At 38.5% G+C, this 72,089-nt stretch overlaps 3 protein-coding genes across 3 annotated transcripts; 1 reads left to right on the top strand and 2 right to left on the bottom strand.

The window, feature by feature from the left end:
- Positions 1 to 14,020: 14,020 nt before the first annotated feature.
- LOC113758074 (nucleolar and coiled-body phosphoprotein 1-like) lies at positions 14,021 to 15,847 on the bottom strand. Its single transcript, XM_027301105.1, has 3 exons — positions 15,276 to 15,847; positions 14,404 to 14,693; positions 14,021 to 14,328 (listed from the first exon to the last, which is right to left on the bottom strand). The coding sequence occupies exons 1-3, from the start codon at positions 15,845 to 15,847 to the stop codon at positions 14,021 to 14,023; spliced, it is 1,170 nt and encodes a 389-aa protein (XP_027156906.1).
- Positions 15,848 to 30,536: 14,689 nt separating this feature from the next.
- LOC113758073 lies at positions 30,537 to 32,357 on the top strand. The gene has a single exon (XM_027301104.1). The coding sequence runs from the start codon at positions 30,537 to 30,539 to the stop codon at positions 32,355 to 32,357; it is 1,821 nt and encodes a 606-aa protein (XP_027156905.1).
- A 27,220-nt stretch (positions 32,358 to 59,577) lies between these two features.
- LOC113758075 lies at positions 59,578 to 63,120 on the bottom strand. The gene is made up of 3 exons (XM_027301106.1): positions 62,934 to 63,120; positions 62,647 to 62,803; positions 59,578 to 59,984 (listed from the first exon to the last, which is right to left on the bottom strand). The coding sequence occupies exons 1-2, from the start codon at positions 63,070 to 63,072 to the stop codon at positions 62,649 to 62,651; spliced, it is 294 nt and encodes a 97-aa protein (XP_027156907.1). The 5' UTR covers positions 63,073 to 63,120; the 3' UTR covers positions 59,578 to 59,984; positions 62,647 to 62,648.
- Positions 63,121 to 72,089: the final 8,969 nt, after the last annotated feature.

Here is a 72,089-nt window from a genome sequence, read left to right as displayed (position 1 = left end):
ACCTCGCGTGTGAGTAAGAAAAAATGAAGGATGAGGAGGGTAAGTGTATGGCAAATTTGTGGTGGGATAGGTGAAAGTTTCTTCGGGTGCAATAGGAAATGATGGAGTAACAGTGGCATGGGCCGAAGGTAGGACAAACGGCTCTTGCTCAGGCTGTCTGGCGGGTACAGGTTCGGGTTGAACTCCGCTGCTAATTAGCTCATCATTCAACTTCCTTTGGGCGGCCATCTCAGACGCCATCTCTCCAAACTTGGTAAGCATCTCAGTCAACTGAATCCCCGAACTTGCAGTCTCGGGTTGAGCGGTAGTAGCAGACCTATCTGACTGTTCCGGTTGTGAACTCATGTTTACACGACTCCTCTGGGCTTGACTACGGGACCGCGTTATGATGGGGCTTCGACGAGAAGCTATATTTAAATATTACCTGAGAATTTTGAAAGGAATTGCCTTTAGGTTCAACCCTCGCTTAATTATTCCAAAGAAAATAAAGAAAAGGAAAAGGAAAAGGCAAGAGTTAGTAGATATCCAGAAAATTCGGATGCATGTCCTATGGGGGAGCCCTTTTTATGCCAAGGGTAGGCCTAGCATGAGAATGCAATCCTCTAGGGTAGGCACTATACCATACCTGACGAATCCGATCAATTGAGTGAAAAATAATTTTGAAAATTTGGCCAATTGGAATGAGAAGAGACGTTTGTTAAAATGAGGACCTCGTCCGAAGGGATCGATCACTTTTGATCGATACAAGAACTTGCAAAAACGCACGGGTTTGACCTTGACGAACTTCCTATCAAAGAGATTGGAATTCGTTGATAAAATTTCTCAGTGAATCACGGGTTAAAACCCCAACTGATCAAATGGCTGGATGCAATGGATGGTTTTCTCAAAAATCGACTAAGTTTCCCAATTTGAAATTGACATTGAAACCCTAATTGGTCAAATGGGTTGAGTGAAATTGACAATTTATTTAAAAATCGAGCGGATTATCCTAAAAAGGGAAACGGGTCAAATGACTTAAATGAAGTTTAAAAACTTACTCAAAATTGGCCGGATCATCCTAAAAAAGGAATTTGATCGCATGAAATTGAGGATCTTATTCAAAATTGACCAGATCGCCCTAAAAAGGGTAAATTGGTCACATGACCCTAAAAAGGTTAAATTGGTCAAATGAATTGACGATTTATTCAAAATCGACCAGATGGTCCTAAAAAGGGTAAATTGGTCACATGACCCTAAAAAGGGTAAATTGGTCAAATGACCCTAAAAAGGGTACATTGGTCAAATGAATTGACGATTTATTCAAAATTGACCAAATGACCCTAAAAAGGGTAAATTGATCAAATGAATTGATTGAAATTGATGATTTATTCAAAAATCGACCAAATCACCCAAAAAAGGGTAAATTAGTCAAATTGATGATTTATTGAATGAATTGGCAAAATGGATTGGTTGAATTGTCCGGCCATTGGTTATTTCAAAATTATTAAAGTGCATTAGTCTATGACCTTCTAAAAATCAAATTTTGGCCTCAATTTATTTATCGTCTCAATAGGAGGAATCATTTGTGAATTTTTTTCAAATTAATGTCCTTCATGCCAGGGAATTTTACCAATTTTTGATAAAATGGCCAAAAAGTGATTATTAGATGCTCATATTCCAAAAATCACTCTATGAAAATGATCGGATCCTACCTTACCTTGTGCACTACCCCTTTGGATGGTACAAAATGTAAACGTGCAAGTCTCGTTGGATTAGGTATCCGAGACACAAGGTGGCTTATTCCTAAACACGGGATTCCCTATGTGGCATTCCCTTTCTAGGGTTTATGCATGATGCCATTTATTAAAGCAGGAAAAATGCAATTCGAAATGAAACGTGACCTAAGGAACCCCTTATTTGCCAGGGTAGGTCTAAAATGGTATGGCATTATTAATTTATGAACAAAATGTACCACAATTTTCAAACGTGCAATAGCCTATCTACAAGGGTAGGTCCTAAAAGGAGGTCATGCCAGACCTCTTATTTCCTAACGTTTGTGAATGCAAAAGATAAGAAACAAGGAAACGTTAGTTCAACACATAATCACATAACACGTTGGACAATTAGATAATACAAAAGCAACAAAAAAAATAAGGAAAGAGGGTGGGATCCCTCCCCTCGTGCATGGTGTCCCTAATAGGGTAAGGTCGACTCTACCTTAGGCAATTCTAAAATGGATGCATGAGGTTGGGGTTCACTAATGCATCTAGACTCGATAAGTCATAGGTCCCCGAGCCTTCAGACTTGTGACCAAGGGTCATCACTCCCAAGGCCCTTTGTCGGTGGATCGAACGATTCCCCAAACACCGCTACGCACACGTCGTGTTACGGCTGCATGTTTGAGTGAATCTATAAAAATCCTCAACCTTCGACTAAAAACTAAAGGCTATTAACCCAAAGTTTAAAGCGGAAGATCGAGTGACCCATTGGATCGTGCTACGCACACGTCGTGCCACGGTCACACGTCCAAGTGGGTCTCCTAATCCTACTAGGGTGGAGTGGCGTGACAAGCCACTAAAAAGAAAATAAAGAGGGATGAATAATAAAGCGTATGCGCGTATGATAGTGCACGTTTTGGAGGGGAGGGATCGAGAACCCACGCAAGGCTCTAAGGTAGAATCCCCTCCCAAATGCAATGCAAAGCGCGGAATCACATACAAACATCCATTCATCAAAACAATCGTAGGCGAACGTGTGAGGAAGTGAGTTGATACGCGAAATGCAAAAATCCTAGAAAAGGGAAAAATGCAACCCTAAACATCCAATGTGATAAATAAAAAGGTTTAAAAGAAGAAAAAGATTGATTAAATCAAATTTGCTCGGACTCTCGAATGTCCCCAGTGGAGTCGCCAACTGTCGCGCCCCATTTTTTGATAAATAAATAAATGGTTTGAAAAAAAATGCATTTGTGTGTGATTGGAAAATGAATTGTGATTTAAAAGAAAAATGGGTCTAAATGGGGTTTTGAGAATGCGACGATTTGACCCAAAATTATAGTTTAAAAAGGGTTTTTTGAAATAAAAAATCGGAGTCGCCACTTGGTAATGAGTTAAGGTGTACCAAGTCACCTAAAAATGAATTTTTTAAAGAAAAATAGGAAAAAGTAGTAAGAAACCCCTTTTAAACGACTCCTAGTCCACGTAAACCCACGAAAAAGGTTCGGGAGTCACATTTGACGAAGGGGAAGGCAAGGATAAAAATCCAAGGCACCCCTTCGACCTAGCCAAGGCTAGTTGCATGATTTAATCAAAGATTTTCTTATTTTAACCAAAGAATTTATTACATTTGGATGCACTATATGAATGCAAACCCTAGACCTAGGGGTATTGGGGGAAATTTCTCTTCAAAGGTTAAGTGGTGCCAATCACATTAATTGTGAAGCCCAATAACGATCCTTCGAAGAAGTCACGAATAATGCAAGTGGAATGCTCAAACAAGGAAAGAAAATATGAGAGGTGTGCAAATGAAGGCAAAAGTGCTCGTGTGCAAGTAAAGGGATAAAAAATGCATATGTGCAAATGAGACAAAGTGTTCGTGTGCAAGTGAAGGGATAAAAAGGTGCACGTGTGCAAATGAGAGGAGAAGTGTTCGTGTGCAAGTGAAGGGATAAATGTGTACGTGTGCAAATGAGAGGAGAAGTGTTCGTGTGCAAGTGAAGGGATAAAGGTGTATGTGTGCAAATGAGAGGAGAAGTGAAAGTATAAAATGATAAAGTGGATTAAAAAATGCATGAGCCTAGGGAATTCATGCATATTGGGTACGGGGTGACCTAAATCGTGACTTAATTTGCCCTTTTATAGAGGGAATACAAGCGTGCTAAGGCTTAGAAAAAGCCACACTCGTCTATATCCCATATTTAAGGGGACCCTCAAGCAAATGAACCCTATAACTAGCATGAAATGCAAAAATCCTAAAATGGAAGGAAAAGGGGTTCGAGGGGCATGCAAAAATGATAAAAAACTAAAAAGAATGCATGACATGTAATGAACATGCAAACATGTACTAACGAAAGGAAATTCCTAAGGGTCTAGCGTTGGACTAGCCCATTCTATGAATTCCGACTAGCGTTGGACTAGTGGAAACGTACATTCATCCATCACATTCATTCATGGCCATGGAAAGCGAGTAGACATGCCAAACACTCATAAACACATAGCACATAACACTTAGCATGCATATCTAGATGCCAAAACCTAAGAAAGCGATGAAACATATAGCACATAGACATGCAAGACACATAAGGAAACTAAGGCCCTAACTATTACATTTTTAGGGGAAGAAGGCCTATACAATCTAGGAGGGGGGAACGGAATAAAAATAAAAATAATAACCTAGCTATTACAACTTGGCATTCAAGTGCCTTCAAATCGCTTGCAAATTAAGAAAAATGAAATAAAAAGAAAGCGAAATAGGCAATTAAACATGAAATGAAAAGCAAATTAAAGCATGCATATTCACACATAACTCATAGGAGCACGTAGAGTCAAAAATAAAGTAAGAAATGAAGGATTAGGGTGTACCTCCCTTGAATTGGGCTCAAATGGAATGGAACCGCTTATTTACCCTCCAAAATAATAAAAGAGTCAAGGCATCGCTTTAATCAAGAAATAATCACAAAAGATAAAAATAAACATGAAATTGAATCAATTAAATCATGTAAACAACCCACATCTAAGAAGCCAAAAGAAGGAAGGACTTGATTGCAAAAATTAACAAAGCTTTGGGGTCAAAATTGAAGAAATATAAAGCTTAGGGGTCTATTTGCAATTAAGTTAGGGACTCAATTGAAAGAGGTTAACAATGTTTAGGGCCGCAGTACAATTAAGGAGAAATTCAAGGACTGATTCGCAAATCCAATTATCAGATTCTTAAGAAACAGGCCCTTGGGCCATTTTATTTATCTCTTGGGCCGAAACCTTCCTAAGCCCGCCGAAAACCCAAGGCAAATGGAATGGGCCGGTCCACTATTCGGACCCTAAACATAAACCAACAAACTGATGGGCTTTAATACTTCAGCCCAGGACAAACCCAAATGAAAGAAAATCAAACCCAGTTCCAAGTAGCCCAAACAAATAACCCCTTAATCCAAAACACTTATTTCACTAAACCCAACAAGATAAACAAATTAACTAAAATTATTAAGCCCCAATCATGACCCCAAATCAAGAATTAATCTATCCACAAAGTCACATAAAATATGCAAACAGAGGATTACACTTAAAAGGACAAAATTAGTTCAATTTATCCAGATTTTTGGGCCACAGTGAAATTAGGCAGAACATGAAAGGTTCAAATTGCATTTTTTAGAAATTTATGCTCTGCAGAAGCTCCCTTCTTCGATGCTAATTGCTGGGTTCCAAAATCGAAAGGCTATTCAGTATACAAATCATGCACAAACTCAAATTCAAGCCTGAGATTCGGATTACTAAAAATTCCCTTTGATTATCACAACCCCTTTTGATTAACACATCCAAATCAAGAACATTAAACCATTGAAGATCAAAGCACATCAGATGCCATTTCAGCTTTCTTCGCAAACAGAGACATGCCAAATTCAGTAACAGACAACAAAACCCAGAAGATGGGAGGCATAAGGGAACGGAAGGAAAGATGCAAGACAGCAAAACATCAAAGTTTCTCAGGCAATTCATCGAACAGGTTGAGGGCATCAGAAATTTTACTAATCTTCTACTCAACTAAAGCTGTATTCAGCCCCAAAATTTTGTCAAAACACAGGAAACTCCAGTCCAATCGACATCCAAAACATACATACTTCCAATTCATGAATAACTCAACAGAAAATTTGCTACTAGCCACAAACGTGAAAATAAAAATACAAAACAGGCTTTGAAAGCTTGAATAAAAACTAAGAATTTGAAAGACAATGGCGACTTACCGTACACCTTCTCTTCTTGCCTCCTTCAATCTGGATTTGGCCATGGAAACTTCGTTGACTGCGTCAGACCTTGCCTTCGCCGCACTTGGGAGCGCAGGTGGCGATGATGGATTGGCGGTGAGGTGGTGGCGCTTTCCTGACAGCGGCGGCACTTCCAGCAGCTCCTTCGATGGACCCCCGTCGTTTTCCTCCTCGTTTTCCTCCGTCACCGCGGCTTCCTCCCTGAACAGGTTCCTCATCTGGGCTGGCAGCATCGACGGCCTTGGTATGGCCATCACCACTTTGCTCCACCTCAAACCTGGCAGCTTCTCTCTGGCTTGTCCGCAGTCTCTTTTCCCTATCCTCTGTTTTGCTCAGCCGGAACCCCTCCTCTGTTTTTTCCTCACCAAGCTCTCGGTTGGTCTTACGGTGAAGCTGGGAATGAAGCTAAGTCCTCCCTTTTTTTTTTCTCGGTCGTTAACTCCAAAGTAGCTAGTCACTCACGGCTCAAGGCAGAAAAGCAAAAATGGAATCTGGAGATATTGTGGTGAGTGGTAGTTGATATAATAGTGTGTGATAATGGAAGATGGAATGAATGAAGTGGTGCCGTGGTTATGGAGATTTTTTTTTATTTTTTTTTACCTTAATTATTTAACAAAAATAATAGTAAAACTAAATAATAATAAAAACAACAATTTTAATTACAAACACATCGAAATAAACAAACTAAAAATAACAAAATTACCATTTTCGATCTTTTCTTTCATTTTTCATCATTTCTCATCATTTTTTTTTTCAAAATAAATTAACAAAAATAAACCAAAATGCCAAAAAATTAAATTTGAACGTATTTTGTGAACAATTTTCCTTTTTTTCTCTTTTTCCATGATTTTTCTACGTTAAAACTTAAAAATTAAAATAGAAACTAGAAACTAAAAAAACTAAAAGCAACCACGACAAATGAGAATAAAAAGTAAAAGAAATTACACCAAAAATTTGGTGTCTACACTATGAATATGCAGAAAATTTTTTTCCCAAAAGAATAAAAAGAATAAGATGAATTTGAAGAAAATACTTAAATTTAACTATGTCTATAATATACTATATTATATAACATGAACTTATATGATAAGGAACACATGTGATAAGGATAATCATAAATTTTAAATTCAAGAAATTGGTAGAAAGATTATACAAAATTGATAGAAAAAAAAAAGAATAAAGACAAAGAAAATTGAGAGAAAAAATAGCTAGTTAAACAATGCATAGACATTGAAAGAGCAAGCGTAGAAAACTTCCTATGTCAATCAGTAGAAAAAAGATAAAATAAATGAATAAGTATCAAAATATGTGTGTATCTATGTGTATATAAAAGCAAATCGAAAGAGTCAGGGTTTCTTTTTTCTCTTCAGATGGCTCCGGGAAAGTTACTTTCCTCGGACGAAGAACTTGGAGTTTATCCACCAACGGCGGAGGATCGAGGAATCGACGGAGAAGAAGTAGCAGACAAAGATGCCGACCAAGGAAAGTCATCCCTAAACCCGGATGGACTTCAGTTTGACGACCTCGACCCCAATTATGAGTCTAGAGAGGATTACAAGTACGTGTACAGCTTCGAGTCTGATGAGACTAATTCTGATGGGTCCAAATCTGAGCCCAAGGGTCGGGGTCAAGGCCCGAGCTCAAGTCCGACTGGTCCGAAGGTTTTCCTATTCGACATTTTTTTGGATGAATGGTCTATAACAAATGAGGAAGAATTGGAGAAATATTACGATGTGGTGTTTAATTTGGGGAAGACGAGAGGCCGTTTTTGTTACGCATACAAATATTGACAATGGGCATTTTGGGCATTTTTAGTAACTTTGTTATCTTCTTCTGCGTTTGTTTTTCTGTTTAGATGGTATGTAACCAATTAACAAAAATAGTAAGGCCATGCATGGAAAGATTACGTGCTGATCACATGCATGGCACCAGAAATAGCAAGGAATGGCAAGTGGAGTTCGTTATAACTAACTTTCCTTCCACCGCCTCTCTACTAGTATAAAGGATCAATAGTGCCAAGGGAATATCATCGAACAGTTTTGTAACAAATTCTTTTTCCCAAATCTCTTGTCTAAACTCTGATCATCAATAATATCTACTCCCTCATCACCAAGAGGTGTTCTCCATTTTTTCATCTCTTCTGGTAGGGAGCTTTTGGTCCCTTTCTGTCTTCTGTATCAGTGGTATCAGAGCTGGTTCATCCTAGCTCAGTCAGAAAATCTCAGTGGAAATGGCAGAAGGCACTAGAGGCCAAGAGAACAAGAAGTTCCAGGAAACCATCCGGAATTTGCTGAAGGAACAGAGGGAGCAGTTCGAACGAGAACTGGAAGCAATCAAAAGTTTGGTTTTGGAAGTTTGTAACCAAAAGAGCCCTGGACAGCAAGAATCACCACGCAATTCTAAGGATGATTATCCAGGAAGCCGTGGAGGCAGCTATCAAACTCCGACCAGATTCTCTCGCATCGAGTTTCCCAAATTTGGAGGAGTGGACTTCAAGAGCTGGTTATATAAGTGTGACCAATTCTTTGAAATCGATGAAACTCCTTCAGAAACTAAGGTCAGAATAGCTGCGATGCATTTGGAGGATAAGGCTCTGCAATGGCATCAAGTTTTCATGAAAGCTAGGATTTCCAGGGATCCACCTTCATGGGAAGAGTACGTGAGGGCCTTAGGTGCCAGATTTGGGGATTGCCTTTATGATGATCCCATGGGAGATCTGAAGAGCTTGAAGCAGACCAAAACCGTGAAGGAATACCAGGATTCATTCGAAGAGCTACTGAATCGAGTGGCTCTTCCTGAGCAATATGCGGTGAGCTGTTTCATAAGGGGATTGAGGCAAGAAATTCAATTGTCAGTGAGGATGTTCATGCCACGTGACCTACAACACGCAGTGGGCCTAGCTAAAATTGAGGAGGCCAAAATTCTGAATGCTTGGAAACACAACAAGCACCGGGGACCCTCAAGAATGCCCATCCCTTACTCACCAAATATTGGCTCCAGTAACAGCTTCGCCAGGCAAGGTAATCTGAACAACACTCCTATATTACCCAAACCAGGGGAACAAGGGGGGAGAGATGTGGGGGAACAGAGGCGGAACTCCTGATTCTTGAGCACTGCAGAAATGGATGAAAAAAGAGCTAAGGGGCTATGCTATTGGTGCAATGAACGTTATAGTCCCGGTCATCAGTGCAAGAGAAGGCAGCTTTTCAAATTTCAAGAAGTGTTGATAGAAGGTAAGCAAGAAGTGTTGACAGAAGGTAATCTAGCTCAAATTTCTACAAGTGCCATGTGCAGCTTACTGGTTCCTAATTTCAGGACTATGAGAATACATGGCCAAATCGAAAGAAAAACCTTCAGTATCCTTATAGATTGTGGCAGTTCCTACAACTTACTACACCCCAACATGGTAAGGAAGTTTGGCCTGAGAACAGTGCAAGTTGGTCCTGTTAAAGTAGTGGTGGCAGATGGAAATTCCCTCACTACGACCACTCTATGCCCAGGGTTCCAGTGAAGAATGCAAGGCCAGGCATTCGAAGGAGATGTATTGGTCCTACTTGTAGGCAGTTGTGAAGTAGTACTTGGAATGCAGTGGTTATCTACCTTAGGGGATGTCAAGTGGAATTTCGCTGAGTTACGAATGGAGTTTGTTCAGAAGGGCAAGATGGCAGTATTAAGGGGGTCCAGGCAACAACCAGTTCAAGTAGTTTCAAGGAAACAAATGCAAAAGCTCTTGAGCAAACCTGAGCAAATTGAAACAGCTCAACTGTGCTTGGTGACGGCAGAAAATGACTACAAGGAAGTGACAGCAGACTGTGCCTCCATGGAACGTGAAGTGAAGGTAACTCCCTACAAACACCAACTTGAGTTACTTTTATCAAACTACAATGAGGTATTTGAAGAGCCTATGATATTACCCCCTGCTAGAATGCATGACCACAGGATCTATCTCAAGGAGGGTACACAACCCATAAATGTTAGACCCTATAGATACCCTGCATTTCAAAAAGGTGAAATTGAAAGGTTGGTGACTGAAATGTTGGATAATGGTGTTATTAGACCCAGTAATAGCCCTTTTTCCTCCCCTATAGTCTTGGTAAAAAAGAAAGACGATACTTGGCGAATGTGTGTGGACTATAGGGAGCTCAACAAGGCCACGGTAAAGGACAAATTCCCTATACCACTAGTCGAAGAGCTCTTTGATGAACTGTTTGGAGCTGTTACCTTTACTAAGCTAGATCTAAGGTCGGGGTATCACCAGATTCGAATGCATGCGGATGATATTGCTAAAACTGCATTTCAGACTCATGATAGACATTATGAGTTTTTAGTTATACCATTTGGCCTAACCAATGCACCATCAACCTTCCAGAGTTTAATGAATGACATCTTCAGGCCTTTTCTGAGGAAGTTCCTGCTGGTTTTCTTTGACGACATCTTAATATACAGTAAATCCGGGAATGAGCATATACAACACTTGACAACAGTGTTTGAGACTTTACTCAAACACCAACTCAAGACCAAGAAGAGTAAGTGCTCTTTTGCGGCTGACCAAATTGAATACTTGGGTCATGTGTGTGAGAGCCCGTAAAATTTTTCTTAATTTATACCATTTAATTCTATTCCTTTTCATGCATTTTTTATATTTTATTTTACTACATTAATTTTCTAGACACTTTATAAGTGAATATAGTTTTTCCAACCATTTTTCTAGTATAAGTTAGTTCGGGTTAAATTTGAAGTGCGTTATGGACGTGGGACCCGCTAGTGCGATAACATTTTGGTGATTAAGTGATTTTTGTGCTAAATATTATTCTTTTACAAGGTGCTAGGAGACAATTGGAAGTTAGCTAGATAAATTACCATTGGTAGACAAAAGGATAAGGTTAAAACCCTAAAAGGAGCCAAGTGTCACTATGCTATTAGAAGTTGGACTTTTGACCAAGGCTGGTAACTTTACTAAAATCAGATTTTTGACCAAAATTCATTCATCTTCTTGTCTCCTTTGGCTGAAATTAGTGAGAGAGAAACCAAGAGAGTTCTTCATCTTCCACTTCAATTTCTTGCCCAAATCTTGAGTTTCAACCGATTAATTTGCAAACTACTCCATAAAGCTTACTTTCCAAGTAGTTTCCAAGGTGTTTGTGGAGTTATTTTTGGAGGACAAAGTCTAAGCTACCATCTTTCATAGGGAGATAAGGTATTTTGCCAAGAACCTCTTCTTTACTTCAATTAATTGCTTATTAGTGATTTTTAGTTGCTTTAGATGTTGTTTTGTGGAAGATTAACACTTGAATGCATGAATTTCAGCTTGGATGATAACCTGCCTTGCTTCTGCCCGGTTCTATTTCACCTTGTTAGATGCTGAAATAGCCTTAGCACAAAACATAAAAGTTGTACAGAATGATATTTTATAATTGTCTGCAAAATTTTAGCTAAATCGGAGCAACGTAGCCTATGAAAAGACCAAAATCCCCCTGCTGCCCTGTTTCTGTCCGAAAATGAAAATCAGCCTCTGTAAGTGGTTAGTTTGACCAGGAAAATTATCGAATTGGTTGATGATGTCTTCTTAAGAATTATAGCCTTGTATTTTAGCTTTCAAATGGATTTAGAATTTCCTGAATTGGAGTTGTGTGTGCTGAGATATGAGTGAATAAAGCAGGACTGCTAGTTGATTTCTGCAGTGAATTTCGAACTGGAAAATCTGGAGATGTTTTGGTAAATTTGACCTAGTTAGGGTGAGATCTGGACTGAGTGGTCTTCATGACAGTTGTAGGTCTTTGTCTTATCTTTTCAACGCCTCCAACAACGCCTTAAACGGACTTTGGTACCATGCGATATGGCCATTCAAATGTAGTACGGTTAATTAGCCGATTAGTTGGAACTTGGTTCTAGGAATTGGGAATTTGACTAGGTTACACTGGAATTTGGACTAAGTGGTCTTCATCAAAATTGTAACCCTCTGCCTTAGCTTCAAAATGGTATAAATTACATCCCAATCCGATAAGCGTAGCTTCGGATGTGTCCGTTACGCAAAACCCATCAAATCTGTCTTTTACTAAAGCTCATTTCTGCACATGTTGTTACCTTGATTTTGCACTCATATGACTTTGAGCCTATTGAATGGCTATTGTGATGAATTTATATTGTGTATAACTTTGGGATTGGCTGAGGAAAATAATAAAGTCGTAAATGGCTGGAAAATTAGGTAAACACAAAGGGCGTGCTGCCCAAATTTATGCTCGAGAACTAGAGAACTATACTTGCAACTTGAGTAAGGGTTAAGAGTGAATATCACTTGAACCATCTAGGATGTTTGCACCTTCTTTTACCGAGGTATATAAGTAAGGACTTGGCCGAACTTATACCCTTAAGAAATAAAATAATGACTGTTCGGAGTACGTTTTCTTTGTCACTTTGACTTAAATGGAGATTTCAAAGTTTTACGAGCAAGCATAAGTTTTACAAATATTTTACTCATAGCCTTTGTGTAAGGATCGAAGACAACCTAAGAGGGGGGGTGAATTAGGCTTTCAAAAAACCTGCTAAGATATAGTTCACTTTTTCACAGACTACCTTTCTTTTCTCAAATACCTCCCAATGAACGAGATAACACAAGAGCACAAGTATTCGTGAGATGAAGAGAAGAACAGTTTATGTAGAAAAGCAGTAAATGAAAGTAAAGAAACAAACCAGGCTTCAAACACAACTGAGGTTTGAACACCACTTTTATATACCAAGTTACTTCAAGTTGAACAAACTTGCAACCAATCTTTTGTGTACAAGGAAGGGATCACTTCCTTCTTGCCCCAAACCACACTTGGTCAAGCAAGGAAGTTTTACAAACACTCGCAAACCCTCACTATGCTACACTATTGAAGAAGCTGTGTCACACTTGAAAAACTACACGAAGATTACACAAGCAAAGAGTACAAATGTTCCTTTTAAGTATTCTAGCACTAGAATCACTCACAATCTGATGTAGGCTTGTTGTGCAAAGTTCTTCTGATGTGGTTGACTTTGTTCTTTTTATAGGAGACCAGAAAATTCTTCAATTAATGTTGTCAACGGACAGAAGGCAGTTGAAGAGTCAACTAGCCGTTGGTGCTGTCGGACGTCCGATGTTTAGCTTTTATGCGTCCGAACGAGATCAATGAGTTCTGGAAGTTTTCTTGAATCTCTTAGGACGTCCGATCATGCGTCCGAGGGTAGAATGCACACTTGGAACTTCTTCTTCAATTTCTTCGGACGGCCGATGCGTCCAGAGTGTTGCGTCCGAAAAACAGCAACGGTTGTCGGACGTCCGAGTCTAAGTTCTTCACACGTCCGAAGATACTCAAAGGATGTCGGACGTCCGATAATCTCCTTTTGTGCGTCCGACATCATTCTCAGTGCTCTTCATCCTCTTCTTTTCCTGTTTGGTGTTATTTCTGAAAAGGATCTTCTACAAAAAAGTATTAGTAACATCCAAATGTTTTGTAATCATCAAAAGATATGAATTGAGATAAACAATCTCCCCCTTTTTGATGATGACAAAACATTTGGATAGAGCAGAAAAATATACAAATTGGGATATAACAACTCCCCTTAACGAAGTGCATGAGTGTTCAAGAAGAAAAGTAATCAACGTCATCAGTGCTGCTCCAACGCAACTCCCCATGAAATTGACTCCCCCTAACTAGTTACTCAACATCATCAGTGCTAATCCAAATCCATTTCTCCCCCTTTTTGTCATCACAAGATTGAGTATCAGTTTTGGTACCAGCAGTACGATCCATCAGAAACATTATCAGTATACTCATTAACAATGTCCAGCACAGTTTGGAATCAACCATTCAGCAGATTCCAATCAGAAACATTCATAGCAAACACATTCATTCAGCAGATTCCAACACACAACCATTCATAACAATCATTCAAAACATTCATAACAAACACTTAGTTATAGCATTCATAAACAGTAGAAAATATCCAGTTATACAGACCAGGTGTTCAACACTTAGTACAAAAGTGCAATGCAAAAGATGAACTATAATCCTAGATTAAGGTGCAGTGACCTAGTAGTGCCTAGATGGTGATTTTAGATGATCCAGGCCTCCTCCTGGTCAGACGATATTGTTCAGGGTCCTCTTCTTCCTCAGTTTCTTCATCATCATCTTCATATGCTTCTTCAGTTACTGGAGCCTTGTCTTTATCCTTGGGCTGAGAGCTGGAAGCTGGTGTGGTCTCATTACCAGTAGTTGGCCCTGTGGGCTCAGATCTTGGTTCTTTCTGATGAGCAGTCTCATTTGTCTCAGGTATAGGGGGCACAAGAAGATTCCTTTTTTCAAGGAAAGAGGATTGTTGGGCAGAGGTCATGGTCATCATGAGACCATCTTCAAGAAGCATAACATGCTGTTTGAGGTCTTCAAGTAAGGAGATGACCTCAGAGTTGGAAGAGAAGGACTTACTGGCAGACTTTCTAGGATGCATGGTGAAAGGAGAAACATAGCCTGACTGATCATGGGGAGTTCTAGGAGTGACAGGGGTTTCATGCAAGTTTTTTCTTCTAGACTCGGCCACAGTCTCCTTGTAGCACCAATGACCATCAAAAAATTTTAGGTTCTTTCTTTCAAAATAAGCTTTTGAGAAAACTGATGAAACACTGTCTTTTGGAGATTTGCCAGAAAAGGGTATTTCAAAATGAGCAAAAATAGGGGTCAGAAATCTGCCATAGGAAAGCTTCCTACGACTATCAGTGCTAATTTTGAGCAGAAACTTGCACATTATAAATCCAAAGTCAATGCGGATTTTTTCAACAAAGCAGTAGAAAAGATAGAGTTCCATTTTATTTGCATCTGTTCTGTGGCCATCAGTTGGCACCAACAGATTCGAAATGATGGTGAAGTTGATCAGATTCTGAGGACTGAGATCATCCAATCTTGCCTCAGCAGGGGTGCTGAATTTGGTTTGAAAATAAGTCATGAGTTTAGCATTGTAAAAATGATGATAGGCAGAGGGAAATTCCTCATACGAAAAGAAATTTGCAATTTTTCCTTTGAAACTAGTTTCAATACTAGTTTTCAGAATAGAATTCACAATGTCAGGAGTTAACATGATGTCTACAGAGTTGACCCTAGAGATGAGTTCAGTGTGTGATGTACCCTTTCTAAGATTAGCAAAAAATTGATAAAGCATGTCAGGATAAAAAACATTAGGAATGGTCAGAAGATGAGTCCATTTCTGGAATTCAAATAGTTTGATGACAGGTTCAAGATCAAGCTTACGAAATTCAAAGGGAATGATGAGCCTTTGGGTGATGAACCCTTTTTGAGAGACTAACTCAAATCTGTCTCTGGCTTCATCATCGATGAACTTTGGTAGAGGAACGGGTTCAGGTACAGGCTGAGATACTGGATTCTTCCCAGAACGTGTCCCTTTTGAGGTTTGAGTGGCAGATGCACCAACATTTTGAGTCTCAGTCCTTGTCCTTGGAGACTTCCTAATGGAGGGTTCAGGTGTTGGCTGACTCTCAGTAGTGTTTTCTTCATTCTGCTGATCAACAGAGGGATCAGCAGATTGCTTTTTCTTGGATTGGGGAGTTCTCTTCCCCTTTGCAGTCCTTTTTCTTTTACTAGAAGACCTTGTGACAGTTTCATCACCTTGGGTAGCCTGCTCTGGTTCCTCATTTTCACCAGCAATGTTCCCTTCAGAGATCTGCCCTTCCATTTGTTCATCAGATGATTCAGCAGTTGGAGTAACTAATTTTCTTTGGGCAGTCTGCTTTACTTTGCCACCACGGGTCATTTTCTTCTTTTTAGGTGCCACAGGAGGTGGATCAACAATTTCAATGTCTTCATCCCTAAGCCTAAAAGACCGTCCGGCACTAGTAGATCCTCCCCTAATTCTAACCATGATGCAATGTGGATATGATTTTTGATGCAGAATGTGGTGTTCAGAGGAAGAATGCAGTAAAAACCAACTAGAGTGCACTAAGAAGCCGCAAGGAGAGAGTTATGTGAAGTTAGGGCTTTGTATGTGAATTGGGAGTTTTGGGGTAGTTGGGGGTTAGGAGTGATTTTTATGAGTGATCAATGAGCAATAGAGGTGTAAATAAGTTGGTTGGTTCAATTTCTCGGAACTTGGTTTGAGGAAAGAGGAATTTGAATTTCAAATGTTAGAGGAAACTGAAAGGTTGCGTCCGAGACTTATGGAGGAAAATGAACTGAGAAGAATGGGTAACTGCCTTATAGGACTCAATTTTTGAGTGTCGGACGTCCGAACGAAGTGAAGCGTCCGACACAACCGTCCGAACCAGGGTTTTTCTGAAACTTGGACGAAGAACACTGTCGGACGTCCGTTCCAATTCATCGGACGTCCGATAAAGATTGACTGGAAATAAGACTTAGAACATTTTTTTTGAAACACCCAATTTTGTTCTCAAGGACACAAATTGATCTAGCGGAAGAGCTTTTGTGAGGATATCAGCAATCTGTTCCTTAGAACAAACAAACTCAACACGGATTACCCCCTTGGAGACAAGATCGCGAATGAAATGATGCTTTATATCAATGTGCTTAGTCCTAGAGTGTTGAATGATTTTTTGTTAGATTGATTGCACTGGTGTTGTCACAGTACATGGGTACACATTCATACACTAAACCAAAGTCATTCAATGTGTTTTTCATCCATAACAATTGAGCACAGCAAGCACCAGCAGCAACATATTCAGCTTCAGTAGTGGACAGTGAGATAGCATTTTGTTTTTTACTAAACCAAGAGACCAAGCAATTTCAAAGAAAGTTGCATATGCCAGTAGTACTTTTTCTATCTATTTTACAACCACCAAAGTCAGCATCAGAGAATCCACACAAAGGAAGTTCATGACATTTTGGATACCACAAGCCAAAATTTAAGGTTCCTTTAAGATATCTCAAGATTCTTTTTACCGCATTCAAGTGTGATTCCTTTGGACAGGATTGAAATCGAGCACATAAACACACAGCAAACATGATGTCAGGCCTACTAGCAGTTAAATAAAGTAAACTTCCAATCATACCTCTGTACTTCTTCTCCTCAACTTTTGTACCTTCTTCATCTTTGTCAAGTTTGGTAGATGTGCACATAGGTGTCCCAACAGGCTTTGAATCCTCCATTCCGAATCTTTTCAGCAACTCCTTGGTGTATTTTGTTTGATTTATAAATGTTCCATCTTGGGTTTGAATCACTTGGAGTCCAAGGAAGAAGTTCAGTTCTCCCATCATACTCATTTCAAATTCTTTTTGCATGATGATGGAAAAGTCCTTGCACAATTTTTCATTAGTAGCACCAAATATGATATCATCCACATATATTTGTACAATCAAAAGATCTCGTGAGCTTTGTTTTGTAAAAAGTGTAGTGTCTACAATGCCTCTTTTAAAACCATTTTCAATAAAAAATCCACTCAGACGTTCATACCATGCTCTAGGAGCTTGTTTTAATCCATATAAAGCTTTTGAGAGTTTAAACACGTGATCTGGATAAGATTCATTTTCAAAACCAGGAGGTTGGTCAACATAGACTTCTTGATCTATAAATCCATTTAAGAAGGCACTCTTAACATCCATTTGAAATAATTTAAAATTCTTGAAACATGCAAATGCTAAAAACATTCTTATGGATTCCAGCCTAGCTACTGGTGCAAAAGACTCATCAAAGTCTATTCCCTCTTCTTGAGTGTATCCCTTAGCCACCAGTCTAGCCTTATTTCTAACAATCTCCCCTTTATCATTCATTTTGTTTCTAAAAACCCATTTAGTGCCAATGATAGGATGGCCTTGTGGTCTGGCAACCAGGGTCCAAACTTCGTTTCTTTCAAATTGGATTAACTCTTCTTCCATAGCTAAAATCCAGTGCTCATCATTCAATGCATCAACAACATTTTTAGGTTCAATATGTGATACAAAAGCAAGATTATCTACCAGGTGTCTAGAGGAACGAGTCCTGACCTTTTCAGAAGGATCACCAATTATAAGCTCCCTGGGATGATTATGAGCAAATTTCCATGCTCTTGGAAGATCATTAGGAGTAGTGGTATCTCTATTATTCACTTCTTCAGCTGGACTGACCTGAGCATCAGTATCCTTTGAATCAGTTTCTGGTGAGGCAGAGTGTGACGACCCCACTTCCCCCTCAGGCGAACCAAAGGGTTCGGCGGGCCGCCTGCCCAGCTCTCGCCGGGACTCACTACAAAACTCAAGCATGAATATAATCGATGGTTCTTAAAAGCTCATACGGAGTATAATATATCCACCAGTCCAACATACCAAAGTACAAGTCCAATACTTCATCTTAATTGTCATACTAATAACTTAAGTACAATCCTTATGTTTGCAATTCAAATCATTCTTACAAAAGTATAATCCCAAAAATATCATGAGATTTACATTCACTTCAACCACAAGTACATCATACCAAAAAGTTCCACAAATCTTTCAAAATAACCGTTACATTTCACAAAGAAAATCAACCACAATCCAGATAATGGATAATCCACGGTACTCCAAATCCTTGCGCTTGAGTAACTATCCTTCTCGAGCCCTGCATAGAACTAAAATGTTTTTGGGGGTGAGCTAAAGCTCAATGAGGTTTCAAAAGGGAAAATCAAGTATTTATAAACCAGTGCGTAAGCGTTACTTTGGAAACACATGTAGAAGTAATACTTTTGTTGGCAACTTTATTATGAGCACAACTCATAAATCATTTAAAAACCACTAACATACATTTGGAATGCATGATCACATAAATATATTTTCATGAATTTTAGTCAAACAAATAGTGGCTCGTCCGACTAGAAGATCATTACAAGGATTGCTTCGTCTCAGAGATTAATGCTCATGAGGAGTCTTACCCGAGAAATGTCAACTAGGAGAGCAATAACAGTATTAATAGTAAAGCAAACACAAAAGGATACAGTACTCGGTCCACTTCCGTCCTTATAACTCCCGTTGGTAACTCCTTCGGTTGACTGGCCATCACCTTATCCCTCCAGTGGTAATACTCAAGTATACCATAATACAGTGCCCAGGGTTATCAACCTATCCGACCGAGTCCGCTTCTGGCTCGAATAGGTGATAACGAAGGGGAGAAGGCCTTGTTCAGCCAATGTGATAAAGTACACATGGCCTACAGCATACGCAAATAACATATAAACAATGAAATATTGAACAGTTAAGCAATACAACAACAGTTAGGTCGAGTGCGATAAAGTACACACTCGCCTAGAAATAAGTACTTTTCATTCAAATGAACAAGATTCATCAAGTATTAGACCACTTAGGCATGAAAGAAGCACTCATCAAATCACATCACGTAAATATATATAAGCAATTTTACAAGTAGTGGTTATAAAAGTTCGAGAAGCAATTTTGTGCAAAACAGTTTGGAATCCCTCACCGTAATCCGGAGCAAAGCAAGAGCAAAAGCAGGAAATTAAAAGAGTTTCTCGGTGTCCTCTGAATCACCTGAGATTAATCACAATTACAAATTACCTAGATGCTCGATTAAGGCGAATAAAGAAAACCTCTTAGATACACACACTCAAGCCTCAAGCTCAAACAAATTGAAATAGGAAGTTTTAACTTAATCATTGGTATAAAACCAAAAGGAATTTAAAAGTCCCATTTCCGAGATAAATCGTGGCAAGGACTATCAATTTCAAAAGAAGGGTAAAATGCTTAATTTGGCACGGAAATCGAGAAGGTGAAAAATGTGTTCGTACTAGAAAATTTTCAATAAAAGCTCAAGTACTAGAGTATAAGTGAAAAAGAATCATGTTTCCTTGCCGAGCAAGTTTTCTACACTTTTCATTTAAATTTTAAATATTAACGCGCTATTCTCAATCTCTATAACTTGATAGTAAGATAAAATAATTCCACAAAGCTTGATTTAAAAGTACTCAAATTCAACAGACCAAAACGGACTTCACGATTTCAAATTATTTGCACATTGTATTCCTGGTTGCCAAAATAGCTAAATCACAATTCAAACATCAATTTCACTAGGGCTTCATCAATCATTAGCCCTAGGTCTCCACAGATTCAATTCCAAATAAAATTCAACAAGGGAAGTCCAAGGTATCAAGACAATCCAAAACGCAAACCAGGGAACTTCCAAGCACATTTTAGCCAACTACTTGAACAATTTATTAAAATTAAATTCTTGCAAAAACTACTCAAATGGTCAAGAGCTTCATCAATCATTAGCTCTTGACAACCAATACACACTTTCAAATACCAATTCATTCAAAACAAGAACAAAAGCTACAACCAACTTGAGATCCAAATGATTCCAAGAATCTAAAATATCCATTAAACTTTCCACTTTTACTTGCTAGAATCACTATACATATAGATTATAATCTGTCCAAACCAAGCTAAAGTAAATAATACACAAATCCAGCAAATAAACTCACCAAAAGTCCCAACCAGTTTGGTCATGCTGGAAAATATTTTCCTTAAAAAATTGCTTTAGTTCATGTTCCACAAATCAAACAATTATGAAAATTATACTGTTGTAGAATAGATTTTTAATACTATCACATCCCAGAAGACATTTTTCAGAGATTCAAATCACAAATAGGCCAAATATTCGATCCAAGTCAAGAATTCAGTTTCCTGAGGAAACAGGACATTCAAACAGGACAGCCTACTTTGAGGAATCACGGACAGCAGTACACATGGAGGAAAAATATGAAATTTCTACAAAACAAAGGTCCATGACTCTAGTTTCAAATGCCACTGACGGCACCTCAATTGGATTTTCCTACACCAAGATATAAGCATTTTACTGAGACTGGTCAGAGAAATCCGAAAATCTGGAAACTCATTTTTCACTTGTGAAAAACTCCTTTTTCTCTTTTAAAACCATAAGACTCTTATTCAAACCATCATACATTTAAGTATGACATTCATACCAGCATATACCAAAGCAAATAACGCTTAATTCCAATAAATTATTCCACCAAAAAGTCCCCATAAATCTGTCATCAGCTAAGATAAAATTTTCCAGCAATTGATAGTTTATTTATATAGCTTTTGTTCCTAGTTTTCTTCAATTCTTACCTCAGCTCAACATGAAAAAGGTGATTAGCAAGCCTCAAGCAAATCTTAAACATCCAATACGAAAATCTGAATTGAAATTCGAAAACAAAACTAATTAAATCTCACCTCCTTCTCTCGACCAAGCTGGAATATTTTGCAGCAGAAAATTTCCCTCGGTTTCAATCCACAATTCAACTTTTCCTCAGATTTTCTTCCATTAAGCTTCACTTAATACTTAAAGCTAACAATCTATATGCAATTCATAACAAAATTTTCCATTTGACAGCAATTACAAATGCAAACAAACATGAAGTCTCTCGGCTATTCCAGAAAATTTCCAGCAGCTAAGTTAGACGCAAATCTGGATTTTCTTCAGCTAAAACCTTGTATTAGGTACTCAAAACCAACATGCATGACTAATCAATGTATTAATTATCAGTCCCAGTTCAAATTAGGTTCGGTCATCAACAACATTCAACCACAAAACCAGAATTTTTGTTCACTGCTCTCGGATGAGCTTGCATGAAGCAGAGTCGTGTATTATTTTTCCCTTCTAGCATAATACGGCTAATTAACTTCATGCATGGTTTAAACTTCTTGTTTTCAGTTAGTTAAACACATTTCTAAGATCAGATTATCACAGATTAGCTAATTAAAGTTACAAAAATCCAGCTCACACATTCAGCAGCTTCAATTCATTCCAAACCAGATTTCTTGAGTCACAATTCTTCATCTAACCTCACCAGTCCACATGCATGCTTAAAGACAGCTTCATCATCCCATATACATCTCATCTAAGTTCAGAAATTACCTTAGCTTGAAGTCTAACACACACGACTAGCGGCTGCAAAACTCTTCCTTCTTGGTCAGACCAGAATTTCAGTCGGTCCACTCCTCCTTTCTCTCGTCCAAGCTTGCGACTGAAATGGAGGATGTTTAGCTCACAGCCCTCTTCACTACCTCACGGTTGGATTGGGTATAGAGCAGCAGGTTCCATTTTTTTTTCTAGCTCACGGATGGAAGATGTTGCAGCTCGGCCTCTCACTCTCTCTCGGTCGATACTCACGAGGTAAGTCTCTCCCTCACTCTTTTGTTGTTGGTCCAAAGCAGAATGAGGTTGTGAAGGGTGGTGGTGTTGCGGTATTTAGGAGAAGAGGTTGAGTGTGCAGGAGGGTGGAGTGTGAAGGTGGTGAAAGAAATGTATTGGCCGAGTGAGAGGTGAGGTAATTATGTTGTCCGAAATTTGCTGGGTTTGCATGGTGGTTTTGGTGAGCTTGGGAGGGTAGTTTAGTCTTTTCACATTCCTTCTAATGAACACTTAAGTCCTTGATTCTAGTTTGATCCCAAAAATTTATTCCGAATGTAATTGAACCTCCTAATGATGCGCTAATCTCACGAGCAATTATCGTAATTTTTACGTCCTACACGTATCTAGTATACATGTATTGTAAAATTTATCGATGGTATCTTAATACTAAGGTTTTTGTATACCCTTAATCTTATTCGGAAAGAATGTTAGCTACTGCAAATTAAGGAATTTATTTTTAAAGAGTAAACTTAATATAACTCAAGAATTATTACTTTTGTATAATAAAACCGAATAATTCAATGTTGGCATAGTTATATTATTTATTTCATAAAAATTATCTTTACACTTTTATTTCAAAACAATTAGTTACAATACTAGAATTCAAAGAAATTAATGATTAGATCAATGAAATAGTTTACCATCGAAATATGAAGTTAATGTAACAAAACTAAGAAGTTTAGTAGTTTAGCACAATTCTTTTATTTTGCACATAACGTTTATTTCTACGCACTTATTTAAAAACAATTAGACTTAGTGCTAAAATTTATTAAAGAATTAAAATGCAAATGAAATATGCACTGATATTTATATGTCTATTTTCAGGGTTCTCACACAGAGTCATGATCATTGATTGCTAGCTTCTTCAGTTCTTCTTGAACACCTGTGTCATCATCTTCACCACAACTCATAGAGATGTCACCATTAGATTCATCAAAAGTAATGTGTATAGCCTCCTCTATAATCAATGTTCTACGATTATAAACTCTGAAACCTCTTTTGTTTTCACAATAACCCAAGAAAATTCCCTCATCAGATTTCTTGTCAAACTTTCCAAGATGTTCCTTGATATTCAAAATGAAACATTTACAACCAAATACTTTGAAGTAACCGACAACAGGCTTTTTGTCATACATGAGCTCATATGAAGTTTTGTTCAAAATTGGTCTTAGAAGAACTCTATTCATGGTATAACAGGCTGTGTTTATGGCTTCAGCCCAAAAATATTTTGGTAAATTGCATACACTAAGCATGGTTCTAGCAGCCTCTTGGAGAGTTCTATTTTTTCTTTCTACAACTCCATTTTGTTGAGGGACTCTAGCAATAGAGAATTCATGAGTAATACCATTATGATCACAAAATTCTGGAAAACCACAGAACTTGAATTCTGTCCCATTATCACTTCTAATCCTGACAATTTTCAAGCCAAGCAGATTTTGTACTTTAGCAAATAATGAGGTAAAATTCTTAAAGGCATCATCTTTATGAGCAAGGAATATCACCCAAGTATATCGAGAATGTAGACACCAAATTTTTGGTGTAATTTCATTTACTATTTATTTTTAGTTTTTTATTTTGTCGTGTTAGTTTTATTCGATTTTTAGTTTTTAGTTTATAGTTTTATTATTTTTAAGTTTTAGCATAGAATTTCTCGAAATGAAAAGAAAAGCATTCAAAAAAAAAAATAATAATAATATGTTTTAATTGTTTTGATAATTCAATGTTTTCTTGGGAAAAATGAAAAAAATGAAAATTGAAAATGAAAAAAAGGAAAAGAAAAATGATAAAAATTGCAACTTTGCTGTTTATTATTTCTAGTTTATTTATTTATTTTTATCTGATGTTAATCAAATTGTTGGTTTTTACTTAATTTTATTATCATTTTTGCTAAATTATTTAAAAAAGAGAAACAAAAGGGAAAAAGAGGAGAGAAAAAGAAAAGAAAATTAGCATTTCATTTTTATCCTTTTATGTCTATTTCCGCTCGTTGTATTTAATTTTTTCTTCATTAGTTTTTTTTTTATTAATTAGTTATCTATATTTGTTAAGTTGTTTAAAAAAAAAAAAAAAAAAAAAAAATTGCAATGCGGCATGCAAGCTGCGTTTTATCGCAGCTTGCAAAGAAGGACTCAGGGCAGCTCCTTAGCTGCAATTTAGGAGAGATGACCGAGAGAGTTTAGGGTTGATGTTCCATATAAAAGCCAAGAGAGGTTGATAGCCGAAAAAGAAAAAGGAAAGGAACGAACGGCAAAAGAAAAAACCAGAGAAAGAGAACACGGCCGGCTAAGGAAAACTGAGAGGGGGCAGTTAACGACGGTAGAAAGAAAACAAAAGAGAAAGGGGGGATAGTCGACTGAAAAAAAGGGAGAGAGGTTGACAGCTAGAATCTGGGGTTGAGGGTTTGGAAAAGGAAAAACCGACAAAAGAAAAATCTGAGAAAAGTCTGTGACTTGAGAGGAGGGAGACGGCTGGAGAGTTTGGGATTGGAGAGATAGAGTGAAGAAAGGAGCAACATAGGAGGTTGGCGGCTGAAAACTTGAAAGGGAGGTCGGATGAAGTCTTGAGTATCCGGGGGAGCTTTGAGGGAAAAGAAACCGAGAGAGGGTGGATAGAAAAGGAGCAGCGGCTAGGGTAGAAAGGCGAACAGAAAATCAGAAAAGGAAGAAGAAATTTTCTGCAAAATTTTCGGCAGAACGGGCTGATTTTCGGCACACCTTGCGGCATGATTATCTCCGGTCTGGTTGTTCAATCCGATTGGATTTTTGTTTCTGCACCAAGTGGGGAGTAAGGGGAAGGTTTCTTGTTCAGAAATTGTTCGCAAATAACAACGGGAAGATCGTCAAATCTGGCCACCAAGGAGCCGCTCTGCCTGCACTGCACCGAACGAAAACACAGCAGAAACTTTTGTTTCGGCCCAGCAATTCAGGTGATCGTTTCTGAGCCTCTCCCATACTCGTTTACGTCCCTCATTGTTTATAGATGGAAACAATTTCCTTTGGCTAAAACTTTCATGAAATTTCAGAATTCTTGCGTGAGCTTTTCCTTTTCTTTTGAATGAATTGTTGTTCCTCGGGTTTTATTTGTTTCTGATATTGCGAAAAAGCTGTCTTTTGTGGTTTGAATTCATCAAAAGATTAGGATGGGTCAATGCTCAATGGTCTTGGGGATTGGTTAAGTGAATGTTGGCTTTTGACGTTTCCATCTTAAGCTACAAGATGTTGACCTTTGTCTAGTTTTCGGTTGTTGTGAGATTTTCTGTTTGGATACTCAGACGATTTGTTTAGATTGCATTAATTAAAATGGGATGAAGTCCTTGTGGTTTTTAGATTGACAAATGTATAGTTTTTTGTTTGAGTTTGCGAATGATTTTGTTAGAGAAGCTTGCAAAAATTGCAGCAAGTTTCATTCGTTGTTGCTGAAAGTCTTTTGTTGCTGGAATGGTTTTTGTACCAAATTTGCATAGAAATCATCTTCGTTTTGGCTCTTGCATGCATGATGAAGTATTTGGGGATGATGAAGTTGATGGGAACTTGGGGAGGGATCTTTGTTGAGATAGTTGTTTAAAGTTTGCCGTGGCTTATGGCTGTTTGTCTTTGTTAGATAATTTCCAGTTTTTGTTGTAGAATAGAGTAGATTCATCCAGCTGCATGATCTTATGTTAGGCTCCAAATCCTATGTTATCTAGTTATAATGATGGCTAAGCATTAGAGTTACATGAAAAGACTTCATTTATGCAAGATCAAGTGTTTTGTTTTGGTTGCTATTGTTGTTGCTATAACAGAAGATAGGATTGCAGCAAGCTTCATACATGAATTGCAGAAGCTCAAATTTTCTACGTAGTTGCATGGAATTTACATGCAAATAGTTTCCAAAATTACAGTCCAACCCCTTGGCTTCTAATTAATGTTTCCATGGCCCAAAAATCTGGAAATTTGAACTAATTTTGCCCTCTTAAGCTTATTCCTCTGTTTGCATATTTTATGCGATTTGTTGGATAGATTAATTCTGAGATTTGGATTATAATTATGGCCTAATAATTTTAGTTGATTTGCTAATCTTGTTAGGTTTGGTATTATGATTTGGGTTGTGGGTAAGCATAATTTGTTTGGGTTTGATAAGTGGATTGATGACTTGTTTTTCTGGGTTGTGACATGGGCTTGAGGAATGAAGCCCATCTGTTTTAGTTGCATTTTGTTCGGACTTGAAGATAGGCTGGCCTGCTTGTGCTCTTAAGGTTTTCGATTGGGCTAAGGAGGTTTGGGCCCAAACAAATAAATAAGATGGCCCATTCCCATTTGTGTTGGACTTTCGTGGGCTGGTAAGGGGTCTTGGCCCACGAAATAAATACCAATGGCCCAATGGCCTGTTTTGCCAAGAAGCCTGATAACGAAATTTCATTCCAGTCCCCTGACTTCCGAGTGCTTTCACTATGGCCCCAACAACTTTCAATTTCATTCAATTGGGTCCCTAATTTAATCGCAAATAGGCCCCTAAACTTTGTTTTTCTTTAATTTTGACCTCCAAATTTTGTCAATCTGTGCAATCAGGTCCTTTCTTCTTGTAACTTCTTAAATGTGGATTGTTGACATGATTTAATTGATTCAAATTCATGCTTATTTTTTATCCTTTGTGATTATTTGCCAAATAAATTGGTACCTTGACCTTTTTATTGTTTTGAAACTAATATCTCATTTACTCGATTTCCATTGCAAGGGAGGTAACTTCTATATTCTTGAGTTTATTTGACCCTATGTGCTCCTATGTGTTATGTGAAATTGCATGCCTACTCCGCTTTCCCTACCTTCCTGCGTGCATTTACTGGCTTTTACTTTTATTTAAGATAGGGCTCGGAGAGCCTCTGGTCCACTTTCCCTTCCCCTTTATGCTTTTATGGGGTATGTGTACACCTCTTGGCTTGTAATAGATAGGGCTCGGAGAGCATCTGTCCATTTCCCCTTCCCCTTTATGCTTTTATGGGGTATGTGTACACCTCTTGGCTTGTAATAGATAGGGCTCGAAGAGCATTTGGTCCATTTCCTCTTCCCCTTGGTTGCTTGCTTTTGTTGCTACATGTTAAATTGCTTTATTAGGCTCTGGCATCTAGTCGAGCATGCTAAGTGCTATGTGCTATGTGTTTACGAGTATTTTGGCATGTCTACTTGCTTTCGTAGCCATGAATGAATGGAATGGATGAATGTACGTTTCCGCTAGTCCAACGCTAGTCGGAATTCATGGAATGGGCTAGTCCAATGCTAGACCCTTAGGGATTTCCCCTCGTTAGCACATCATTTGCTTGTTCACCACATATCATGCATTCTTGTTAGTTTTATCATTTTGCATGCCCCTCGAACCCCTTTTCCCTCCATTTTAGAATTTTTGCATTTCATGCTAGTTACAGGGTTCATTTGCTTGAGAGTCCCCTTAAATATGGGATATAGACGAGTGTGGCTTTTTCTAAAGCCTTAGCACGCTTATATCCTCTCTATAAAAGGGCAAATTGAGTCACGATTTAGGTCTCCCCGTCCCAATATGCATGAATTCCCTAGGCTCATGCATTCTAAGTCCACTCCATCATTACACTTTCACTTTTCCTCTCATTTGCACACGTACACCTTTTTATCCTTTCACTTGCACATGAACACTTTCCCTCTCATTTGCACACGTACACCTTTTTATCCTTTCACTTGCACATGAACACTTTTCCTCCCATTTTTGCACACATGCACCCTTGAGTTTCTTCACTTGCACACGAACACTTTTATCATTACTTGCACACATGCACTTCATATTATCATTTCACATACCGTACATTGCCCACTCACGTGCACACTTTCATTTACATATTTATTTTCTTTTATTACTTTTTCAAACTCATGTCCTCACATTGCACGCATGCATTCCATTCATTTGCATCCCACTTGCATTATTCGTGACTTCTTCAAAGGATTGATATTGGGCTTCACAATTAATGTGATTGGCACCACTCAACCTTTGAAGGGAAATTTCCCCCAATTCCCCTAGGTCTAGGGTTTGCATTCATGTAGGGCACTCAAATGTAATAAATTCTTTGGTTAAAACAAGAAAATCTTTGATTAAATCAACGCAACTAGCCTTGGCTAGGTCAAAGGGGTGCCTTGGATTCTATCCTTGCCTTCCCCTTTGTCAAACGTGACTCCCGAACCTTTTTCTTTGGTTTACGTAGACTAGGAGTCGTTTTAAAAAGGGTTTATTACTACTTGACTTTAAAAACTCATTTTTGGGTGACTTGGTACACCTTAAACCATTACCAAGTGGCGACTCCAAACTTTTCATTTCAAAACCCTTTTTAAAACTATTTTTTGGCCAAATCGTCGCTTTCCAAAGTCCCATGGCCTTTACTTTTACTTTGCACACGTTCACACACCACACTTCACACATCATACATTCGACGATCGAAAAGTGGGGCGCGACAGTTGGCGACTCCACTGGGGACATTCGAGAGTCCGAGCAAATTTGATTTAATCAACCTTTTCCTTCTTTTAACCTTTTCATATATTACATTTGGGTGTTTTAGGGTTGCATTTTTTTTCCTTTTTAGGATTTTGCATCACTCGCGTCTCAAACCAATCCCTCGACTCATGAATGTATGTTTGGATGTATGTTTACTTATTTATCTCGCGCTTGCATTGCACTTGGGAGGGGGTGTGTCACCTTTAGAGCCTCGCGTGGTTCTCAACCCCTTCCCTCAAAATAGGGGAACACTTCATACGTGCATATTTACTTGCTTTATCCCATTTTATTTTGTTTTTCGTGGGCGTTTCCCACACCGCCTTGTAGGATTAGGATCGATCGCCTTGGGTAGGCGGCTGGTGTGCTCTGCGCCCATAGCGCTACCTAAGGGATCACTCGAGCCACCGATCAAAGGCCCTGGGAGTGATGACCCTTCGCCTTTAGGTCTGAAGGCTTGGGAGCCGAAGCTTTATCGAGTCTAGGCATTAGTGAACCCCAGCCTCATGCATCCATATTAGCATTTTCCTAGGCTAGAGTCAGCCTCACCCTATTTTAAGCACATTAGGCACGAGGGAAGGGGTTCCACCCCTTCTACCTGCTTTATTGTATTTCTTCTTCTTAATTGCTCCCAATGTGTTATGTGTACTATTAATTGCACTAACCATTCTTTTGTTTTCTTGGATTGCATTCATGTGCCTTAGCAATAAGAGGCCTTTTTGGGCACTCTTTTAGTGACTCACCCACTAGATAGCTCACATGTTTAAATTTCAGTTATTGCACTTGATTTTCAATAAATACACTTCATTTTAGACCTTTTTCCCCCCGTTGCATTATTTATATCCTTTAGGCCATATTTGTCACATATTTACATCGCTTTAATAACTGGCATCATGCATCCACCCTAGAAAGGGAATGCCATTTAGGGGATCCCGTGTTAGGAATAAACCACCCCATGTCTCGGATATATAATCCAAATGAGACTTGCACGTTTACCTTTCTCGTACCATCCGAAGGGGTAGTGCACAAGGTAAGGTAAAGATCCGATCATTCTCATGAAGCAATTTTTGGAATATGAGCATCTAATAATCACTTTTTGGCCATTTTCTCAAAATTGGTAAAATTCCCTTGCGTAAAAGGACATTAATTCGAAGAAAATTCACAAATGATTCCTCACTGTTGAGACGATAAATATAGAGGCCAAATTTTGATTTTAGAGGCTCATAGACCAAGGCATTGTAATGATTTCTTGAAACCACCCGGTGGGCGAATAATTCAATCGATTTTTGAACAAATCATCCATCTTATCCAATCCATTTGTTTTCAATTCATTCAATTGTAGTACAATCTAATCATTTTTGAATAAATTCATTTCATCCAATTCATTTGACCAATTTACCCTTTTTAGGGTCATCCGGTCGATTTTTGAATAAATTATCAATTCAATTGACCAAATTACCCTTTTTAGGGTCTTTTGACCAACTTACCCTTTCTAGGATCATCCGATCGATTTTTGAATAAATCGTCGATTCATTCGACCAATTTGACTTTTTTTTTTAGGGGTGATTTGGCCGATTTTGAATAAATCATGTACATTTCATTCATTTGGCCAAAATTTTCAAATTATTTTTCACTCAATGAATTGATCAGATCCATCAGGTATTGTATAGTGCATGCTCTGGAGGACTGCATTTTCATTCTAGGCCTACCCTTGGCACAAAAAGGGCTCCCTCAATAGGACATGCATCCGAATTTTTTGGATATTTACTAACTCTTGTCTTTTTCTTTTTTCTTTTTTTTTTTCTTTATTCTTTTGGAAAAAGCTAAGCGAGGGCTAAAATCTAAAAGCAAGTCATCTCATATTTTCAGGTAATGTTTAAATATAGCTACCCGGAAAAGCCCCGTTATCACTCGATCACGTAGCCGAGCTTCAAGAGATAGTGTAAACATGAGTACCCATCCAGAGTCATCTGATAGGCCTGCAACCACATCACCGTTTGACTTGGCGAATCTGGGAGCTCAGCTGAGTGAAGTTTTCAGCCGATTTAATGAGCTGAGCGTTGAAATGATGACCCAACGGCGCGTAATCGATCAATTGGTCACTGGAGGGGCTAGCGGTGAGCAGCAACATGAATCCTTACCCCTGGCCCAATCTGAACCAATACTTTTACCTTATGCTCAAATCTCTGTTACTTCACAAGCTATGAATCCACCTGAAGAAACCTTTACATATCCCACTCATGGCCCACCACCTATTTATGCACCCAACATCCAAATTAACCCTCCTCATGTCCAAATTCCCCAAAATTATCCGCCAATTACTATGAGCATGCCATTCGAATCACAGGGACCTCATTATTATCCCACCGCTGAGCCATTCATCCTCAATACCGCCGCTCAAGGAAAAGTTGAAGTTGGGGAGTCATCTGTACCGATGGACAAGAACTTGCTAAAGAGATTAGATCGATTTGAGGAGTTTATAAGGAAAAGTCAAGGTGTGAGCAAGCAAGGAGGTCTAGACTACAGCGAACTATGCTTGTTTCCGGATATGCAATTGCCGATGGGTTTCAAAGCGCCCAAATTTAGCAAGTACGATGGAAATAGCAATCCCAAAACACACCTTCGGATGTTTGCAAACAAGCTAGGGAAGCCGATAGATGATGAGAATCTACCTGTGCGCCTATTTCCCGAGAGTCTAGAAGGCGACGCGTTGGATTGGTACTCCAATTTGAAGCCTGAGGATATGAAATCTTGGATGGATTTGTCAACCGCTTTTATGAGGCAGTATGAATACAATTGCGAGCTTGCTCCAACGAGGTCCACACTTGAGGGAACCAAAAGGAAGCCATCGGAGGACCACAAGACATATGCAAAAAGATGGAGAAAATTGGCTGCCAAAGTAGAGCCTCCCATGAATGAAAATGAGATTATTCGCACGTTCATCAAAGCTCATGACCCGCCCTATTTTGAGGAAATTTTTCGAATGACTGGGTGTTCCTTTGCAGAGATTGTCAATAAATTGGAAGAATATGACGAGTTTATAAAAGCAGGGAAAATTGTTAATGTTTTAGCTTTGAAGTCACAAGTGGAAGCAATGCAAAGTCAAGATAGCAATAACAAGAAATCCCAGTTCAAAAAGAGAGAAGAGGAAGCTTCGTTTGTCTCGAGTCGAGGCCCTGCTTTCCGACCTAGATTCCAGCAATCTCCCACCTATTCACCTCATTATCCACACCGACCATACCTTCAACCTGCTTATCATACCACTATTAACCATCCTCGACCTCGGCCAAATTACCCAAATATACCCACTACACCATATCATACTTTTCCACCTAACTTTCAAACCAGACCTCGCCCTCCTTATCATCCAAAATCCACTTTACCCGTCAACCCGAACTACAACTATCATCAAGCCACTGGCACCCAAGACCCGGCCCGATATAGAACTTTTACCAATCTAGGTCGGCCCCTTGATCAACTATATGAGCAGCTCGAGGCCGCGGGGAAAATTGGTGCAATACCTCCCAAAGTTTATACTAAAGGAGTTCCCCCCAGTTATGATCCCCAATCTTTTTGTGCCTATCATTCTGGAGCTCCTGGACATTCTACTGCCAATTGTTGGGTTCTTAAACATAAAATCCAAGACATGATTGAGGCCGGAGACATAATTTTGAGAGGGAGAGGAGAACAAGGCCCAGGTGTTAGCAAAAACCCTTTTCCTGCGTACAAAGATACTGCAGAGACTATTATCACTGATGAAGAGTTTTGAGAAATATATCAAGTACACTGTGAGGGAGAATGGAATAATCCAGAAGCCTTTTCGCGCTTGGAAGTTATCTAAAAGTGGATTGCAAGTTACATTCCCTTCTGAAGGGAATTTTGGTAAATCTAGGGGATTGCCATTGATTATGAATTATGGGAGAAATCATTTTGCATTGTTCATGTTGCATTTTCATTTTTGTAAATAGTTTTAACTCCAACGTCCTTTTAATGCAAATTTTTAGGATTAAATAGCGTGTTTTTTGTCCTTATGACGTTTTGTCATTCTTTTGAAAATACACAGTTTCATATATACTGTATTACTTACCCATTCTTTTCAGATGGCCGAGAATAAAATCCTCTGACTCTTTGGATATCACTGTTCCGAAGTTTGATTTCAAAATGAGGGGAATAGCAAAAAGACATCAGTGAATGTTTCAAAGGAACACAAATGGTATAAAGAGAAACTCAAGCTGAAATGGGATAACGATTTCAATAGTCACTTGATAAGAAACATCTGAATGCCATTTGCTATTGTCAGTGCTATCAAAAGAGAATGGCCCAAAGAAATAAAGCATTGAGGTAATTTGTGTCGGTATGAGAAAGAAAAAGAAAGAAGAGAAAAGGAAAAGAAAAGAAAAAGGAGAGGTTTCACCGTGAATGAGCAAGGTTCTTTTACCATCAAGAAGGTGTCGCATGGCAGAGTACTAGTTCTCACGTGAAGTGGAGTGGGCAAATTTTCCCTCAGCCGATCAATTCGGATATGTGTAAGAAATTCTTCATCTGAAAAACGAAAGTTTCCTTTCAAGGGTTAATGCAAAGAACGGAATAAAAGTCAGGCCCTCTTCTTTTCCCTTTGAGACATTTTATCCTTAGTTATCCTTTTTGAGCCTTCAGAATAAAATATTTCGTTTGGCAACCCCTGAGAATCGCAAACCCCACACTGGGGCAAGTTTGAGTTGAAAAAGGAAAGAAAAGACCCAAGAGGTGAAAAGTGCTAAAACAACAGAAAGCAAAAGACAGAAAAGAAAGAACCTCGGTCAAACATAAACTGGGGCAAATTTTCAAAAATTTCAAAGGAATGGCAAAAAGCCAAAGGAAAAATCAATCAAAAAAGAAAAAAAGAGAGCCTCAAATTGAGAATAACTGGGGCGAATTTGGTTTAACCCTAAAAAAGGGGGTTTGCAATAATGCGATCTCAGGTCATTTAAACCACTTTGAAAAATCCGCTTTCAAGCCTTAACTTTTCTAAGCACCTCACCAGACCCCATTACAAAAGCCAAAAAGTCCTGGCTTCCGTTCTTTGACATCACCTCTATTAAGGAAATTTTCTAAGTCACATGGCAAATGAGGTCAGTACGCCTTCACTTATTTTGTAAGGGAAGGGTTGTCGCACTGATGCCATTATTTCTTAAAACACATTTTTTTGAGTTGATAAAGGCTATTGGCAAGATTTGTTCATCAGGTGGAAATTCAAAAAGGGGCGCTTTTGGAAAAAAAGAAAGAAAAAAAGAGGAAAAAAAAGGAAAAAAGAAAAAATGAAAAGAAAGAAAGTGGAAGTAGCCTTAGTGAAAACCTGAAAGGGCGCTAAGGTAGAATTTCATGAGGAAAAGTGAGGTTGGGTTTAGAAAGCTGGTGATTCGGTTCATTTGGGATTCCTCCTCGCATGGCGATTTTTCCTATTGCCGACATTGAACTCCAGGCGGATGATATCTAAAGGGTCAAACGTGGCATTTTTATTCGAAGTCGGAACACTTTGGTTTCTCAAGCATAAATTGTCAAATTCATAGATTCATTGCTTTAAAATAAATTTTCTTTCAAAATAAATGATTGTTTTCATGTTACAGAAGTTTTTATCATGTTGTTGTGTAAATAGAATATTCTTTCATGAGTTTCATACTTTTATTTATCTCTTTGGGTTCATTAGATTTCAATCCCCCTGATTTATTGAAAATCCCTGGATACTAAGGGCCTTATTAGCATGCGAAGTCAATGGAATTTGATTAGATCGCAGAGCAAAGTTGAGATTCGGAATATCAAGGGCAAAACATCAAAGTACTCATGTTTACACATTTCTTGAAGGAGGAATTGATCGGATGGCGGTGGCATTATTTGTTTATTTCTTTTGCAGGTCCATGTTCGTTTCAAATAACGAAACCGGGGCAAATTTGGAGCTATGAGATGTCATTCAAGAATTCAATATGCATGGTTTGAGCTGAAGAAAAGGGACTGAATCAAAATTTTGAGAAAAACAATAATACCCTAAAACAGATCGGAAGATCGGTGACACAATATTTGAAATTGGGACCGGGTTTCATCCCGCTGACCGTTTTTATCAAATTGGGACCGGGTTTTATCCCGCCAATCTCGGCAGGACCGGGTATAATCCCGCTGACCGTTTTTATCAAATTGGGACCGGGTTTTATCCCGCCAATCTCGGCAGGACCGGGTATAATCCCGCTGACCGTTTTTTATCAAATTGGGACCGGGTTTTATCCCGCCAATCTCGGCAGGACCGGGTATAATCCCGCTGACCGCTTTTGGGGACCGGGTTTTATCCCGCCAATCTCGGCAGGACCGGGTTTAATCCCGCTGACCGCTTACTTCGGCAGGACCGGGTTTTATCCCGCTGACCGCTTACTCGGCAGGACCGGGTTTTATCCCGCTGACCGCTTATTTCGGCAGGACCGGGTTTAATCCCGCTGACCGCTTATCTCACATTGGGACCGGGTTTTATCCCGCCAATCTCGGCAGGACCGGGTTTTATCCCGCTGACCGTCCACACCCCGTCAGGCTCAGATGTCGTCTCACTGACCAATTCATCATACTGGGGCAAATTTTGAAAAGATCCTTCCAAAATCCAAAAAAATCAAAATCCAAATCCAAAAAAATCAAAAATCCAATCCAAAAAATCCAAAATCAAAAATCCAAAAATCCAAAAAAATCAAAAAGCAAAAATCCAAAAATCAAAAAATCAAAAATCAAAAAAATCAAATCAAGTTCTCACGGCAGGTTCGGGTTTGATCCCATTGTCCGATTGTCAAGACATTTCACCGCCACTGGAGCATGGGTTTGTCCCACTAGTGTGCTTTTCAATTTTCATTTGCACCACTAACAAACATGGGTCAGTCCCATTAACACTTCTTTTCACTTTTTTCATTTGCATCACCAATTCCCGTGGGTCTATCCCAATTTTACATTTCTGTTCGGGTCTATCCCGTGGGTCTATCCCAAATTTAAATTTCTGTCCGGGTCTATCCCGTGGGTCTATCCCAATTTTATATTTCTGTTCGGGTCTATCCCGTGGGTCTATCCCATTTAAATTCCTGTCCGGGTCTATCCCGTGGGTCTATCCCATTTACATTTCTGTTCGGGTCAGTCCCGTTTTAAATTTCTTGTTCGGGCCAGTCCCGTTTTAATTTTTTGTTCGGGTCAATCCCGCTTTAATTTCCCATCTAAGCCAATTTCATTTTAAATTTTTGTCAAAGGGGTCAGTCCCCATTTTTAAAACGTCCACCGTTCGTGACGTTCGCCGCCGAATAAAACAGGTAAGTATTTGGTGTCTACTTCTTTGTCTCAAGTTTTTTCAAAACTCAGACAAAGAGGGGCAAACTGTAGACACCAAATTTTTGGTGTAATTTCATTTACTATTTATTTTTAGTTTTTTATTTTGTCGTGTTAGTTTTATTCGATTTTTAGTTTTTAGTTTATAGTTTTATTATTTTTAAGTTTTAGCATAGAATTTCTCGAAATGAAAAGAAAAGCATTCAAAAAAAAAAATAATAATAATATGTTTTAATTGTTTTGATAATTCAATGTTTTCTTGGGAAAAATGAAAAAAATGAAAATTGAAAATGAAAAAAAGGAAAAGAAAAATGATAAAAATTGCAACTTTGCTGTTTATTATTTCTAGTTTATTTATTTATTTTTATCTGATGTTAATCAAATTGTTGGTTTTTACTTAATTTTATTATCATTTTTGCTAAATTATTTAAAAAAGAGAAACAAAAGGGAAAAAGAGGAGAGAAAAAGAAAAGAAAATTAGCATTTCATTTTTATCCTTTTATGTCTATTTCCGCTCGTTGTATTTAATTTTTTCTTCATTAGTTTTTTTTTTATTAATTAGTTATCTATATTTTGTTAAGTTGTTTAAAAAAAAAAAAAAAAAAAAAAAAAAATTGTAATGCGGCATGCAAGCTGCGTTTTATCGCAGCTTGCAAAGAAGGACTCAGGGCAGCTCCTTAGCTGCAATTTAGGAGAGATGACCGAGAGAGTTTAGGGTTGATGTTCCATATAAAAGCCAAGAGAGGTTGATAGCCGAAAAAGAAAAAGGAAAGGAACGAACGGCAAAAGAAAAAACCAGAGAAAGAGAACACGGCCGGCTAAGGAAAACTGAGAGGGGGCAGTTAACGACGGTAGAAAGAAAACAAAAGAGAAAGGGGGGATAGTCGACTGAAAAAAAGGGAGAGAGGTTGACAGCTAGAATCTGGGGTTGAGGGTTTGGAAAAGGAAAAACCGACAAAAGAAAAATCTGAGAAAAGTCTGTGACTTGAGAGGAGGGAGACGGCTGGAGAGTTTGGGATTGGAGAGATAGAGTGAAGAAAGGAGCAACATAGGAGGTTGGCGGCTGAAAACTTGAAAGGGAGGTCGGATGAAGTCTTGAGTATCCGGGGGAGCTTTGAGGGAAAAGAAACCGAGAGAGGGTGGATAGAAAAGGAGCAGCGGCTAGGGTAGAAAGGCGAACAGAAAATCAGAAAAGGAAGAAGAAATTTTCTGCAAAATTTTCGGCAGAACGGGCTGATTTTCGGCACACCTTGCGGCATGATTATCTCCGGTCTGGTTGTTCAATCCGATTGGATTTTTGTTTCTGCACCAAGTGGGGAGTAAGGGGAAGGTTTCTTGTTCAGAAATTGTTCGCAAATAACAACGGGAAGATCGTCAAATCTGGCCACAAAGGAGCCGCTCTGCCTGCACTGCACCGAACGAAAACACAGCAGAAACTTTTGTTTCGGCCCAGCAATTCAGGTGATCGTTTCTGAGCCTCTCCCATACTCGTTTACGTCCCTCATTGTTTATAGATGGAAACAATTTCCTTTGGCTAAAACTTTCATGAAATTTCAGAATTCTTGCGTGAGCTTTTCCTTTTCTTTTGAATGAATTGTTGTTCCTCGGGTTTTATTTGTTTCTGATATTGCGAAAAAGCTGTCTTTTGTGGTTTGAATTCATCAAAAGATTAGGATGGGTCAATGCTCAATGGTCTTGGGGATTGGTTAAGTGAATGTTGGCTTTTGACGTTTCCATCTTAAGCTACAAGATGTTGACCTTTGTCTAGTTTTCGGTTGTTGTGAGATTTTCTGTTTGGATACTCAGACGATTTGTTTAGATTGCATTAATTAAAATGGGATGAAGTCCTTGTGGTTTTTAGATTGACAAATGTATAGTTTTTTGTTTGAGTTTGCGAATGATTTTGTTAGAGAAGCTTGCAAAAATTGCAGCAAGTTTCATTCGTTGTTGCTGAAAGTCTTTTGTTGCTGGAATGGTTTTTGTACCAAATTTGCATAGAAATCATCTTCGTTTTGGCTCTTGCATGCATGATGAAGTATTTGGGGATGATGAAGTTGATGGGAACTTGGGGAGGGATCTTTGTTGAGATAGTTGTTTAAAGTTTGCCGTGGCTTATGGCTGTTTGTCTTTGTTAGATAATTTCCAGTTTTTGTTGTAGAATAGAGTAGATTCATCCAGCTGCATGATCTTATGTTAGGCTCCAAATCCTATGTTATCTAGTTATAATGATGGCTAAGCATTAGAGTTACATGAAAAGACTTCATTTATGCAAGATCAAGTGTTTTGTTTTGGTTGCTATTGTTGTTGCTATAACAGAAGATAGGATTGCAGCAAGCTTCATACATGAATTGCAGAAGCTCAAATTTTCTACGTAGTTGCATGGAATTTACATGCAAATAGTTTCCAAAATTACAGTCCAACCCCTTGGCTTCTAATTAATGTTTCCATGGCCCAAAAATCTGGAAATTTGAACTAATTTTGCCCTCTTAAGCTTATTCCTCTGTTTGCATATTTTATGCGATTTGTTGGATAGATTAATTCTGAGATTTGGATTATAATTATGGCCTAATAATTTTAGTTGATTTGCTAATCTTGTTAGGTTTGGTATTATGATTTGGGTTGTGGGTAAGCATAATTTGTTTGGGTTTGATAAGTGGATTGATGACTTGTTTTTCTGGGTTGTGACATGGGCTTGAGGAATGAAGCCCATCTGTTTTAGTTGCATTTTGTTCGGACTTGAAGATAGGCTGGCCTGCTTGTGCTCTTAAGGTTTTCGATTGGGCTAAGGAGGTTTGGGCCCAAACAAATAAATAAGATGGCCCATTCCCATTTGTGTTGGACTTTCGTGGGCTGGTAAGGGGTCTTGGCCCACGAAATAAATACCAATGGCCCAATGGCCTGTTTTGCCAAGAAGCCTGATAACGAAATTTCATTCCAGTCCCCTGACTTCCGAGTGCTTTCACTATGGCCCCAACAACTTTCAATTTCATTCAATTGGGTCCCTAATTTAATCGCAAATAGGCCCCTAAACTTTGTTTTTCTTTAATTTTGACCTCCAAATTTTGTCAATCTGTGCAATCAGGTCCTTTCTTCTTGTAACTTCTTAAATGTGGATTGTTGACATGATTTAATTGATTCAAATTCATGCTTATTTTTTATCCTTTGTGATTATTTGCCAAATAAATTGGTACCTTGACCTTTTTATTGTTTTGAAGCTAATATCTCATTTACTCGATTTCCATTGCAAGGGAGGTAACTTCTATATTCTTGAGTTTATTTGACCCTATGTGCTCCTATGTGTTATGTGAAATTGCATGCCTACTCCGCTTTCCCTACCTTCCTGCGTGCATTTACTGGCTTTTACTTTTATTTAAGATAGGGCTCGGAGAGCCTCTGGTCCACTTTCCCTTCCCCTTTATGCTTTTATGGGGTATGTGTACACCTCTTGGCTTGTAATAGATAGGGCTCGGAGAGCATCTGTCCATTTCCCCTTCCCCTTTATGCTTTTATGGGGTATGTGTACACCTCTTGGCTTGTAATAGATAGGGCTCGAAGAGCATTTGGTCCATTTCCTCTTCCCCTTGGTTGCTTGCTTTTGTTGCTACATGTTAAATTGCTTTATTAGGCTCTGGCATCTAGTCGAGCATGCTAAGTGCTATGTGCTATGTGTTTACGAGTATTTTGGCATGTCTACTTGCTTTCGTAGCCATGAATGAATGGAATGGATGAATGTACGTTTCCGCTAGTCCAACGCTAGTCGGAATTCATGGAATGGGCTAGTCCAATGCTAGACCCTTAGGGATTTCCCCTCGTTAGCACATCATTTGCTTGTTCACCACATATCATGCATTCTTGTTAGTTTTATCATTTTGCATGCCCCTCGAACCCCTTTTCCCTCCATTTTAGAATTTTTGCATTTCATGCTAGTTACAGGGTTCATTTGCTTGAGAGTCCCCTTAAATATGGGATATAGACGAGTGTGGCTTTTTCTAAAGCCTTAGCACGCTTATATCCTCTCTATAAAAGGGCAAATTGAGTCACGATTTAGGTCTCCCCGTCCCAATATGCATGAATTCCCTAGGCTCATGCATTCTAAGTCCACTCCATCATTACACTTTCACTTTTCCTCTCATTTGCACACGTACACCTTTTTATCCTTTCACTTGCACATGAACACTTTCCCTCTCATTTGCACACGTACACCTTTTTATCCTTTCACTTGCACATGAACACTTTTCCTCCCATTTTTGCACACATGCACCCTTGAGTTTCTTCACTTGCACACGAACACTTTTATCATTACTTGCACACATGCACTTCATATTATCATTTCACATACCGTACATTGCCCACTCACGTGCACACTTTCATTTACATATTTATTTTCTTTTATTACTTTTTCAAACTCATGTCCTCACATTGCACGCATGCATTCCATTCATTTGCATCCCACTTGCATTATTCGTGACTTCTTCAAAGGATTGATATTGGGCTTCACAATTAATGTGATTGGCACCACTCAACCTTTGAAGGGAAATTTCCCCCAATTCCCCTAGGTCTAGGGTTTGCATTCATGTAGGGCACTCAAATGTAATAAATTCTTTGGTTAAAACAAGAAAATCTTTGATTAAATCAACGCAACTAGCCTTGGCTAGGTCAAAGGGGTGCCTTGGATTCTATCCTTGCCTTCCCCTTTGTCAAACGTGACTCCCGAACCTTTTTCTTTGGTTTACGTAGACTAGGAGTCGTTTTAAAAAGGGTTTATTACTACTTGACTTTAAAACTCATTTTTGGGTGACTTGGTACACCATAAACCATTACCAAGTGGCGACTCCAAACTTTTCATTTCAAAACCCTTTTTAAAACTATTTTTTGGCCAAATCGTCGCTTTCCAAAGTCCCATGGTCTTTACTTTACTTTGCACACGTTCACACACCGCACTTCACACACACACATTCGACGATCGAAAAGTGGGGCGCGACAGAGAATAGTCATCAAGAATTACAAAACAATATCTCTTACCACCAAGGCTTGCAGTCTGTGTAGGACCAAACAGATCAAGGTGCAGAAGTTCAAGTGGTTTTGAAGTAGAAACACATTTCTTAGGTTTAAAAGAAACCTTGACTTGTTTTTCAAATTGGCAAGCATCACAGATTCTGTCTTTTTCAAATCTAATTTTTGGAAGACCTCTAACAAGTTCCTTTTTAGAAATTTCTTTCAGCAAATCCATATTGAAGTGACACAACCTTCTATGCCACAACCATGGGTCCTCATTTGCTACTTTGAGACATTTGAGATATGAAGAATCAATTTTTTCAAGAAAAACTACATAGACATCATTAACTCTTTTTCCTTTGAAAACAATGTTGAACTTTGAGTCAAATATGAGACATTCAAGCTTTTTGAACAATACAAACAGATTCCTATCACACAATTGGCTAACACTTAACAGATTGTAGCTCAAATTGTCAACAAGAAGAACATTGTGGATAAAAGTTTGATCATTCTTACCAACATCGCCAATACCAACAGTCTTGGCTTTGTTATCATCTCCAAATGTTACCTTTCCACTTGCTTTTTGCTTGAGTTTAATGAATTGTGATGCATCACCAGTCATATGTCTTGAACATCCACTATCAATGAACCATTTTGATTTTTTAGCAATGTTATCCTGGTTCACCTACACACAAACCCACAAGATAATACTTGGTACCCTTTACATATTGGGTCCTTGAGAGTTAGTATTATGTTTAACTACCCACATGCATTTCATGCCATTCCTCATGTTTTTCTTAACATGACAGTTGCTATTCATGTGACCAGATTGACAACAAAAGTTGCATACTGACATTGGATCAATCAAATGAACAGGTTTAATGAATCTGACTTGCCTTCTTCTGTGGATAGCAAACTCATTTGTATTTTTGTTCAGTCTTATTTGATGAGTATTAACATAAGGTACAGTGTCATTCTTTTGAAGATGGTTCTGTTTCAAATGATGTAACAATTGACATAAGTCATCCATCCTTTTTCTTAAGCTGCATTGCTCACTTCTGAGTATGTCACAGTAATTTTTCTTTTTGTAAAGTTCAGCAAGCACAACAGACTCAGTCCTTTTCAGGTTATCATTTTCATACTTAAGACATTTGTTTTGTCGAAAAAGATTTGCATTGTCTTGTATTAGAAAGCTAATTTTCTGCTTCAGTTCCTTGTTTTTAACATAGGAATCTTTCAATCTGTTATGCATTTTTTCTAGAAAAGAATTAACATCATCATCAGATTCACTATCACTATCGGTTTGAGAGTTGCATTGTGTTACCTCTTCATCTCCAATAGCCATGAAAGCCACTTGAGCAGATTCCTCTTCTTCTTCAACTTCGCCTTCTGAGTTGCAATCATTCCAGGTAATTTGAAAATTATTGAACTTTGGTTTTCGTTCAATCTTGTTTTCCTTCTTTTTCTTCATTGGACACTCATTTGCATAATGTCCAGGTTGGCCACATTCAAAACATTTATCATTTTGCTTCTTGTTGAACTCTAGTTTCCCTCTATTTCTGAAGTCATTAGTCTGATTTTGGAAGGAATTGCTGGATCCGCCTTTCCTGAATCTTCTCTTATTGAGAAATCTTTTGAAGCCTCTTGTGATGAGTGCAATATCACTGTCATCACCTTCCAAGTCATTTTCATCCAGTGAGGCTGTTTCATCTTCATCTTGTGAGGTTTTCAGAGCAATACTCTTTCTTCCTTTTGTGTCTTCTTCTTCCTGCATCTTAGATTTAAGTTTCAGTTCGTAAGAAGTTAGAGAGTTAATCAGAGATTCAATGGATAAGGAATTTAGATCCTTGGCTTCCTCTATGGCAGTCACTTTGCTTTTCCAATCCTTTGATAGAGCATTCAGAATTTTTCTGTTCTTTTCACCTAGAGAGTACTCCTTCTCAAGCACCTCTAAATCCTTGATCAGATCATTAAATCTACAATACATTTGGTCGATGTTTTCATGAGGCTCCATCTTAAAAGATTCATACTTGGTGACCAGAATAGACTTTTTCTGTTCTCTTACGTTGTCACTACCATCATGAATTTCTCTTAGCTTATCCCACATTTCTTTGGCAGATTTACACCCTTTTACTCTAATTGACTCATTTGAGTCTAAGGCACTATAAAGAACATTCATGGCTTTGGCATTCAATGTGAGATTGGTTCTATCTTGAGCATTCATCTCAGCTCTCGTTTTTGGCCGCAACAAACCTGTTTCTGCATCAAGAAAGTTAGCATCATGCGGTCCTTCATTCACAATAAACCACAGCTCAATATCAATGGATTGCAAGAAGATAATCATTCTTTCTTTCCAACTAACATAATTGGAACCAGTAAACATGGGAGGCCTAGTAACAGATTGCCCCTCAACAAACATAGCATGACTGGTTGTCATCTTACTCCAAGCCGCTTGAGCTTAATCTCTAGGAGACCAAGCTCTGATACCAATTGTAAGGATCGAAGACAACCTAAGAGGGGGGTGAATTAGGCTTTCAAAAAACCTGCTAAGATATAGTTCACTTTTTCACAGACTACCTTTCTTTTCTCAAATACCTCCCAATGAACGAGATAACACAAGAGCACAAGTATTCGTGAGATGAAGAGAAGAACAGTTTATGTAGAAAAGCAGTAAATGAAAGTAAAGAAACAAACCAGGCTTCAAACACAACTGAGGTTTGAACACCACTTTTATATACCAAGTTACTTCAAGTTGAACAAACTTGCAACCAATCTTTTGTGTACAAGGAAGGGATCACTTCCTTCTTGCCCCAAACCACACTTGGTCAAGCAAGGAAGTTTTACAAATACTCGCAAACCCTCACTATGCTACACTATTGAAGAAGCTGTGTCACACTTGAAAAACTACACGAAGATTACACAAGCAAAGAGTACAAATGTTCCTTTTGAGTATTCTAGCACTAGAATCACTCACAATCTGATGTAGGCTTGTTGTGCAAAGTTGTTCTGATGTGGTTGACTTTGTTCTTTTTATAGGAGACCAGAAAATTCTTCAATTAATGTTGTCAACGGACAGAAGGCAGTTGAAGAGTCAACTAGCCGTTGGTGCTGTCGGACGTCCGATGTTTAGCTTTTATGCGTCCGAACGAGATCAATGAGTTCTGGAAGTTTTCTTGAATCTCTTAGAACGTCCGATCATGCGTCCGAGGGTAGAATGCACACTTGGAACTTCTTCTTCAATTTCTTCGGACGGCCGATGCGTCTAGAGTGTTGCGTCCGAAAAACAGCAACGGTTGTCGGACGTCCGAGTCTAAGTTCTTCACACGTCCGAAGATACTCAAAGGATATCGGACGTCTGATAATCTCCTTTTGTGCGTCTGACATCATTCTCAGTGCTCTTCATCCTCTTCTTTTCCTGTTTGGTGTTATTTCTGAAAAGGATCTTCTATAAAAAAGTATTAGTAACATCCAAATGTTTTGTAATCATCAAAAGATATGAATTGAGATAAACACTTTGGTTTAAATGTACTCTTTTCACTTTCAAAACTATACTTATATTTTCTACTAGTAGTTATTCGAATTTTCTTGGATTCCCTTAAACTTTAGAGGGGTTTAACTGTAATATTTTCTCATGGCTATTATTAGGGTTTCTTGGCGATTGAGAGTGTTATCCGGGAGGATACCTTGGACATTATTTTGCTTAAATAGGTGAGTGTTCCTTGTTTGGTATATTTCCTTGACTTATTGGCTTATTATTATTGATTGATAATGTCTTAAGTGCTTTCAATGATTGTTAAAACGAGTTTTCTAGGTGAGTGTGTACTTTATCGCACTCGACCTAAATAAATGTGAAATTTTCAATGATTAAATTATTAAATGCTAGTTGCGCATGAATGTAAGCCGTTTGACTGAATTGGGCCCTACCCTTCGTTACCGATCGACTCGAGCCAGAAGCGGACTCGGTCGGGCGATATGGTGACCCTGGGTGTGAACGTTGGTATACTCGAGTATTACCTTGTAGGTTGGTGGAGCCTGGCCAATTTCCAGGATGGGGTGAACGAAACGAAAGAACGAATGAGGGTTTTATTTACCAAAAATATATTTTATTTAATTGACCGGAGGAATAAGGGGAATGACAGGAGAACGAACGAACGAACGAATATATGGCTCCCTGTGAGCCCGTATCCTTTTAATGAATGTGTTTATCGCTTTATTTTGTATTTGTATCTTGAATTATTGGTTATATGTAGTGAATGCATTGAACTTCTTGTTGCCTATGTGTTCGGAACCTCACTGAGCTTTTAACTCATTCCTTTAGTTTTGTTTTCCATAACAGGGGACGGCGAGCAAGGACGAGAGCTCGGTAGAGTCTAGCCTAGACTGGTTTCTTTGGTTTTGTAATGGTTCTCGCCCTAGTGCTTGGCACGGGTTGGTTGTATGGTGAAGTGAGAACCTTTGTACATTTGATGGTTGTACTTCCTTTTGAGATAGCAATGTATATAAGTTTCGCTTAAGTTTTGGATTGTTGTATGTTATTCCTTTGGTTGCATTTCGGATTTAATTGACGTTCGACTGGGTCCCGACGAGAGTTGGGCAGGCGGTCCGCCGAACCCTTTGGTACGCCTTAGGGGGAGGTGGGGCTGTCACAGGTGGTATCAGAGCCTGCTTCGCGTGGTCTCTGCGCGGAGTGAGCCTGGACTGAGTGGTGAATAGGTATGAAGGATTAAGTGCTCGTTCGAGCATAAGCTATGGATTGTGAATATTATAGGCCTTAAATCTTTCCTGTGGTATCTGAGGACCGTAGATAGGTACGTCAGGGAGGAATTTCGATTGTAGATAGTTTACTCTTGGGACTGGCCAGCTCGAGACGTGAATTGTCTTATTTCAGATTCTTGTACCCGAGTACTCCAGAGTTGAGGCGGGGTGAGATTTGCATTTTGGAAACATGAATAGGCTTTGTCTGGCTAGAATGAGTACAAGAGGTCAATGGACATCTAGTTTGGATAGTAAGTGACGTGAGAGACCGACGGGGTTATCTTAGCTAGACTGGGACGACTTCACCTTTTCCTTTTGATTCGCCCGTATATTGCTACCACCTAACGTTAGTATGTGTGTTTGTGTACATGGTTATCTGGCCAACTTGATATGTATTTGTGTATTTGCTTATCTGTCTTCTTGATATGGCGTGTTATGTGCGGATATGTTTATTTGTGTATTTGGTATGTTGAATTTTGTTATTTTAGTCAATTTACTGCATTCATTCATTAATGTACCCTTTTGAAAAGAAAAGAAAGAGGGAGGGGAAAAACTATATATATATATATATGGAAGGAAGACGTAGTCGCGGACATGGTCATAGCCATGGAACAAAGCGAGGCCAAGAGTCAAGAGAAGAAAGGGGAAACAACAGCTGAACAAAACACGGACCGAGAGTGCCACTTGTATTTAAGAATTTATTATGACCCATTGTTTTGCCCGACAGGCTATCATCTGAGTTCCAGCAATTCTGTGAGATGGCACATTGGGTTGAGATGTATAAGAAAATCGTGGTTCTTCGAGACGAAATAGAAGTCCAAAAGAAACTAGCCGCATACTGGGAATGGCGATGGAAGCACGAGTATATCGTAGTCGCGGACATGGTCATAGCCATGGAACAAAGCGAGGCCAAGAGTCAAGAGAAGAAAGGGGAAACAACAGCTGAACAAAACACGGACCGAGAGTGCCACTTGTATTTAAGAATTTATTATGACCCATTGTTTTGCCCGACAGGCTATCATCTGAGTTCCAGCAATTCTGTGAGATGGCACATTGGGTTGAGATGTATAAGAAAATCGTGGTTCTTCGAGACGAAATAGAAGTCCAAAAGAAACTAGCCGCATACTGGGAATGGCGATGGAAGCACGAGTATTCAGAGAAAATTGAGCTCTTGCACAAGAACTTAGAGCTAAAAAGGAAATACGAAGGAATTTTCGAGGAGGCCTTAGCAATGGCACCAAGCACTACTTCTATGGGGGTTCCAGAGAAAACTCAAAGGACAGAAATTGCAAGGCCACAAGTGAAGACCTTCCATGCAAAGAAAAGGAGAGCATCTCTTGAGAGTCAAAGGCCAGAACAGGATAAGCAAGGTAGGCCATTTGCTAAGAAGGGTCGTGGAGCGTGTGGTGTGAAAATTTTGGAGACACTTAGGAAGGATACTCCAGGAGGAGACCCGAGTGGAAAAGGACCACTGAGAGGTATCTCACGAAGAGATCAAACCTCAATTCCTTTTCCATTTTGTAGCTATTGTAGAAAATCCAATCATATTGAAGTGGGTTGTTGGAAAAAGGGGGGAAGATGTCTGCGCTGTGGGAGCGCCGAGCATCGGATTGCTAATTGCCCGGTTCAATTGCGCGAAAAGAAAGAAACCCAGCAGCCAACCCAGACCGACCCTGGACCGTCAAATAGAGAAATGACTGGAATGAAGACCCTCGTTTCTTCTGAGGACGTAGACCATTGGTTACTTTAGATTTGATGGATCCCATTAAAAGGAAAATTTCGAGCACGAAATTTCTTTAAGGGGGAGAGAATATGAGAGCCCGTAAAATTTTTCTTAATTTATACCATTTAATTCTATTCCTTTTCATGCATTTTTCATATTTTATTTTACTACATTAATTTTCTGGACACTTTATAAGTGAATATAGTTTTTCCAACCATTTTTTCTAGTATAAGTTAGTTCGGGTTAAATTTGAAGTGCGTTATGGACGTGGGACACGCTAGTGCGATAACATTTTGGTGATTAAGTGATTTTTGTGCTAAGTATTATTCTTTTACAAGGTGCTAGGAGACAATTGGAAGTTAGCTAGATAAATTACTATTGGTAGACAAAAGGATAAGGTTAAAACCCTAAAAGGAGCCAAGTGTCACTATGCTATTAGAAGTTGGACTTTTGACCAAGGCTGGTAACTTTACTAAAATCAGATTTTTTACCAAAATTCATTCATTTTCTTGTCTCCTTTGGCTGAAATTAGTGAGAGATAAACCAAGAGAGTTCTTCATCTTCCACTTCAATTTCATGCCCAAATCTTGAGTTTCAACCGATTAATTTGCAAACTACTCCATAAAACTTACTTTCCAAGTAGTTTCCAAGGTGTTTGTGGAGTTATTTTTGGAGAACAAAGCCTAAGCTACCATCTTTCATAGGGAGATAAGGTATTTTGCCAAGAACCTCTTCTTTACTTCAATTAATTGCTTATTAGTGGTTTTTAGTTGCTTTAGATGTTGTTTTGTGGAAGATTAGCACTTGAATGCATGAATTCCAGCTTGGATGATAACCTGCCTTGCTTCTGCCCGGTTCTATTTCACCTTGTTAGAGGCCGAACTAGCCTTAGCACAAAACATAAAAGTTGTATAGAATGATGTTTTATAGTTTCCTACAAAATTTCAGCTTAATCGGAGCAATGTAGCCTATGAAAAGACCAAAATACCCCTGCTGCCCTGTTTCTGTCCGAAAATGAAAATCAGCCTTTGTAAGTGGTTAGTTTGACCAGGAATATTAAAGAATTGGTTGATGATGTCTTCTTAAGAATTATAGCCTTGTATCTTAGCTTTCAAATGGCTTTAGAATTACCTGAATTGGAGTTGTGTGTGCTGAGATATGAGTGAATAAAGCAGGACTGCTAGTTGATTTCTGCAGTGAATTTCGAACTAGAAAATCTGGAGCTGTTTTGGTAAATTTGACCTAGTTAGGGTAAGAACTGGACTAAGTGATCTTCATGACAGTTGTATATCTTTGTCTTAGTTTTTCAACGCCTCCAACAACACCTTAAACGGACTTTGGTAGCCTGCGATATGGCCATTTAAACGTAGTATGGTTAATTAGCCGATTAGTTGGAACTTGGTTCTGGGAATTGGGAATTTGACTAGGTTACACTAGAATTTGGACTAAGTGGTCTTCATAAAAATTGTAGCCCTCTGTCTTATCTTCGAAACGGTATAAATTACATCCCAATCCAATAAGCGTAGCTTCGGATGTGTCCGTTACACAAAACCCATCAAATCTGTCTTTTACTAAAGCTCATTTCTGCACATGTTGTTACCTTGATTTTGTACTCATATGACTTTGAGCCTATTGAATGGCTATTGTGATGAATTTATATTATGTATAACTTTGGGATTGGCTGAGGAAAATAATGAAGCCATAAATGGCTGGAAAATTAAGTAAACATAAAAGGCGTGCTGCCCAAATTTATGCTCGAGAACTAGAGAACTATACTTGCAACTTGAGTAAGGGTTAAGAGTGAATATCACTTGAACCATCTAGGATGTCTGCACCTTCTTTTACCGAGGTATATAAGTAAGGACTTGGCCGAACTTATACCCTTGAGAAATAAAATAATGACTGTTTGGAGTACGTTTTCTTTGTCACTTCGACTTAAATGGAGATTTCAAAGTTTTACGAGCAAGCATAAGTTTTACAAATATTTTACTCATAGCCTTTGGTTTAAATGTACTCTTTTCACTTCCAAAACTATACTTATATTTTGTACTAGTAGTTATTCGGATTTTCTTGGGTTCCCTTAAACTTTAGAGGGGTTTAACTGTAATATTTTCTCATGGCTATTATTAGGGTTTCTTGGCGATTGAGAGTGTTATCCGGGAGGATACCTTGGATATTATTTTGCTTAAATAGGTGAGTGTTCCTTGTTTGGTATATTTCCTTGACTTATTGGCTTGTTATTATTGATTGATAATGTGTTAAGTGCTTTCAATGATTGTTAAAACGAGTTTTCTAGGCGAGTGTGTACTTTATCGCACTCGACCTAAATAAATGTGAAATTTTCAATGATTAAATGATTAAATGCTAGTTGCACATGAATGTAAGCCGTTTGGTTGAATTGGGCCCTGCCCTTCGTTACCGATCGACTCGAGCCAGAAGCGGACTCGGTCGGGCGATATGGTGACCCTGGGTGTGAACGTTGGTATACTCGAGTATTACCTTGTAGGTTGGTGGAGCCTGACCAATTTCCAGGAGGGGGTGAACGAAACGAAAGAACGAACGAGGGTTTTATTTACCAAAAATGCATTTTATTTAATTGACCGGAGGAATAAGGGGAATGACAGGAGAACGAACGAACGAACGAATATATGGCTCCCTGTGAGCCCGTATCCTTTTAATGAATATGTTTATCGCTTTATTTTGTATTTGTATCTTGAATTATTGGTTATATGTAGTGAATGCATTGAATTTCTTGTTGCCTATGTGTTCAGAACCTCACTGAGTTTTTAGCTCATTCCTTTAGTTTTGTTTTCCTTAACAGGAGATGGCGAGCAAGGACGAGAGCTCGGTAGAGTCTAACCTAGACTGGTTTCTTTGGTTTTGTAATGGTTCTCGCCCTAGTGCTTGGCACGGGCTGGTTGTATGGTGAATTGAGAACCTTTGTACATTTGATGGTTGTACTTCCTTTTGAGATAGCAATGTATATAAGTTTCGCTTAAGTTTTGGATTGTTGTATGTTATTCCTTTGGTTGCATTCCGGATTTAATTGAGATTCGACTGAGTCCCGGCGAGAGCTGGGCAGGCGGTCCGCCGAACCCTTTGGTACGCCTTAGGGGGAGGTGGGGCTGTCACAATGTGACTTCGGCAGAGGGAGTTAGCGCAGATCCTCAGAAAATTGTGAGCATTCATCAATGGCCTACACCTGTTACTAATAAGGAGTTGAGGGGTTTTTTGGGTTTGACAGGCTATTATCGTAGGTTTATTAAAGGCTATAGGATGATAGCAAGGCCCTTAACGGATCTGCTCAAGAAGAATGCCTTTGCATGGCATGATGGAGCCACTACAGCATTTGATCAATTGAAGGCTGCTATGACATCTCCTCCAGTACTAACCTTACCGGATTTCTCTCAGGAGTTTGTGGTAGAAACGGATGCTTCCAACTCTGGCACTGGGGCTATTTTGCTACAACGGGGGAAACCACTAGCATTTTTTAGCAAGGCTCTACCACCTAAGCACCAGGGCCTGTCAGTTTATGAAAAGGAAATGTTAGCCATTGTGAATGCAGTACAGAAATGGAGACCATACCTGTTAGGAGGACATTTCATCATCAAAACTGATCATCAGAGCCTCAAATATCTGATGGAGCAAAAAATTTCAACACCAAGCCAGCAGAAGTGGTTATCCAAATTGATGGGGTATGACTATGCGGTGCAGTTCAAGAAGGGTAGTGAAAATGTCACAGCTGATGCTTTATCCAGGAAACCTCATGCAACCGCCACCTCTTGGGCAATCCATGGTATTACTACTGATTTGCTATCCGAGATACAGCAATTATGGCAATCAGATCCTAAGGTACAAGAAACAATTCAGCAGCTGATCTCGAGTGACACTTCCAGGGCCAAGCATTATAGTGGGGACAACCAGGTGTTGAGAAGGAAGGGAAAACTAGTAGTAGGGGCTGACAGAATGCTCAGGGACAAAATAATAAAATTTTGGCACACAAGTTCCTTTGGAGGACACTCTGGAGTTCTGGTGACATACCATAAACTAAAGGGGACATTTTATTGGAAACACATGCACGAGGATGTTTACAATTTCGTTACTGCTTGTGATATCTGCCAAAGGCATAAGGCATATTTAGCAGCTTATCCAGGTCTTTTACAGCCTTTGCCAATACCTACAAAAGTATGGATAGACATCTCGATGGATTTCATTGAAGGCCTCCCAAAATCTCAAGGAAGGCAAGTCATTATGGTGGTAGTAGATCGTTTAAGCAAATATGCACACTTCTGCGCCTTCTCTCACCCCTACACCGCAATAGAGGTTGCTCAGTCCTTCATGGATCACATTTTTAAGTTGCATGGACTCCCTCAGACCATCGTGAGCGACAGGGATTCGATCTTTCTCAGCCAATTTTGGACAGAGCTATTCAAGCTCTTGAAGGTCCAGCTACACTTTTCTAGTTCCTACCACCCTCAGTCAGATGGGCAAACTGAGGTGGTAAATAGGTGCTTGGAAGGGTATCTGCGATGCATGACAAGTGAACAGCCTCGTACATGGCATTCCTGGCTGCCCCTAGCTGAATTCTGCTACAACATGAACTACCACTCAGCTACAAAAATCACTCCCTTTCAGGTGGTTTATGGGCAGCTACTGTGACAGCCCCACCTTCCCCTAAGGCGAACCAAAGGGGTTAGCGGACTGCCTGCCCAACTCTCACCAGGACTACGGGCAGTTACACGCGATCTAGAACGTTTCGGGAAAATAAAAGCGCGCTCGAACAAGCCACAAGAACCACAATAACAAAATCATAAGAAAAATGAAAACGATGACTCATGCCTGGAATAGTGGAATCCGAGATCCCACCAAACCTTAATACATAGCCATTCAACATTTACAACCACATCGGCATGTCAAAAACTATTCATCATAGGCATACAAGGTTCGGTTTGCCAATCCAAAAGATGAACCCAACATACATTAGGGTTTCATGCAAAGAGCTATCAAAATAGACATATACATGGCTCAATTTGGCAACCAACAAGTATGAGCTTCCAAAAGTGATTATTTTCCTGTAAGGAAAACAAATGGAATGGTGTGAGCTAAAGCTCAGTGAGCAACTATCACACAATCAACCAAGATCACTTAAGCATAATCGTTCATTGCAAATATTCAAATAAGAAGCAAAACAATTCGGTAAAAGGATACGGACGGCTCTCAAGAGCCCATTTCCACGCTTACATTCTTGATCCAACCTCATTGACCCTCCGTCAATGTTAAAAGTACCAAACCGTAGACTTCACTTCACTTCCATTCCTTCCACCCATCATACCCCAACCGGGCCCGCACACCATTCAGTCATTTTGGTAATAATCGAGTACACCGGAACCAAGGGTCTCATTACCACAAGATTCCCATTTCAGTCCCCGTGGCGAGTCAATTTTCATGACCAAACCCTCGCTGGCTCGATTCAATTGAATGCCAACGGGGTCGAGCTCAGTACAGTAGGGCGGTTGGATACTCGTCCAACCAACACCCAAACAATTTCCATGAATGAAATCCAAGAATTCATATAGCAGTACAGTAATACAGTAAAACGGTAAACAATCGGTCACAAGAATAAAAGGAATGAGGGCGGTTAAGTACACCCTCACCCTAATCATTTCCAATAGTCAAACAAGCCTTCAAGGCATCACAATCACATAGAGCAAAGCCACATTATAAATCCAAGTGAGTAGTATACTCACCAATCGATAAAATGATGTTTCATGCACCGTCGTTAAACGAACGTCGTGCACCACCGTTTCCTCCTAGAACAAGTAAACAATTACCATAAGACTCGATAACGAGTCATGAATCAACACTAATCACAACCCAATAGGGTTTCATATACATAAACAAGCATCATAAGCAAACCAGAAATTAGAAGTAGCACTAGCCTTGGCCCCGAATAGAAAAACTGTTTTGCCCTTATTATGCGGTAATGGCGTCAAATTCACTACGGTTATCGGATGGGGGTGTAAGACCCACCGTTTCGAAGCTATGAAACAGGGCTACGACAATGAAGAAGGCCTCTCAGTCCAAATCCTAGCACAACTAGGTCAAAAATGCAGAAAACCAAGCCAGAACCGTAATTGCAGGTTCCCAAATCACACAAAACTGTAATCAGTCTATCTCAGCCTACACAGGTCCAAATGCATTGATTCCAAAGGAATATGAAAGATAAGACATCAAGCTACATTTCATCAGAAGACACCAACAACAAAATCCAAACCAATTCCAGTCAAAACAGGCAATTACTATCGCAGTTCGGACATTCTGTTCACCAAAAAAAGCAACAGTAAAAACGGCATAACTCACTCTATACTACTCCAAATGCCCTGAAATTTTGCAGGCACTTCATACTCATCAATACCTACAACTTTCATGTTTTGAGCAAAGTCCAATTCGGCCTCTATCTATGACCTAAAATTTCGGACAGATTAGGGGTTCATGAACCCTAACTTTTCACATTTCATTCCAAACCCAAAATTGATTGCATTTATCAACAATTCACACCCACTAGAGTCAAAGCCCCTTATTACCAACCATCAAAAACAACCACACCATCAAGATCATATGAAACCAGAAAATTCCTCAAAAAATAAAAAACTCAACCAAATCACTTCAAACCAAGAAATAAATCACATATACCATCACCCAAGCTACTTCTAAGCATAACATAAACATCATTAGGTGTAGTAGGGTGTTCAAGCATCACTTACCAAGAAATTAAGAGAGAGAGAGATGTTGGACACCTTAGCTCTTCAAACAAACTCCACCAAACTACTTACTAGCACTAGAAGAAAGGTTTTTATGGAGTAGAATCTATTCTAGGTGATTAGTTGTGGAAGATTGAGTGAAATGGAAGCTAGAAAGTTGAAGAATTTCCTTCCTTCTTGCAAGAGAGAGAGCCGGCCAACACAAGGTAAGAAAATGGTAATTTTTTGTGAATTTTTGAGATATTTACTTCCTTGGGTCAAAAGTCAAAATAGTGAATAGTCTTTCTTAAGTCAAATCCAATAACTATGTGACACTTGTCACTCTCATAAATGCAATCCTATCTTTTCTTTTACCTCTCACATCAATCATTTCACCCACTCTACTTATCTCTAAACACCCGATAAATTTTTCACAGTATCCGAAACTTAACCGTATTGGCCGAATTTTCCCGAACTTTTCGCACTCGTGGGTCCCACGTCCAATATATATTCTTAATTTTCTAAAAATTCTCCAATACTAGAAAAAGTATCTAAAAACCATAATTGCTCATAAAATCCACCAAGAAAATATTCCTAGGCCAGAAAATGCAGAAAACATGAAATTTAAGGGGAAAAAACCCTAGGAAAATATTAGGGCAAATCTGGGTTCTCACAGCTACCCCCTCTCCATGTTCCTTATCTTCCTGGTTCGTCTGTGGTAGAGGCCGTGGATAGAAGCTTGGCTACAAGGGAAAAGGTACTGCACCTCCTTAAGCACAACCTTCAGAAGGCTCAACATCGCATGAAGCAAATTGCTGATGCCCGTAGGTCTGACAAAGAATTCACAGTTGGGGACATGGTTTATGTCAAATTACACCCATATAAACAACACTCCCTCAAATCATCCAGTTGTCAGAAGCTTGCTCCAAGGTATTTTGGACCTTTTCCAGTCATAGAAAGAGTAGGGAAAGTGGCCTACAAATTGCAACTCCCTGGTCATGCACGCATCCATCCAACCTTCCATGTCTCATTATTGAAAAAGAAGATAGGATCTCAGACTGTCACACCCCATTTACTAGCTGCAATCAACAATCAAGGTCAACTGCTGATCGAGCCAGTTGCTCTTCTGGATAGGCGCATCGCGAAGAGAGGGAATCAGGCAGCAACTCAGGTTTTGGTCCAATGGAGTAATTCATTTCCAGAGGATGCAACGTGGGAGTTCTTGCATGACTTAAAACAGAAGTTCCCCACCTTTAGTCCTTGAGGACAAGGACTTTCTCTGGAGGGAGCATTTGTTACGCACACAAATATTGATCATGGGCATTTTGGGCATTTTTAGTAACTTTGTTATCTTCTTCTGCATTTGTTTTTCTGTTTAGATGGTATGTAACCAATTAACAAAAATAGTAAGGCCATGCATGGAAAGATTACATGCTGATCACATGCATGGCACCAGAAATAGCAAGGAATGGCAAGTGGAGTTAGTTATAACTAACTTTCCTTCCACTGCCTCTCTACTAGTATAAAGGATCAGTAGTGCCAAGGGAATATCATCGAACAGTTTTGTAACAAATTCTTTTTCCCAAATCTCTTGTCTAAACTCTGATCATCAATAATGTCTACTCCCTCATCACCAAGAGGCGTTCTCCATTTTTTCATCTCTTCTAGTAGGGAGCTTTTGGTCCCTTTCTGTCTTCTGTATCAGTTTTTTAACTGTCTTGAAGACTTTAAGACTGATGGCTATTTCTACAGATGTGTTAAGAACAGGGTTAATACTGCGCTATTATTCACTTTAACGAGAAAAATCAAACTGGCTTTAGAGCAGGCAAGATTTTGAATTGCATTCACACTGTATCTGGGGCCGTCAAGCTCTATTTGACCTTTGTAGCCAAGGATTTCAATACTGGTGATGTGCGGGAATTCCAAGCGTGTGTGTCTGATCGTGCTGCTGGGGGTGATAGGACGGTCATCCTTTGCCGGCTTAAAATTCCCAAGGAACCATGCGAGGGTGATGGCAAATGCGTTTGAAGGAGGTTGATTTCTTGATTGACATAGGAATTGACTGGATGCCACTGTGTGGAGATTTGAATCTTTGCTGAAATCACTTGGAATATTGTCTACTTAGATGCTGAAATTACCTTGTTGCTGGTTGTTGATTTGGTTTTTGTTGGTGTGGTCGTCGACTCATAACTCTTTGTTGATGATTTGGTCTTTTTGTTTTATGTCTACGTTTGAGTTTATTGGGAGGGTCGTTTACCCAAAAAAAAAGTACTAATGCTGTGTGTCTATATATATATATATATATATATATATATGAGTTTATTGGGAGGGTCGTTTACCCAAAAATATATATATATATAGACACACAGCATTAGTACTTTTTTTTTGGGTAAACGACCCTCCCAATAAACTCATATATATATATATATATATAGACACACATTCTCCAGTCTAGGATTAATACTATAAGTTATAGTTTTAACATTATTTAAAATTTTAAAAATGTACAGATATAGCACTAGTACTGCAGTACTGTCCAATATAATATATGTACTATATACGTAATGGTACTTATACTATCAAATATTAAATGAAGTACTGAGGAAACAAACAATACTAATCTAATCCACGCATAGGATGGAATTTGGTTCAATTTAACTTAAGAATAGTTTCTAGATTTGAACAAGTAAAGATTACTTTTCTTTTGTCAAATAAAACTTAGGAACATTTAGCCATCCATATTCTTGCTGTGGATCATAACCAAATTATTTGTCAGAGCATCAAGGAGTCCAGAAAATGTACATAGCCAATTAACAGAAGGAATGCTGAAGCGGGCTGTTAAAATTTAGGAATGTTTCCTAAAGCAAGATGGTTCTTTCATCGCTCATTAGGCATGTTGTTAGAAATAAGGGATAATTTCAGAAACCTCCCCTGAGGTTTCTGACACTTTCACTGACATCCCCTGAGGTTCTCAAAATTTCACTTACCTCCCTTGATAAAAAATTGGGCCCCTTTTCTGACGTCATCAGGGCCAAAATTACAGATATATCCCAAGTAGTTGGGGTTAATTACTACCGTTTAGTTACATAATGGCATCTGATATGATTAATTAAGCTTAACAACAATAATAGAAACTTGATTCCTGATACATGAATTAATCCAGTCATTTTGGGAGTAAGGCGCCAATTGAGCTGCAATATTGGCGCCATTTTTTGTGCCTGGTGTGATTTGACAAGAGGAAATAACAAGATCACATATAAGATCACTTATATGTGGTCTTATACGACATTCTGGATATAGGAAAAGAAACAGAGGAAATAACAAGAACAAAAATGGAAAGGAAATTGTGATCAAACCAGTGGTCCTAATATGCACTGGAGTAGCGGCAACAAAGTGAAGAATTAATTGTTACTAAGCTCCACCGCCAACCCTCCATTTCGAAAAAAAAAGACAAAAGCAAAACAAAAGCAAACACACGAAGCGCAGAATAACGTTGAAACCCGCAAGCGGGATTCTGTGTTTTTTCTATTTCAAGGTTAGCTCGCATGCGGGTTAATGTTATATTTGAGCGCGAGAAGAAAAAATTGGTAATTAGGCTCTTTGGGCATTATAAGTAAATATTTAAATTAATGGCAGTTTTATTACACCAATATTATTGTATTATCATTATTATGATTATTGTATTATTTCTTATGCAAATATAACATTTAATTATCCAAGCAGTTTGATTTTATTTTTACAATTTATAAAATTTTTATCACTTATATAATATTTTTAAAACCCTAATACATCTAAATTTGATTTTATTTTTCAAATTTATAAGATTTTTATTTAAAAAAATGGGATACGGATAAGATATCCGGTTGGTTCGATTTGCATAGGTGCATATGAGAATATCCGAATACTCCTGAAACCCGCAAGCGGGATTCTGTGTTTTTTCTATTTCAAGGTTAGCTCGCATGCGGGTTAATGTTATATTTGAGCGCGAGAAGAAAAAATTGGTAATTAGGCTCTTTGGGCATTATAAGTAAATATTTAAATTAATGGCAGTTTTATTACACCAATATTATTGTATTATCATTATTATGATTATTGTATTATTTCTTATGCAAATATAACATTTAATTATCCAAGCAGTTTGATTTTATTTTTACAATTTATAAAATTTTTATCACTTATATAATATTTTTAAAACCCTAATACATCTAAATTTGAATCTAATTTTCTACAAGTCATACTTATAAATGCGAAATCTAACAAAAAAGTTAAATACAATTTTTGCAGGTCAAATTTAACAAATGCGAGCTATTTGCAAAATTTTAAATATTTGCAACATTTTTTAAAACAAAAATTAGAAGCTTTCTGCAAATAATTCCCTACCTCTCAAAAAATACCAAAATAAAAAAGATAAGAGCTCGCATTTGCTTCCTAGAAATAATTCCCTAGCTCTTAAAAAAGGAAAAAAAAAATTGAGAAGAGCTCGCATTCGTGGAATGCGAGCTCAATAACCAGAGCTCGCATTCCACGAATGCGAGCTCTTGTAAGCTCGCATTTGTGAAATTCACAAATGCGAAGACCCCCCTGACGGAAATTAAACCCAAAATCACCCCTTTTGTAGATTTTTTTTAAAATTCATCACAAAGTTGGAAATTTCTCAATAGAAATACAACTTGTCTGGATTCCTTTCACTCTCTGATATCATTACGGTTGCTTTGCGATTACAGCGGCAAAACCTGTTTTTAATGGAGAAAGATGTAGGTGAATTCCATGATTCTCCCCTATGGCTTGAAGAGGCCATGGTTGCAGCTAAAACTTTTTACTCAGAGCTCTAATTGTAGCACAGCAAATGCACTTGTTATCACTCCAAATTAGTAGCAAAGAATGTTAATAGCTTGAAACCTCAGAGGTAGTTAAGTTGCTTTGCTTTATATGCTATTGCTACTGAAACAGCAAACCTTCTGGCCGTTGCAATTTGCAGCTAGCCGTTGCAAAATCTGCCAAATAACTGTTGCATGGCACATCTGGTGCATGCAATTTTTTGTATTGCACTTACCCCCCCTCAACTTTACTAATTAGTCCAAATCATTTATTCTTCTTTGAATCTTCTACTAATACAACTTCTGCAAAGGGTAGCTATGGAATAAAAATACCTTCTCACACATGAAAATAATATTTTAATCTGATTTGGACTGGATTGTTACCACAAAATCAAAAGCAAGGGAGGTAAGTGAAATTTTGAGAACCTCAGGGGATGTCAGTGAAAGTGTCAGAAACCTCAGGGGAGGTTTCTGAAATTATCCCTAGAAATAATAAGGCAGCAAAATATGCTACTTTCATACGATGCAAGATTAAGTTTCCAGCTACTAGGGTTACAAGTGTAAAAAATTACCAACTAACAAACAAAATCACATCATGCATGAAAAGCAAAAGGACCACAGCAGGAAAGCTTAAGATAAAATCCAAATACTAGAAAGAAATTCATTGCAGAAACATAAGCAATTACATTGTAGCTGCGGACAGAAGGGGCTAATTAAAAATTCGAAGAATATGTGAGTTTAAATGGAACACAACATTGAGCATTGGGCCTACAATTTTACAATTAACATGGGTACCACTCGGACAGAGTATCACCATAATAGTTCTATGGATAAATCTGCATTAAAACAACGCTGAAGTAAGGATGATCCAAAGCCACTGTTGAAATTTTTACAGCACAAAGAAATCACCTTCCTGATGGCACTCATCAAACTAACATTAGTTGTCTGAGTCAATGATCAATTCAATGAGAGGAACAATGGAAGTCCACAATCAACAGTTCTGTTCATGAATACATTTCACTGCTATAATCTTGGATAAGAACCTGCAAAAATCACACAAATAGGGTTGAACATGTTTGATCGTTTGATCGACAACCATAAACAGTCAGAAAGTCGTACTTGGATAGAAATCAAGAATACAAGACAAAAACGATATGCATCCAAGTGGAAAGAAAATATAATAAGAATACAAGCCAGTAGTTTTACTCAAGGAGAGGAGGGAGGAAACAAATTTCAGCTAATCCAACTTGTTATGATGAATAAATGGCAGTTTTTTCAGCGCTAACCAAAGTAATGAAATTTGCTTGTATAAATTGAGGTAACGACTCTTTGTAAACACCAAAACACAGAAGATTTCAATGGTGAACAAGGATACATAATTAAGTTTCTGATCCAATAGAAAATTGCATATACGCAATTAAAATCGATCAGAATGTAAGCCAAAAAAAAAATCACACTATTATTGCATACAACAGTATGCTATAAACAAGTGGAAAAATAACGCTATTCTCCCTGCATTCACACAAATTGCCTTAGTCTCAAAACATCACAAACCCAAAATCCAATATGCCACCACTGTATATCACTCAGTCCGACTCCAGCACCAAAGCATTGGAACTACCAAGTCCCACCCCCCCCCCCCCCCCCCAAAACAAAAAAAAGGGTTGTCGGCCCAAAAGAAAATTTATGCGTATCAATCACATGAAGTCTAAAACTTAAATAAGCTGTTAATTCCAAGTTGACTACTAAGCTAATTCTTATATAAGCCCCTCTACCGGCATATTGAGCTCATCATTTGCATCAAAGTTAAATTGTAAGATACTGTTCTAACAAGGACATCTCAGAGAGAAAGATTGGTTGGCTAGGCAGCGAAGGAAGAAAAGGAGCTAAAGGGCAAGCAATAACAACCAAAAAAAAAAAAAGGTTGATGAACAAATCAATAGCATGTGATCAAATACACTCCTGTTACTTGAAAGCAGATAATTCAGCAATGTCAAATCTTAGTTGTCAGAAAAACAAGAATATCAAACTGAATTGACTAAGAATTTAACCCAAAACTGAAATGATCTTTCATTTTTCAAATCATTAATGGAAAATGGTACAACCACTAATTATTCAATCAGTGGACAAATTACATGCCTTACAATTCAAAGAAGTGGCATACAAAACTTACAAAACTATCAACAAATTCAAATTACAACATGAGATCAAAACAGAATGAAGTACTCAAATGGAAAAAAAAATGGGGATCACAGTACCAAATCCCAAACTAAAAACTAAAACTAGAGGAGTGAATCAATACATATCAATACACCAGTAGAATACTAAGAAGGAAAGAGGAAACAAGACAATGGGATTGAGAAACTTCATATGAAAACAAATTTTGGCTAATTACAACATCTGAACAAGGATTAAAAGAGAGCAGAAGATAATCACAGTGGCACTCTGGGATATACGATGGAGGAGATTGCCCAAGTTCAAACTCAAAGGAACAGGAAATCTGGACCGGAACCAGTTTACAATTATGAGGATTATATGCTTTAGTCTACATCATCCTGTTATTGTACTTTATCAAATCTAACAACCAATAATGTTCCTAAATATCGTCCGATTAATTAAAAAGTTTGGGTATGATACCTAAAATGTACTGTAGAAGCTCCCATAAATTCATTGCTCCTTCAATTGAAGACCTGCTAAAATTTCTTATAGAATCAAGCATACAATGGAGAAAACTTCCCAGAAGTACTTTTGCCTGATAACTTCCTCACCAGAATCGAAACTCAGCAACCTTGGCCAGAAACCTTGATAAAAGCTCTTCCCCTGGCACTAAGATCTTATCAAAAGGTACAGTATCAATTGCCTTCCTTCTAAATTTTCTAACAATTTTCTATCCAACTTTAATATATTCCTTTACAAGTATTTATCAACTTATTTACTTTCTAAACCATAAACTACAGCAATCTCTTTCAAAGAAAGCTCTTCTTTTTCTCATGCACAAGTTGCACAAGTGGACCCTGTATGTCATTACACGTAAAAAAAATTTAGAACCATAGGACAAAACTCTCTTGCCTAACATTAAGAATTCTCCTCCCACTAATTTCTAATAGAACCTACCAATGCAAATGATGACCTGGATGCTGCAATCTGTGAGATAGAACTCACAATGATCAGTCAGTGGAGTATCCCAGAAGCCCACTGTGAAACAAAAAAGTGGAAATTATTCTAGAATCACCCACAATTTGCGTTTGAACTTCTAACGATGATGAATATCTTACAAAAGATCAATCTTTAAACCATAAATAAATCACGCAATACCCATCAGAAAGAGCACCTTAACTCATACCAATTACAATCTTAGGCAGCTCTAACCTTCCATTGACCTTCTACAACGCCAGAAAAACACAACCAACGACAAACACGCTCTTGAAATTTTGCCAGTCTACCTGAACGATATTAGCTCAACCCCCTCCTTAAAATCCATTACAAGGAAAATATCTCTCTTTCTTACTAAAAAACTAGAAGAAAAATGGTGGTAGAACTTCTTTGCACGAATGAAAGGTCGAAATTCAATCAAAATTGTGGCATGACAATTAACTAGACTTAGTAAATTGGTGCACGATTTTTATGTGCTAACACAAAAATCAATTAGTACATAATAATCACAAATCATGACCTCAATCGAAGTTGTCTAAATCAAAATTTTACCATCAAGAAGCTGAATTTCGGGCATCAATGCTGTTGTAGAACTTCGTGAGTCGCCGGCGATTCTCGGGTTTGGCCTTGACCGGTTTTTTACGCAAACCAAAGATCTCTTGCACCAACGGGACATGAACAAGCACCAGCTTCCACGCCAAAAACCACCCTACCCAAAACAAAACAAAAAATCCATCAAAATTCTCACTGAAAATAACTATCAATCAACGTTTTTCAAGCAACATGTCTTCTCTGAGGAATTTATGCAAACGGAGATTGTGCAATTGATAAATGGTTACCAAAAAGTAATACAGAGAGGGCAAAGAGTATGGCGAGAAAGGGGCGGAGGATGTATAAGATGATGTAGCCCCAAAGGGAGGGAGAGAATGGTGGGAATAGAGAAGCTGAGGAAGATAGAGAAGATGAAGAGGACTCCATTATTGATGAAGTGAGGATTTGTCTACTGAGTTTCGACAAATCAAAATTGTTGTATAACCTACCCAAAAAAAAAATTCAAAACTGTTGTATGTAGGTCCGTTAGAATTAGAAGTCTTACGTGTTTTTTTTTTTTTTCATTTTCCTTTTTTTAATGGGTTAGCTGCAGTTTCTAGCCTTTAGCTATTCTAACATTGCACTTTGCTACCTCAACTTTCAATTGCAGCACTAAACGATCTTTAACTTACAAAGTTTTTGCAGTACAATTCACCCAATTCTGTCAATTAGAAACAGATTTCAGTCATTATTGATTCATGAGAAAACCCTATTCATCCCTTGGTGTTTTTGTCCCAAAATCACGTTCTTATCAGAGTTAAAGAGGAAATGACAATCAACTCAAAACCAACCCTGACAAAATGCTTCCCCAAAAAACTGGAAGAGCAACAATATAGCTTGCACAAAATTCCTATAACATTGTAATCCATGTACAAGAAATTTGGTCTTTGATTAAAATAAGTTTGAAACATGTTAAAAAAATTTACAATTAGACCTTGGAGTCCCTTTGAACTTGTAAAAGAATAGAGAATGGATTTCACCTTGTTGGACTTCACCCTCAAAAACCCTAAGAAATCACCATTTCCACATGATTTTCACCAATCTCCTCCGCCTCAAAATCCCACTAACTACCACCATCATCACTATTATCTCTTCGTCTAGGATCACTATCCAACTTTCCTTCTTTGATCGTAGTAGCACCTTATTAGATCTTCAACCCCTAGTCAAGTCAGATGCATACTCTAGCCCTCGAATCGATCTTGGATCCGCTTAAGATTAGTGGCTATTAGTCCAATCACTTCTCTTTTCTTTTGTGGTTTTCTTTGAAAAGGAGTCTAGTTATTATGAGCTTCTAAGAGATATGAAGATATAGGGTAATTCTAATAGATGTTAAAGAGAGGGGGAGAACGGATAGGTTTTTCTATAATCTTGAATCCTGTGGGGTATTTTTTAAAGTTAACTATGAAAATGAGGGTTCATAGTCATAGGACTATTGTTTTCCACCAGGGTCTTTTTTTTTTTCAGCAACGGTAGTTTTTGTATTGATTGGCAAAAGGATGTACACTTGTATAAGCAAAGGCTCAAGTAGTACTATACAAAAGTGTTAGACACATTGAGGATTGATCCATTCCTCATCTTGAAATATGCCTAAAGCATAATCACTAATCAATTGACATCTGGAATCTAATCTCCTATCTAAACAAAAAGAGTTTCTGGAATAAAGCTCTGAGATTGTTAATATCATCAGTCAAAGTAGCCATTTTGATATCCTTGGCTATCCCTTCCGTTAACCCTTTCAACAGCTGAGAGCTGGGCACATAGACTGTAATATTCTGCCATTGCTATTGTTTGGCCTTTATAATGGCCATCTTCACAGCTTCAACAATATTCTGCAACTGATTCCCTGCTTTCCTGTCAATGAGTGCCCAGGCTGCCACCAGCTGGTGGTTGAAGTTAGTTGCCATAATCCCTGTGCCAATTCTATTAGTTGGTTTTTGCACTTGAGTTGAGATTCTGATCTGTATTTCATCACATCCTACCTCCTCTGGTTCTACTTTCTCTTCATCTCTTTCAGCATCCTCAGGGGTCATTTTCTCCTTACTCCAAGCTGTTGCTTGCTCTTGCCATTCCTGTTGAGCCTTTTTAACTATTTTCCAAGTATGTCTACGTTTTGCATTGGACTTCCATTCATTTCTCCTTTTCCATATTTCCCATAGTATGTTCATAGTTAGCTCTATATGTTCCCTGCCCTCTGTCCTACATATGGCATCCAACATAGCAGTCCACCAAGTTATGAAATTTCCTGTCTGTTCAGTTAAGCCATCCCACTGTACTGGAGCCATCTTCCAAACCTCTTGAGCTCTGCTGCAATGAAAAAACATATGTTCAATTGACTCTTCCTTTTCTCCACATCCATCACAGATTGGATCCCCCTGGTGTGTTCTTTTGAACACCAGGCCGTTAACTGGTAATAGACCATTTAGGCTCCTCCAGATGAAGTGTTTTAACTTGCTTTTGACCTTCAATTTCCACAGCCACTTCCATTGTTTCCCTTTGGAATTTACTGAACTTGTTTCTGCTTCATTATTTCTTCTTCCCCTGGATTGAGTTCTTTCTCTGCACAGTGCCTTGTATTCTGAGTTGACCGTGTAGCTTCCATGACCACTATGTAACCAGTAGTTACTGTCTTCCCTTCCTGAGATACTGATAGGGATATCCAAGATTTCCTCCGTATCTTTTTGATTGAAAGTTCTAAACACTAATGGTTTATTCCACCTAAATCCACTGATCAACTCAGCTACTCTTCTGATATTGCAGTTCTGAGGCATTACTGAGGTGACTTTTCCATCCTCATTACCAGGGATCCAGTTATCCTCCCAAATGATTGTTGCCTTGCCATTGCCTATCTTCTTTCTAGTTCCATTTTGCACCAATTCTCTCACGTTCATCAGACTTTGCCAGATCCAGGAAGCACACTTAGGGACTTTGCACTTGAAGATTGAGTCCCTATGAAAATAATTTGCCCTCAAGACCTTGCTGACTAAGAGATTTGGTTTGGAAATCAACCTCCAAACCTGTTTAGCCAGCAAGGCTTTGTTGAAATTCTGCAAATCCTTGAAGCCTAATCCTCCCTCTTTTTTCTCCATAGTCAATCTTCCCCACAAGCACCAGTGCATCTTATTTCTCCCTTCAGCTTCTCCCCACCAATATTTAGCAAAAATGGAGGTCACTTCTTTGCACATGTGTTTGGAAGTTTAAAGCAGGACATTGTATACACTGGCATTGCCATGGAAACTGCCTTCAATAATACTTCCTTCCCTCCTTGGCTGAGCAGCTTGTTTTTCCAGCTCTTCATTCTTTTACTGATATTGTCCTTAATAAAGCCAAAAACTTGCTGTTTAGATATTGTTATCACCATAGGGAGCCCCAGATATTTTCCTTGAGTAGCCACCTGGTTTGTGCCTAGGCTTTGTCTCACTTCCCCTTTCCTCTGATGACTGACATTGCTACTGAAAAAAACTGAGGACTTTTCTAGATTTATGGATTGACCAAACCCCTTCTCATACTTCCTCAAAATTTGAACAAGTTCACGGGCTTCCTCTTTGTCAGCATTACAGAAGATCAATGAATCATTAGCAAAGAATAAATGAGTCAATCTTGGCCCATTTCTGCTTATCTTCATCCCTGTAATCCTTTTATCTCCTTCAGCCTGCTTCAATAAGTTGGAGAAACCTTCTGAACACAATAGGAAAAGATAAGGTGACAGTGGGTCACCTTGTCTTATTCCTCTTTCTGGGATTACAAATTCTTTTGGTACTCCATTAATATTGAAAGAGTATGTAACTGAGGAGAGGCAGCTCCATATCCACTTCCTCCAGATTGTACAGTAACCCATCTTTTCCATCATGGCATCAAGGAATTTCCACTCCACTCTATCGTAGGCCTTTGACATGTCTAACTTCACAACCATAAAGCCATTTTGTCCTTGTTTCTTATTATTCATGAAATGCAAATATTCATGAGATAGAATGACATTGTAAGAATTTGTCTGCCAGGGATGAAAGCTGCCTGAGTTTTGCTAATGCAATGACTTAAAACTTTCTTGAGTCTATTGGCCAATATTTTTTAAATCACTTTGTACACAACATTACAGAGACTAATTGGCCTATAGCTCTTCAAATTAGTGGGATTCTGGATTTTTGGGATGAGGGAAATGACAGTATGATTCCAAGATTTAGGCATGTTGCTAGAATAAAAAAAATGCCTAATGGTAGCAATTAAATCTGTTTTCACAACATGCCAAAATTTTTGAAAGAACAAGGGATTCATGCCATCTTGGCTTGGTACCTTATTTGGATTCATGGAAAAAAGAGCAGATTTAATTTCCATCTCCTCTACTTCCTTAGTTAGCCTTGCATTCATCTCAGTAATGATTGTGGTAGGTATAAATTAGAATCTCACCCAGACCCTCACTACCAGAACTAGCAAAAAGGGCTCTATAGTAGTCAGCTACTTCCTTTCCCAGCTGCTCTTCACTTTTTGTCCAAGATCCATCCTCTCTTTGTATGTTAAGCATCCTATTTCGCCTTCTTCTCCCCTTCACACAAGCATGGAAAAATTTTGTGTTCTTATCCCCTTCTCTCAGCCAATCAATCCTTGCTTTTTTAGCCCAAAACTGCTCTTCTTCAGTGTAGACCTCTTTCAACTGATTTTTTAATTCTGAAATTTTATCCTTAACACCTGATTCCTTAGAGTCCTTGATCTCCTTAGTCTGTTGCTTCACTTGATTGATTCTTAGGAAAGAGTTTCCTATGAAGTTGTTCTTCCATTTGAGTAGAGCCACTTTGCAGTTAGCAACCTGCCTTGTAATCCTATACATCCTATTTCCTTCCACTATTTGTTTCCAAGCTTGCTCAACCACTTGACTGATCCCTTCCCTCTTGAGCCATCTCTTATCAAAAAAGAATCTTGATCTTTTTTTTTTCTATTCTAGGCCAATTGTCTATGAGCAGCATGTTGTGGTCTGACCCAATAGTTTCCACGTGTTCACATTTGGCCTTGTCAAAATATTGGCACCAGTTAATGGTGCTCAATCCTCTGTCCAGTCTTTGCCTTATCTCCCCCTCACCTTCCCAATTGTTGCTCCATGTCCAGGGATTACCAGTAAAACCTATATCCACAAGATTGTTATTTTCAATAAAGCTGTTAAAATCCTTGAAACTCCTCTCTGCTCTTGCTTTTCCTCCCCACTTCTCTTCATTAGTGAGTATGTCATTGAAGTCCCCTGCTAGAAGCCATTTATCACCCCACAATTGTTGTCTCGCAGTCAAGACTTTCCACTGTTGTTTCCTAATACTAGCATCACAGCTCATATATACACCAATAAACCACCACTCAATCTGCAAGTCCGGGTCAAAAACCAGTGCCTCTATAGTGAGAGCAGTTGTAACTACTTCCCTGACCTCAATATCATTATTCCAAAACAAAGCCATGCCTTCTTTCCTATCCATAGCTTCCACAATCACACTTTCCTCAAACCTCAGAATTTTTTGGACCTTTCTCATGTAATTAAGCCTATTTTTGGTTTCACTCAGAAATATTATATTTGGGGAGAGTAGGTTATTAGCCTCTCTCAACTGGGGAACTGTCAAGGGGCTCCCTGCTCCTTGGCAGTTCTACACCAAAACCTTCATTGAAACTTGAGGGGCCAGTTAAGGTTGGCCCCTTCCCCCTCTTCTTTCTCTCTCAGATTCACTTCCCCATCTCTCAATTTGTTTCTCTTGGGGACAATCACAGTTACCTGCACTTCCACCATTTCCTCATCTACCAAGTTAAGTTTCCCTTTTCCTTGTTGAAGAGCCAATATCCTGTTCCCACTTATATCTCTCAAAGGCTGTCTAGAGATTTTGGGAGATCTCAATTGCTTCTTCATTTTCTTGTTATGTTTCTGGGCAGCCTTTGTACCCATATCAGAACTTCCTAGATCAATTAGCATTAATGCTATTTCAGGACTGCCAGAATCATCCTCCACTACTGTGACTTGCATTAGCTCCTGTGCTATTTGCTCAAGTCCATTTCTTTCCAATTCACCCTTATTCTTACCATTTTTCTCTACCTCCTCTGGGATACACATTCTTGCTTCCTCTAAGACACATTTACTTTTTTCCCCAAGGAGGGTTTCTGTAGCTTCTGTGGTAGAACTCTCCTTCTGACTGTTCCTGCTATTTAGAGTTAAGCTTTGTCTTTCCAATTCGTTGCAGGTAGCCTCACCTCTTAGTTGCTGAACCTCATAAATTTCATCCTTTTTGGACTTCTCCTTGTCTGTCATTTTTCCATCATTACTCTTCATAATATCTTCCTTCCTCCCTGGCATAAAGTCCTTATGACCATGTTCCATATTCTCCTTTGCCTTAGGATTTAACCGTACCATCTCTCCATCTTTAAAGCCCCAAAAATTCATCTCAGAGTTGTACTTATTCTGTTGTTCCTTTTGTGGTGAGGCTTTTCCTGTATTGGCTCTCATCCATGGGCCATACTGGTGTTCCTGCTTCCCTTTGCTTACCTGTATTAATGCCTTGCATTTCTTTTCTCCATGTCCAATCACTCCACACTTGTAACAGAAGTCTGGGCATCTCTCAAATTTGAAGTTCAACCATTTCAGGATTCCATTAACTTTAACTGTCGTTCCCTCTAAGAGAGGTAGGGAGGTATCCAGTACCACCAATAACTTTAGATGTCTACCTTTCTTTCCTCCTACTTGAGGCACGGAAACATCCTTTACTTCATGAAATACAGCTCCAATTTTCCATCCTGCTTCTTTTGTTATCCAGTGCACAGGTAGATTCCAGACTTGAACCCAAAGGGGTGCTAGATCAAAAGCAGATGTGTCATCCTCTATACCTTCAAACCAGTATTTCATCACCAAAATTTGGTTGTCCATGACCCAAGGTCCTTCCCCTACTATCCAATCTCTATCCTCCCTACTTGGTACATAAAACTGAAACATATTTGGACCCAGCTCTATGATCCTAAGATTCCTTGGATACCCCAAGCTGAGTTCACAAAGTTCTTAACTCCAACAAAATTAACCACTTTTTCACCTTTTATTCTCCCCACTAAGCTTAACTGACATTCTTGAATACCTCTGTCTATCTTTTCCCCTCCAAGATCAGTACCTTCTAGTTCTTTGTCTGAAAGAGCAAACTTCCTTATCGCATCTGCTAGTTCCTCCGCCATGGGGTCTAACCGGATTCTAAATAAACCCCTACTATCACTACTGAGAACAAGACAAGTCGACCAAGGCCAAAAAAGCAGAAAAGAGTTCTACCTAGGCAGACAAGGTCGTTCAAACAGAAAAAGATGACCTCTCACTGTTTTTTACCATATTTCTCAAGAATAAGAAAATTCTTTTTCTTTTTTTCTATTTTTTTTAAAAAAATTTTCTGAAAAAGAGAAACTGGTAGGGACAACCCCAAAACCTTTAATACAAGTAAAAAATGCAAGATTGAACCATGGAATATATGGCTATGAAGATACCTGTCATCACCCTAACTTCTTCCATGGAGTCTGTTTCCTTGGACCAGATTCACCAAGCTACCTTCTGCTTGCAGTCATTTTTCGACATTCTGCTGGAAACTTAGTTGTGAACTTGTCCCTCTAATGGGGAGCTAGAATCTTTCCAAAATGCTCGGCTTTTGCTATTTTACTTCTTACAGACCGATCTTCTTAACTTCATCAAGGCATTAAAGTTTTTGTTCATTGTCTGATTCTTGGGATTGAGTATGAGAATTTGCGAAAATTTTGAAAAGTTTTGAACTCTCAAAAAAGAGAGACTCACACTCTTACCCAGAGAGAGAAACTCTCACTTTTAGGAGGGAAAACTTTTTTTCCACCACCAGTGTCAATATAGTTTAAAATTATGCAAAAAATTAGAAGTTAAGGGTAATTGCTGCAATTAAAAATTGAGGATGTAAGGTGCGATCTTAAAATAGTTGAGTAGTGCAAAATACAATTAAACCTAAGTACCATGTTTTATAATTAATGTCATTTTGGCCCTAACAATTGGCAAGGAATTTAATTTAATCCCTTCAAAGAAGTGTCAATATAGTCCCAATCAAGCAACTTTGGTTCCCTTCCATTTAGCGATTCTATTAGATTCCACTGAAAAATTCTATTAGATTCCATTGAAGAACTAAGTTTTGAGTAGTTAGGGAGGGACTTAAATGCATATTTGAATCATTCTGAAAATATTATTTGATAGAAATGATTATAATTCCTTTTTTTACACCCGTCCTTTAGCTAATGATTGTTGCTGCCTCTTAACCGTGGCTAAATTTTTCCTCTTCAACATCTATTTCTATTCCTTCTCTTGACATGACTCTTTTTCTCAAACTTTTGAACTAATGGGGTGCATAATTGCTATGAAATTTATGAATATTTTCCCTTGATTTTGATCAAATGTTGTATTAATTGGTAGATTCTACTCATCTTTGGTTATTGGTATTAATTGTAGAAAAGTGGAGCAAAAAGTGGTAAAAAGGAGGCAATTTTCCAGAAGACTATGAACCAGTTTAACATGGGCGCGCCTGAGTTAAGTACCCAAGTCCAGAAATGCAGGATTCCAGCTGATAAAGAAGTTTCCTATTCCCATTTGATTTCTAATTGTATCTTAGCCAGGAGGTGTAGATTCCAGTCCTTGGCTTTTGGCAGCATAAACTAGTTAGGAATTATGTGCTATTTTCCTATAAGAAGTAGGACTCTCTTTTCCTTGTTATATATATTAGTAAGTAGCAATGAAAAGGGGAGAGGAAAAGGAACGTTTTTGCTCTTGGGAATAAAACTGATAGTCTCGACAGCAATACCACAAACGAAGAGCTTTTCTCTTCGTCTTTTCTTTTCATTTGCTTTTTTATTATCGAATGTTCATGCAATTTTTGTCAATGAAATTGCTTGAATTATTCCCGATGATGCGCAAATAAATTCTTTTTTTAGTCAAGGGGTAACGAAGGACTTGGTTCAGCTACAACTGTGAGATCTAATTATTTTTATTAGTTTCTTTTATTCGTTAGTATTTGTAAGTTTTCTGATTTAATTTCTCATGGTTGTTTTGTTATTTGAATATCAGGACCGGATATTTAATTCAACCTAACAAACTAATGCCAGTTAGGACAATTAAATCCGTAATTGTTGAATTATTTTAAATTAGTAGCGACTAGCGTGATTGGTTTCATGTTAGAGAAACATATGATCTAATTTAAATAAACCATGGTAGTGTGTTTATTGATTAGAGCATGATTTTTCTAGTTTCTAATGCAATCAAGAAATTAAATTCTATGGGCGTATGTAAAATTATTTTTTAGTTAGAGTAGTTAATGGGCATGCCTTAACTATCAAGACGGTAAGAAAAAGTTGGTTGTTGTTGCATGTTTGGCAACTATAACCTGTTTATTAACGAATAGATGAAA

The sequence above is a fragment of the Coffea eugenioides genome, unplaced genomic scaffold, assembly GCF_003713205.1.
Source record: "Coffea eugenioides isolate CCC68of unplaced genomic scaffold, Ceug_1.0 ScVebR1_3595;HRSCAF=4978, whole genome shotgun sequence".
Classification (NCBI taxonomy): Eukaryota; Viridiplantae; Streptophyta; class Magnoliopsida; order Gentianales; family Rubiaceae; genus Coffea; species Coffea eugenioides.
The sequence above is the reverse complement of the archived record's forward strand: the minus strand, read 5'-3'. Positions and strand labels throughout refer to the sequence as shown.

Excerpts from the sequence above, each read along its gene's own strand:
- LOC113758074 (XM_027301105.1), bottom strand. The coding sequence starts at position 15,847 with ATGGTTAGAATTAGGGGAGGATCTACTAGTGCCGGACGGTCTTTTAGG. Across the intron at positions 14,694-15,275 it reads GAAGCCAGAGACAGATTTGA|CACTGATAGTCGTAGGAAGC; the intron begins GTTAGTCTCTCA and ends GCTCAAAATTAG. Across the intron at positions 14,329-14,403 it reads GCATCCTAGAAAGTCTGCCA|ATGGTCTCATGATGACCATG; the intron begins GTAAGTCCTTCT and ends TGCTTCTTGAAG.
- LOC113758073 (XM_027301104.1), top strand. The coding sequence starts at position 30,537 with ATGAGTACCCATCCAGAGTCATCTGATAGGCCTGCAACCACATCACCG.
- LOC113758075 (XM_027301106.1), bottom strand. The coding sequence starts at position 63,072 with ATGGAGTCCTCTTCATCTTCTCTATCTTCCTCAGCTTCTCTATTCCCA. Across the intron at positions 62,804-62,933 it reads CCTCTCTGTATTACTTTTTG|GGTGGTTTTTGGCGTGGAAG; the intron begins GTAACCATTTAT and ends TGTTTTGGGTAG.